This window comes from Ictidomys tridecemlineatus, chromosome 12 (genome assembly GCF_052094955.1).
Source record: "Ictidomys tridecemlineatus isolate mIctTri1 chromosome 12, mIctTri1.hap1, whole genome shotgun sequence".
NCBI lineage: Eukaryota > Metazoa > Chordata > Mammalia > Rodentia > Sciuridae > Ictidomys > Ictidomys tridecemlineatus.
Window position 1 is genome coordinate 30,738,633 of NC_135488.1, and position 70,306 is coordinate 30,808,938.

The 70,306-nt window shown below is 47.8% G+C and overlaps 4 protein-coding genes and 1 long non-coding RNA gene across 7 annotated transcripts in view; 2 read left to right on the forward strand and 3 right to left on the reverse strand.

The window, feature by feature from the left end:
* Positions 1 to 4,592: 4,592 nt before the first annotated feature.
* Positions 4,593 to 11,759, forward strand: Il36b (interleukin 36 beta). 2 transcript variants are annotated; one of them, XM_078028279.1, is made up of 6 exons: positions 4,593 to 5,967; positions 6,307 to 6,414; positions 7,255 to 7,391; positions 7,889 to 7,996; positions 9,745 to 9,884; positions 10,778 to 11,759. In XM_078028279.1, the coding sequence occupies exons 3-6, from the start codon at positions 7,277 to 7,279 to the stop codon at positions 10,985 to 10,987; spliced, it is 573 nt and encodes a 190-aa protein (XP_077884405.1). In that variant the 5' UTR covers positions 4,593 to 5,967; positions 6,307 to 6,414; positions 7,255 to 7,276; the 3' UTR covers positions 10,988 to 11,759. The 2 variants fall into 2 exon arrangements, with proteins under 2 accessions (XP_077884405.1, XP_005340316.1); XM_005340259.3 differs by lacking the exon at positions 4,593 to 5,967 and having other exon boundaries at positions 6,061 to 6,414.
* Positions 11,760 to 24,258: 12,499 nt separating this feature from the next.
* Il36a (interleukin 36 alpha) lies at positions 24,259 to 26,186 on the reverse strand. Its single transcript, XM_005340258.1, has 4 exons — positions 26,177 to 26,186; positions 25,974 to 26,087; positions 25,386 to 25,525; positions 24,259 to 24,471 (listed from the first exon to the last, which is right to left on the reverse strand). The coding sequence occupies exons 1-4, from the start codon at positions 26,184 to 26,186 to the stop codon at positions 24,259 to 24,261; spliced, it is 477 nt and encodes a 158-aa protein (XP_005340315.1).
* Positions 26,187 to 36,054: 9,868 nt separating this feature from the next.
* On the reverse strand, positions 36,055 to 40,267 carry Il36g (interleukin 36 gamma). The gene is made up of 4 exons (XM_005340257.3): positions 40,037 to 40,267; positions 39,505 to 39,609; positions 38,441 to 38,580; positions 36,055 to 36,317 (listed from the first exon to the last, which is right to left on the reverse strand). Exons 1-4 carry the CDS (start codon positions 40,068 to 40,070, stop codon positions 36,108 to 36,110), a joined length of 489 nt encoding a protein of 162 aa, XP_005340314.1. The 5' UTR covers positions 40,071 to 40,267; the 3' UTR covers positions 36,055 to 36,107.
* Positions 40,268 to 42,535: 2,268 nt separating this feature from the next.
* Positions 42,536 to 42,914, reverse strand: LOC144369575 (uncharacterized). Its single transcript, XR_013429360.1, has 2 exons — positions 42,879 to 42,914; positions 42,536 to 42,621 (listed from the first exon to the last, which is right to left on the reverse strand). It is a non-coding gene; the product is annotated as an uncharacterized LOC144369575 (long non-coding RNA).
* A 24,178-nt stretch (positions 42,915 to 67,092) lies between these two features.
* LOC120884951 (interleukin-37) overlaps positions 67,093 to 70,306 on the forward strand; it is an 8,341-nt gene continuing 5,127 nt past the window's right edge. For both annotated transcript variants that reach the window (XR_013429361.1, XM_040271210.2), the window contains exon 1: positions 67,093 to 67,171. Coding sequence is in view for 1 of the 2 variants with exons in the window: in XM_040271210.2 (XP_040127144.1) it covers positions 67,161 to 67,171 (11 nt within the window). In the remaining variant the exon portion in view is untranslated. The remainder of the gene's footprint in view (positions 67,172 to 70,306) is intronic.

Sequence of the window (70,306 nt, forward strand, 5' to 3'; positions counted from 1 at the left end):
ACATCACCACCATCTTCATTTCCACCATCATCACCACCATCTTCATTACCACCATCATCACCACCATCTTCATCACCACCATCATCACCACCATCTTCATTTCCACCATCATCACCACCATCTTCATTTCCACCATCATCACCACCATCTTCATCACCACCATTATCACCACCACCACTATCATCACCACCATCATCACCACCACCACTATCATCACCACCATCTTCATCACCACCATCATCACCACCATCTTCATTTCCACCACCTTCATCACCACCACTATCTTCATCACCACCATCATCACCACCACCATCATCACCACCACCATCATCACCACCACCTTCATCATCACCACCACTATCTTCATCACCACCATCATCACCACCACCATCATCACCACCATCTTCATCACCACCATCTTCATCACCACCATCTTCATCACCACCATCATCACCACCACCATCATCACCACCACCTTCATCACCACCACCACCATCTTCATCACCACCAGCATCACCACCATCTTCATGACCTGGGAAGTTTATTTCACGGCTCTGATTTGAGGATTTAACCCACTCGTTTCCGATTCCCTGTGAAGAGGACAGTAACAGCCCTGCCTCTGGGGTGTCGTGAGGCCTGCATGAGGCGAGGCTGTGCCGAGCCAGCTCAGTCACCCATGTGCTGTGTGCTCTGTGCCTTCAGCAGTCCCTGCCTCCCTCCCTCTCCTGGGTACAGTGAGCACCAAGTGCACACTGGCAGAAGCTCAAGACCCAGTGCTTCATCACATGTGCCTGTGCCTCATCCCCAGAGAGGGAAAACGCCAGACTCCATCGCTGCAGGGTTTGCTGTGGGGTCTTAGTGTCTAACGAGGACAGTCAACTTCTGCTACACATTCACTGTGTCAAAATAAATGTCGCTCTCGTCCCCTCTTGTTGTGACATCAGTCCCACGAGATCAGTGCAATTTATATTCCTATTTAAACTGACTGAGGCCAAGGAGGCTTGGAGAGGGTGAGCGACTCCTGCGAGACCACAGAACCAGCAGGAGGTGAGCTCTGGCAGTTCAGTCCAGGCCAGGAAACCCCAGTCCCCCTTGAAACACAAAGGGCATCTTGCTTACAGATGCAAGGAATGAGGGCGGAGCTAGAGCAGGGACCTCCCTGCAAGACTCTCTCCATGAAGGACCAAGGGGCCACTGGAAGAGAGCTGGCCCAGGGTGGGGACTCCTCACTCACTGGGGTGACCTCGATAGCACAGAGCACCCAGGAGGGCCTCGCTGGGCACCAGAGATGGTGGCCATGTGCAGAACACCTCTGGGAGCCAGCCGCAGAAGTGGGCCTCCAGTTACAGCCACATCACAGGGTGACCCTGGGGTCCACAGAGAGGGCAGGGCCACCTTGGCTACTAAGACATTTGAGGACCACAGAATGCCACGAGGTCAGAGAGGCTGGGCCAGGGCAGGGCACTGTGGCCGGTGCTGGGCAGGGGCCCCGCTTTGCTGCCCTTGTTTGTCTCCACCTTGTTGTGTTGTCCTGTGGCACCTTTCAGCACCTGGGTGGGGGCAGGGGTGGGGGTGGAGGCTGGGGGAGTAGAAATGGCCAGCTCTGCAAGGAGAGCAGGTGGCAACCAGGAGGCAGGTGGGGCCCCATGCACGTCACACCCACGGGCAGTTTCTCTTGACTGAGTCACCAGGGGCAGGTCCAGAGCCACCGGCAACCTCCTTACCTGAGATCCAGGTGAGGACCTCCAGAGCCGGCCCAGGTGCCTGCCTCATCTGAACCTCGAGGCTCCAGAGCCTGACCCCCTCCCCTGGGGTGTGTGGGTGGCCACTGATGGAGGGGACGAACATGACATTGGAAATAAGTCCAAGTGGGAGAGAGCCAAGGGTCAGGAGGGTGAGGGCTGGCTCTGCTGGCCGCTGGGTCACCATCAAGGCACCAGCAGGGACCACGTGGGAAGGCAGTCCCCGCCTGGACCAGAGGACGCACAGGCTTCCCATGTCTCCACTCCCTCCACAGGTATCTGGCCAGCTCGTCCAGCGAGCGGATGCAGTCGCAGACAAGCCTGGGCACCACAGCTGCTCCCAGAGGACCCAGGGAGCTCCGCTTCCCTAGGCTCCATCTGGGGGGCATGGCACCAAGGGAATCACCCTCTTTCAAGAGTGCCTCAAAAGCGGGATTGTTTTTGTAAACGAGGCTCGTCTCTTTATTATACAGGTCTCTGTACATCTGTCTTTTTTGATAGATTTTTAGTTATCATTTTTAATTACAGGGAAATACACGTAAGATGAAAGTTACCATTTTGACCACATTTACGTGAACTGCTCAGGGGCGTCATTCAGACCATTGAGCAATCCCCACCAGCCCTCGCAGGAACGCTTTCCACCTTGCAAAACTGAAACTCTGTGCTTAGTAAACAATGACTTCCACTGCCCCCGCCAGGCCCTGGCCACCACTCTCCTTCCCCTCTCCATGACTTTGACTCGCCTGGGTATCAGGTGGAACCTCACAGCACGCGTCCTGATTTGTGGCTGTCTTATTTCACTTAATGTTCTTGGGTTGTGGTTTATATCCGGACTCCAATTCCTTTCCAAGGGTGAATAATATTCCAATGTATATATATGCTCCATTTTCTCCATCCTTTCACCAGTCAATGAACACTCTGGGGTTGCTTCCACCCTCTCATGACGAAGAATAATGCAGCTATAGCCTGTGGGTATGCAAGCAACTTTTCAGGTCTCTGTGTTTAATTCTTTCTAGTGTACGCCCACAGGTGGACGTGCTGGGTCATGTGGGACTTCTCTTGCTGTTGCCACTGGGGTGTTGTCATTGAGCCCCAGGTGCTCACAGCATTGTCCAGCTCTTCTGTCCTGTACCTTCTGGAGACCTGAGTCTGCCTACTTCTCTATCAGTTAGGGAGGAAAGAGTATTGAACACACCAGCAAAAATTGGAGATGTGTCTACTCCTCCTGATGGTGCCACCTATTTGGAGCACCAGGTATTTGGAAGCTCTGTTTTGGGGAGTACACGCATAGAAGATCCTTTATGTATTTTTGGCCCCTTTATCATTAGGAATGTTCCTCTTCGTTCCTGCTAGTCTTCCTGGTCTCTAAATCTGCTTTGGCTGTCATCCATGCAACTCCAGCTATCTTCTTTCTAGGGTTTACATGGGACATCTTTTTCCACCTCCTTACCTTTAAACTATCATCGTCTTTATAACTACATAATTAGATATTGTATAATCAGATCTTGTGTTTTTTAATCCAATTTGGAAAGCACAGTCTTTTAACTGGTGCTTTTGCATCATTTACATGTAAGTGCTGATATGGTTAGATTATTATCTATCATTCTACTGCTTTCTATTTATTCTATGTGTTCTGTATTTCTTTTATCCTCTTCTTCCTTCTCCTGAGTTAAAATATTTTGATTCCACTTTACCACTTTATATTGTCTTATTATTTATACCGTTAAATAATTTTTTGCTTACCCTAGGGCTTGTGTGTCCTTAATGAATAAGACTAACTTCCAATAACACAACACCTCCTTATGGTAAAATAAGGTGCACAACAGTATGTTTCCAATTCCTCCTTCCCACCCTTTGTGATATGGTTGTGACTATCCCTAAAGCTAAAGATAAAAACTTTTCAAAGAATTAGAGAGAACAAAACCTGTTCCCACCGCTGGTCTGGAAAGACTCATAATTCACAAGGCCTTCACAAAGACTCATAATTCAGAAGGACCTGCTTAAGCAATGGAAAGTAGCTAGGTCCAGATCAAATGCTTCTCTGGTTCTACCTCTCTCTCGGATCTCAGTATCATGCTCCAAAAGATCAAAACCTTTCCAAGTACCTCAGTTGCACCAAAGTATAAAGATGGAGTTCATTCATAGTGATATATAAACACTCAGCACCCTTGGGGAAATGGCTAAATTGGGGCTGGGGCAGGAAGTACATCAGAGTGGCCTGTGACACTTGTCATGACAGAAAGTAAAGAAATACCTTAAAAAAGTAAAAAGAAAGAAATCTGCACTGACGAGGTAGGTCGAAGGCGGGCAGGAACTAGATGAAAAACTTCAAGGCCCAAATCAGAGCAATCTGGGAGAACTGGGGGGTCCTGTGGGGCAAAGCAGAGGAGGCAGAGGGGCTGAGTGTGGGAGGCGGGCGTGGGATCCTGTGGGTGTCAAGAGCCACGCCAGAGCTACTACACTGGGCACAAAGTGGAGCCACCAGGGGTTCTGAGCAGGGAGGGTGTGACTGTGTTCATGTCTCTGATCCGGGACACTTAATTCCAGGGAGGTAAGAAAGAAAGACGCAGGGTTACCATTTGGGGTTATTGCAACGCTCCAAGGAAGAGAGGTAAAGGGGGAGTTCAGAGAGTAGATGCTTGACTACTCATTGAGAGTTGTGTGACAGCAAATTTTGGTACACAGGGTGATACTGGTGTTGAGAATCAGGTCCCAGACTCGCTCCCCAGTGTTGAAGATTGAACACCCAAGAAACACCGAGGCAAGAGCAAGAGGTTTTATTTAAAGGTAGAACAGAGAGAAAGACACAGACTTCTCCGCAGAGGGGGGGGGGGGTCCGAAGCTGGTGCCAGAGGGAGTGGGGGTGTCCTGACCTTTTCATAGATTATTGTAGATTCCCTTTGTTCTCATGCGCCCTCCTCCCATCCTGCCTGGGTGACCCAAAGGTGGAGTAATCCAAGGGCTGAACGAGCCACCCAGGGGTACAGGCAGGAAGGGAACCACCCAGGGACTACTCAGAACAGCTCCTGGCAGGGAGGAACAATTCCCTGGAGGCAGGTAGCCTTGGCAACAGGTGGAGGAGGGAAGTGCTCTGAAGATATTAGCATTTTAATTTCCTCTAGATTCAGCCCGCATCGCATCTTCCTGACCCAATCCCTCTTTATATACACTAACTGTCCTTTTGTCTCCTGGCCTCCTAAGGAATAGGATTTTTTTCATGTCTGGGCTGAGCAGCAATGTTATGTTTCAGGGGTGATGAGTTCCTTGCATTGCCCCCGCGGAGGCTGCAGCTGATTGTTGATTCAGAGTTAAGGAACCACCAACCTTCAAGACCACTCCTGCCGTGTCAGAGCTGGGGCCTTCCAGGAAACTGAGGCAATGCAAAGACCACCCGCCCTTCAACCACGATTCATGGGACCAAGTCAGAGAGATTTCAGACATGTCACTCCGAGGGACAGGCATGAGCTTGTGGAAGGGATTAGAAGAGGGAAGGAGGATATCTCAAGGGGGAAAGTGGGTCCTCTCAAAGAGGAGAGGGACAACCTGCCTCTGCTGCTCTTCAGTTTTATTAGTGATCCCAGAGAATTTTCCAGAAAGTTCTGTCCAGGTCCACCTCCTGACATCTGACTGATGACAGGTGACATCAGACTTTTCAAGTCCCCACTGCAGTAATTCTAGATCCCCTCTGCCCATGCTGACCAGTTCTAATTGGATTTTTAATCATTTTTACAGAGATCATGGTTAGGAGGAACGGTCCTTATCGCCCAGGATCTGGTCCATGAAAAGGGTCTTCAAAAATCTTTCCCTTCTTGGGCTCCTCTTATCAAAGTTATTTCCTGCCTGCATTTCCTTACTGATGACGGGTAGTTTGCTGAGGAATGTGGCAAACCCTCCCCACTTAAGCCAGGAAGGGCTACAGGTAAATTGCTTTTTGGCAAAGAAAGCATGTGGGGGTCATGACAGTGGGGTGGCTTTATAGAATTTCTCTCTTTCCCTTGTATTCCCACCATCCTCATCTGTCTGTCCCCTAACACAGCCACGTGAGCCTCCTCCCCTGGACACATAGCAGGTCCTCAGTATCCAAAGCTAAACACAGGACCACCTTTTTCTCAGCTAGCACAGTAAGCAGAGGACCAAGACCCCGAGGAAGCGCGTCACGTAGTGCCTAAGGACCCAGAGACTGGCTTCCACCTTGCTAGGTGTCTCTGGCCGTGTGACTTGGGAAGTGTCTTCATCTCTCCGGGCCTCTGTTTTCTTATACAAGAAATAAAGATTAATGGCCCCTAAGGGTTATTAAGAGGATTAAAAGATGAACCAGTAAAGCTCTTAACACTCAGTAACAGCATAAGCTTTTGATATTTCTACAAGTGTGGCCTATTTGGTGTGTAAATCCCCTGAGCGGAGGCTGGATGTGGCCTCACGCCACTAGTGCGTCAAGGGGGCCACACCCCTGCCTCCAAGGCTGTCTAGAGAGTTGCTCTCCTCCCTCAGTCCAGCATCCAGCCCCCGCCTGTCTCCTCGCTCCTGTTTCCTGGTGTCTCTTCTGCTCATATTTCTCAAGGAGCCCAGACCTGACACACCCGTGTTGCTTCCCTGCCACTCATCCAAAGCCTCTCAGGACCTCTGTGCCAGCCCAGCTCCCTGACCAAAGTGGGACACCCGGGACCAGAAGGTAAGACTCCCTCCTTGCTCGGTAGAAAGCCTGGAGGTCCTGACCCGGCTTCCTCTGCCCTTAAACACAGCTGGAGCCGTGACTTTGAATCCAGGATCAAGAATACCTCCGGGCAAAAGCAACTTCTGCTGCTCAGAAGCCAGGTGTGGGGAACCTTCTCTCACTGCTTTGGCTATCTGGAGATGCCCGTGGGCTCCCTGGCCCAGGCCCAGGATGCTGGAGGACCTGGTGCCGTGTTTAAGAGCGGGGTTGCTGATTTGCTTGTTCACTGTGTAGGGGTGACTATGGAGTCAGGCCCTGAGGATCTCGAGGCAGGGAACGTTGAGAAAAACTGGTTCTCATTTTGAAGAGTCTGTGATCCTCAGGGAACTGTCCTGGGACCCTAACCAGAAGCAGATGTCCCTTGAGAGTCAAAATGCCTAATGTGGCCGTGGATGGCCACAGGCAGGATCCTTAGAGATTCCTCTTTGAAAAAGAGCAGAGGAAGGTGGGGGCCAAGAGGCTTGCTGCTGCCAGCCACTCAGGAGGGTTCATCTTAAACACGGCAGACGAGGCTGCTCAGCAGCTGAGGGAGGCCTGGGCTGAAGACAAGACATGCTCTCTTCCCTCCTCTCGACCGAGGGCCTCGCTGCACAGAAGGTGTCCAGGGTGATGTTCTGGACCCTCCTAACCCTCCCATGTGTGATGACAGAGTCCCCAGGCATTGCAGCCTGGGCAATCAGGGTTGGCCCAGCCACCAAGGGAATGGAGCTTCCATTCAGGGTCTGCTGGCCTCAAAATATGCTCCTTTCAAATATGTAAGTGAGAAGCTCTCTCTAAAGAATTTTGACCACGTTCCAGGTGCTGAAGAAGAAGCGGCGACATGTCTTCCTCCTCTCCTCCTCGCCTTGAGCAGCCGCAGACAGGCAGCTTTCCACCACCTCACACGCCCGTCCCCAACACCAGCAGCTCCGAAGACCCCATGTTCACCCCGGAGCGTAAGTGGAGAGCCAGAAACCACCCAGCCCCACCAGAGATAGGGTGCAAGGACCCTGAGTCATTGGCTCAGCTGTAAATGTTATCTGCTTGGCTAAAATCTCAGAAATCTACAGTAGAAAATCTCTTTTCTTACTGTCTCTGTTCCGAATTGCTTGTTTATTTTAACCAACAGGGTGAAAGGGGAAAGAAACCAATGTAATGATGACCAGTTAAGTAGTTTTTGTTTCTATAACTACCCAGAGACTTTATCCATCAAGAAAAAATAACCCGAGAAAAAAAGGGGGGCAAATCTTTAAAATCTCTTGGCCCCATGAATGTGCTGAGATCCTTTCTGATGCTTTGACCCACAAACTGGTCCCACCTCGTTTCCCTTTTCTCTCTCCCTCTTCTCAGAACACTCAGCCTGTCTCGAGAACCCACAAGCCAGTATTATCAGGGTGCAACTGGGGTCCCAACGTTAGCAATAACAGTGCCTGTGTTCTGTGTCTTCCCGCAGTTCAGGATATGCCCGTATTCTACACCATTCGTGACTCCCAACAGATGGTGTGGGTCCTGAGTGGAGATGTTTTAATAGCAGCTCCTTCAAGCAACAACGTGCAGCCTGGTAAGTGACATCAGAATCCGCAGTTGCTCTGGCCTGGGCCAGGAACACCAGTTCCATGAAGTGGGCTCCGGTCCTCACCAACTTCTGGGCACCAGCCCAACGTCCAGAGGAACGGCAGGAAAGAGCAAGATGGTCACCTTCTGTAAAAGGAAACCCATACCTAGAAGCAGGGGTGTAGGGATTGGCAGCTTTCTTACCTGAAGAATCCACCTTCAGGTTACTGGGGAACTGTCCTTTCAGGTATGGCTGACCTTGGAGTTTCTCTCCTCTAAATTCCAGCCATCACTCCCTCTGTCAAACTTCCCCATCTTTCCAATACACACTTCTCTAATTTGGCATCATCTCCTCTAATAATGGGGGCATGTTCCCTCCTTCCACCCAAACCAGCTCCTCTCGGCTTCTTTCCCTTTCTGCAGGACTTCTGCGTTGGATGGAGTCCCTCTCTCAGCGGGTACCCCACCTGTGTCCCCTGCGTCATCTCTACTGCTGACAGACACACTCCAGTCTTAACGCCTGCTCTTGATCCTCGCTGTCTCTTCCTGTTGCTGTTCCGTTGCCCTGTGTCCTCAGAGGCTGATTTCCCTGGAGAGTTGCCCACACAGCTTGCCTGCACCTCACTTCCTTTTCACAGCAAAACAATCTGACTTCTACACCGCTCTCTTCTCTCCCCTAAGGTCCCTCTTTCCAAGTGCATCTTCAAATGCCAAATCCCAAGAGCACCCTTCTCAGCTGTCCTCTGTAGAGCAGTGCCGGTTACTCTCCACACTCCACCTTCTTCTTCCGTGAGAACCCTCCTGGTCCTCAGGTCCACTGGCTCCTCTTCTGGGTTCATCTTTATGACTCAACTTTCTCCCCGAAACCTCCAAATCATGGGGTTCTTCAGGGCCCCCTCTGCAACCCTGCAGGCCCTGTGAAGGGGTGGGGAGCAGGTCCTGTGGTTGGGTACATGGCTTCTCCTCTCACCACCTGACATTTGTGCTCCTGGCACACATCTCTCTGAACCATCTTCTCTGGCATCCCTAACTTCACATGCCCTGGGGTGGAACTGTGGAGACCTGGCTTCTCTAAAGGGAAGATGGCCCCCACTAGGGGCACTGCCCCCTGCTCTACTGGCTTGGGCCAGGAACACAGAAGCATCTGGATGCCTGCCCCCACCCTCACACCTTCTCCATTCACCAGCGAGACCACTGAGTCTGTATTTCTAAGTCAGTATCATCTCCAGCCAGGACTGGCACCCCCGCCCCCGCCCTCCTTCCCACTTCATTCATGGAACCTCCAATCCATTCTCCGCAGAGCCTCAGGAGGGACCTTCTTATGTGTGGAACTGAGCAGAAAAGACTTTCCTTTCCCTGTGAGCCCTTCTTTCAAGCCCCGATTTCTCTCTCTTCACTTAGTGGCCTTCCCTGAACTTTAAGGAGCATTCTTAGAAATCCCACCCAACATTTCCACTTCCGGTTCATGGGCCACAGCCTAAGTGTGTGGCCACATTTATCTGCCAGAGGGGTAGGAAGTTTTATTTTTTATTTGGGGAAGCTCTGTGCCCTGGTGAACAATTAGGGTTCTGATATTCAGGAATAAAAAGGAAATGAGTTTCAGAAAAGCGACAAAGGGACTTGCCAAGGCTAATGGGAGGAGCCATCTGGGGAAGTCCCTGACAGTCCCCCGTTAGCCTCCTGAGTGTGAGGCCAGAGGCCCAGACTCCCCTCTGCTGGAGGCCTGACCCTTCTCCATTCTTCCTGTGTTTCCAGTCACTCTCACCTTGATCGCCTGCAGGGACACAGCATTACACGATGAAGAGAAAGGCAATCTGGTTTTCCTGGGAATCAAGGGCAAAGACCTCAGCTTCTGCTGTGCGGAAGCTGAGGGCCAGCCCACACTGCAGCTGAAGGTGAGTCGTGCAGTCGATGAGGGAAGCATAGCCAGTGGGCTTTTATCTTAACGGGTGACCGTGAAACAATCTTCCTGCAATCCTGGGTTGTCCCACGCAAGGAAGGAAATCTGACCTGGCTGGTCCCCACGTCCCTCAGTGGTGCCATTGGAGGGGATTACCACACTCGGGTCCATGCACAGCATGGCTCCTGGGAAAGCCAGAGGATGCACACAGGGATGTTCCTGAAAAGACAGGGGACGTGGCTTCTCTATTCTCCGTCCTGATTTGCTACCCCCTAGAAGTCCCCAAGGGAATGGGAGGCTCCCACTTCAACAGACTATCACATTGACAAGTGGAGGGAGAGGGTTCATCTGGATTTCTGACAGTGTTTGTTTATATCCATGTACCCACAGGAAGATCAGTAGGTACAAAGCCTCTGCTCATGATGGGAAGTGGAATGTCTGAATCCACAGGGAGGTTGGGACTCCAAGGAGCATGCTCAGGCCTGCAGATGAAGGCAGCTTCAGGGAAGAGAGCATGCCTGCCCCTGTTACAGGGAAGACAGCACCTGTGTCTGGAGCCAGGCTCCTGGAACCTGCTAGGTCCATGCCCTGACAACCTGGTTTTCTACCTGTCACCCCAGTACTGGGAACTGACCTTGGGGAGCTCTATCACTGAGCCACACCCCTAGCCCTTTTTTAAATTTTTTATTTTGAGACAGGGTCTCACTAAGTTGCTGAGGCTGAGCTCAACTGCAATCCTCCTTCCTTAGCCTCCCAAGTTACAGCCTCCCAAGGCCACCACGCCCTGTGTCCCTAGCCTCCGACCCTCCCTGCTGTGCACAGAGGGCTGAGTTAGCTTAGCTCCCCACTGCAGTTCTCCTCACTAATGAGCCTCTTTCTCACCCCCAGGAGGTCAGTATCATGGAACTGTACAGGGAGAACAAAGCTCGGACGCCATTTCTCTTCTTCCACAGCCTGGAGGGCTCCACCTCTGCCTTTCAGTCGGCCTCCCACCCCGGCTGGTTCATAGCCACGTCCTCCACAGCCAAGCAGCCCGTGACGCTCACCCAGGAGAGGGGCCTCGCTAACACAAACTTTTATTTAGGTCGTGAGAATTAAATCCAGCCTGGTCGGAGGGTGACGGATTTCAGGATAGATGATCAAGCTGTCAGAGAATCTTCTGCTTGAAAATACAGTGCCATGTTTCCATGCAATTTCCCTTTTCTCTCCCTTTCCCTCCCATCTCATGTCTCTGTTGAGAGAGAAATGAATTACAGTAGATGGGGTACAGAGAGAAGATGTGAGGGAAGGGGAGGGGGGATAGTAGGGGATAGGAAAGGTAGCAGAATACAACAATTACTTATAGGGCATCATGTAAAATTGTGGATGTATAACCGACGTGATTCTGCAATCTGCATTTGGGGTAAAATTGGGAGTTCATAACTCACTTCAATCTAATGTATGTAATATGATACGTCAAGAGCTTTGTAATGTTGTGAACAACCAGTAAAAAAAAAGAAAGAAAAAAAATAAAATTAAAAAAAGAAAGAAAATACAGTGCCACCTGACCAGGTCACCGTCCCCTACGAAGTCATCTGCAGTTCAGCCCATCCATGGCCCACCTCATTCTGTCCCCCCTCAAACCTCTGCCCCTCTGGGCATCCACTTCTTCCCCATGTCCCTCGCCTGAGCACTGTCCCCACAGGAAACCTCAGAGTTGCTTTTTATTCTTTCTTGGTCTCAACCCACTGTCCACTCAGCTGCCACATCCAGCTAAGTCAACCCCACATGCTTCTCACGTGACACCCTCCACCCTCTTCCTTCTGCCAATCATGACCCGTTGATAAATGCCATAAGTAAATCCCATCAATAAAAGAACGCCATGTATTGATTTGGGGCATGTTTATTTAATACATCACATAATATAAACATTCTGTTTCTGCTATAAGTGTTGTCATAATATTAACATTACATCATATAAACATTTAATATAAACATACTATTCATATAACATGTTTACATTATAAACATTATGTTATAATATAAACATCATAATGCTTATAATCTCAAAAGATAAATTGAAAAGATGAGATGAATACATACCTTGATAAGCATGATGGATTCATAATCTAATTGGTTAATCATTCAATACACAGTGTCTAGTCTGGCAATGATTAATTATTAACCATGATGAAATTAAATCAATCCACATTTCAGAGAATCATTCATATCAGTTAGAATTTCTTCCAGGCAACTTCGCAGAGCTAATCGCACTGTCTTTTTTTTTTTTTTCTTTCTAAAGCAGTTAGAAATAGAAGAACATATTAATATTTCCTTATTATCTCCTGGAATTACAGTGGTCTTTTTCAATTCACAGCTTCTCTTGAGGGATAGTTTCAAGCCCGTTGTTCATTTTGTGAGGCTCCTGCAGGTACAGCCTGCACATTCTCTACCGGAGCACATTTAGGGTGCCGTGTTCTGGAACACGCAGCACACGGACATCCGTCAGCATCACAAACCCTCCTCCCTCAGAAGGCCAGGCCCTCTCTGCACAGGACGTGCAGAGGTACCGGGTCTTGTGACATATGCCCACTGCTGAGTTCAGTGCCCCAGCCAGGCAAGCTGGGTCCCCTACCCTGTCTTCTGGCATCACTTCCTGTTGCTTCCCTGCCCGCGGCTGTTCCGGAGACTTCTGAGCCCCCCTCATGTCCTGTTAGCCTCCCTTTTGCTGTGAAAAGATTGGCTCTTCCAGCATTTCATGGCAGCCCCACTGAGCAGCTCTCCCTGAGCCAGGGCTCCTGGGACACCTGGGGAGGACAGTGGCAGGAATCTGCTGGCACTCACACAGGCATAAACCTATAAGTGGAAGGGACCACAGGGACCTCTTGACCCATGGGGGTGGGAGCAGCTGTCCTCCCCCACCAGGACAGTTCTGAGTGGCACGGCAGGGCTGGACTCGAGACCCACTCCTGCAGAGGCTTCCCCCATTTCCTGCTCAACTCCCAGGCCCCTCTCTGGTTCCCTGGACTCACCTTTGGTCACCCTGCGTTCAAACCCTTGTCTCAGGCTCTGCTTTCTGGTGAGCCTGATTCTATCAAAGCCAGACCTCTCTGCTCGCCACCCCCATGTTGCACACCTCACCTCTGTGCCCCTGTGTGTGCCTGGGACACATCTGCAGCCCCTCTGCCACCGTGTACCCCACCTCCCCCAGCTTCTCAATAGCCCAAATCTGCTTGCAGGGCTTAGAGGCCTCTCACCTTCCCCACGTCACTTTCTTTGGTTTTAAGTCACATTTTTGCCTGTTCACGGGACAATTTCTTTCGTTAGACTTTGTGCTATTCTTGCCTCAGAATAACAGTTTCCACTGCTACTGAAACAAATGAATCCTCCTTGCATGCCGCGAGGTCTGTGATAGCATTGCCCCCTGATAGGGAAGCATGTCAGGCAGGATCCTGAACTGCAAAAGCAGAAGCAGCCGTCGGCTTCGAGGAACATCTGAGGGACTGAGATTCCCTCAAAGAACATGCAGTGGGGAAGCACAGAGAGGTTCTTGGGGCTTGCCTCTTCTGTTCCTTTCCCCCATGCCAGTGTGACCCAGGGACTGTGAGGTGGCTGGGACATCTACTTGAGTGTGCTGCAGAAATGAAGCACAGCCCAGAGCGTCCCCCAGGGTTGCCAGCCAGTGTCCGCCGCCTGCCTCTCAGAGGGCTCGGCACAGCTGAGGGTATGCACTTTTCCCAAGCCCCCCCTCCACACATGCATGTCGGGCACCACTGCATGGGCACACAGGAGAAGAAGCCCGTGGGATTCACAGCTGCAACTTTTTTCTCTGACTGAGTCAGGACTCAGCACAGGAGGACCCTAAAGATGGCTTGAAAGACTCATGACAGTGAAGTTGGGCACATAGTAGGCACAACTGCAGAGCATGTGAGCCTGTAAATAGTGAAATCTATAGGAAGAATGGCAGGTGCTGTTGGAAAACAGTGTCGCAGGGATGTGCTTGTAAATGTTTGCTTCCCAGCAACTCCAGGGGCCCTGGACATGGGCAAGAGACAGGCACCCACACTGCCCCATGGCCTCCAAGAGAGGGGCAAAGACACAGTGGTGGCAGGAGGGAGAAGAGGAAGAGGACGTGGAACCACAGAGGAGTCGGCATATCCCCTCCCAGGGTAAAGGTGTGTGATGCTCTTTGCTTGAACCTAAGCTAAGAATCAAAGGAGGGAGCCCAGGAAGAGGGATTTCTGTTCCGTCCGTATCAGAAAGCACTTCCCAAACATTGTGATTCCATGATTTGGGCATCCTGCAGAAATGCCTCCTTTGCAAGGAGCTAGGTGAATCTCTTGTCCATCTGCAGCATGGAGAGAATCATGCCAACATCAACACACAGGAGAAGCAAAGACAGACAGCGGAGAAGGAACACTCTAGAATCATATCTTCTGTTCAGTCTCTGAAGCATGAACTCCTATCTCTCTTTCCTCCAGTGTATGACTGGACAGAAAGAGTCCGCCTGAATCTCCCCCAGTCAGCAACCTGGATGCAGGTCCGAGTCCACTTCAAGCGCTCCTACCGTCCTTCCTTTCTCCTGCTCTTTCCTTCCCTCAAATCCAGTTCCCTTTATTCTTTGGAAGAGAAACTTTTCAAAAATCTACAAACTTAAAATTGAAAATCTTTGCCTCCTACTTAGTCAAGAAGTTTGTTTTTGTTTTGTCTATGACCTAATGTGAACTGCACTGCCAATGAGAAGGAAAGACAAACATGCCAAAGACAGACGGACAGATGGACCGACCGGGTGCTGAGTCCCTTACAAGCAGAAGGTTCCTAATTATGAGAATAACACTGAGCAGTCAGCCTAGGCCATATTGGTTAGATGTGACTCTGGAAATAAGTGGACATTAAAAAATGAATAAATTTACCCAAGCGTCACACTATGGCCCATAAAGACGTTCAACTACTATCCATTAATAAAAAAAATTATGGCAGTGGAAAGTTGGTGGAACAGTTTAGAAGCCCAGTCAGTTACTTCTTCCAAGGCAGGATCTCCCAGGCCGAGCAGAAAGGGGTGGCTCTGGTTAGGCCTCTTATCAGCAGCCACCAAGTGGCCACCCTGGGCACCCATTCTCTCACCCCTCTGCTGGTTATCTTGCCAGAGGAAGTCCAAGTCCAAGGACATGGCCAGGACCCCAGCCTTTGAGGCCCTCGGAGCCCCTGCTCACACTCCTGTCTTGACCTGCCATGCATTCCTCCCGCTTTAGAAAATGTTAATCATCAGCTGTCACTAATGAATTGGTGCATTTACTTTGTAAATAAATAAATAAATAAATAATAGAAACTTAAAACATATCAGATAAATCCAAATTCCTTTCCTCCAATCCTGGTTCCCCTCTCCCCACCTTAATGGTAATCATTGTTATGTGCTGGGATCCCTCTGATCTATTTCTCCACACATGGAATGTGGAAATACACAGGGTGGTTCTGTTGGTGCCTCTGTGCATGTATGTGTGTGTGCTTGCTCGAGTACATCTCCCTGATTGGTGTAACACCACCGTGTTTTTCTCTGTGCAATTTTGGGTTCAGCACCACAGCTGCCTAGAGGGCTCTCTCAGGATAGACCCCGTGATCTCGTGTTTCTGCAGCAGCTGCCAGTCATTCCTTCCTAGATAGTTAGTTTCCATTTTCTGGGAGTTTCCCTTATAAATAATGTGGCAACAGAGATCCCAGCGTCTGCCTCCCACACACACCCACGACTTTCCTTGCAAGAGAGAGCAAGTTGCCTGACTGTGGAGCATGCACGTTCTTTATTTTCAAGCCCTCCCTGTGTCCAGGACAACTCACTGTCGTTCCGACTTGCTCGTCCCTGATTACTAATAAGCCACCCACCCCTCAGCACACTGCAGTCTGACGCTGACTTCTGACTTCTCCACCCAAGCCTTCCTGGGAGCATCACAGTGACACCTCTGTTGCCTAATCCAGGACACGGTGCTTTAGGCCCAGCCTGCCCTGTCCTCAATCTCCACGCTCACCTGCCGGCCGTTCTGCAGCAAGCTGCTCCTGGGTTTTCCCCATCTCCCTGGATTTCCCTTCTGGCTCCCATTTCCTGGTTCCTCCCCAGTGACCTCTGAAGGCTGAAGTTACTCAGGACTCATCCTTGGGTCTTTCTACCATCTCTCTGGCTGACACTAGGGATGCTCATGAATTTAAATTCTAGCTGTAACCCAACAAATCAATCTCTGGCCCAGAACTCTCTCTTCACCCCAGATTTGACTGGGGGGCTGCCAGTCTGGACGGTCTCAGAACTTCCAGGATGAATGTGTCACACTGGGAACCCTTAATTCTGCCTCTTCCACCCCCCAGGCTTCTCCATCTCAGACATCTGGGAGTCACCTTCTGTTCCTCCCTACCCTAAAACCCCTCAGTCACACCATCACACCGCCATACCTGCCACCAAAGTGCACCTGGCCTACAGATCTGCCTCTCGTCACCTGTCAGCAGTGCCCACTGAATCAGTCCTCCACGTGGAGCAGGGGTCGCTCCACAAGGGAAATCTCAACCCTGGCATCCCAGTGTTGCATGCCCTCCCTGTGGCCATTTGCACTTGGAAAGCAAAGCATATTCTTCACCACGGATCACAGCCTGGAGGACCTGGCCCCTGCACCAACCCTGCTCCAGGTGACTTTCTCTCTGTGACATCTCAGCTATGCAGTCTTCCCTGGAGGTGCCAAGTTCTCACGGCCCCAGGACTGTCACCTACACTGATTCCATTCACAGTCCTCGACTTTGATTGGTTTATTCCCATCTATGGCTGCCTCCTTCAGGTCACCTCCTGATTTGTCCCCATAGTGTCAGGCACAGTGGTCTGAAGGTGACGTATGAGGAGGTGACTTGTGAGGCAGCAGAGTATGAGAATGAACTTCCTCTGTATTTCCTATCTCCTGCCTGCACAGTTCATTATCAGTGTATTCATTTCCCTTGGTCCTTCCCCACATGACCCATTGCATTATTCCATTGTTATTTTCTCTCTCTTTTATTTTGGGGGCTGCTGGGGAAGGAACCTGGAAACTCCCTGGGGATGTGCCCTTGCTTGAAGCCCATAGGCCCTTTTTTCTTCTTGTCTCCAGCCAAGGGATGAGCAGTTTTGCTCTACCATGCCCTTCCGCCATGACGTGCCACTTGGTCACAGGCCCAAAATCATTGGCCCCAAATGACCTTGGGTGGAAACCTGCAAAATTTCGAGCCAAAACCACACTTTCCTCCTTATAAGTTGATTATCCTTCCCTTCCCTTCCCTCCTACGCTAGCTCTGTTTTCCCAGGTGGGTTGGCCCTCTATTCCCATGTCCTCCCTGGTGGGGTGGCCCTCTATTCCCATGTTCTCCTGGGTGGGGTGGCCCTCCACGCCTGTGTCTTCCCAGATGGGGTGGCCCTCCCTGCTATGGACAGTCCCCCTTTGGAAGTGTCAATGAACCTGACTTTGTTGGGTCACAGAGTAGCCCCTTGTGGTTTCAGTCTAATGGGCCTAAAGCAGCGTGACGGTCAGGCATGACCCTTCACAGCTGGACCCCAATGGTAGACCCAAGTGTGCGTCATGACATCTTAAATCAATGGGCACACAGGCAGCTGCCCAGCAATGTGCCAGGTGCCCTCCACAGTGCTGCCCTGCCCCCAGGTTCAGCTGTTAGTCCAGCTTAACCCCAACAGTAGGCCTGTCTGGCGTGGGGAGCATCCATCCATACCAGTGGTGTTGGCAGTGAACCAAGGATCGGGGTCTGCCATGTTGATCATTAGGTTTTGAGGGGTGGTGTGACAGGTAGTGTCCCTCTTCCCCTCTTGAGTATGCACCAACAGAGAATTAAGACAAGGCTAAGTTTATTCATTCATTGATTTATTACAGTTGGTGCTGGTATTGACAGTGTGGACTTCCTACAAACCAACAAACAGAACAAGGCTGTGAGAGTGGCAGGCACACCCAGGCCCGGTGGCTCCGCAGTGCCCTGGCCTCCGCATGTGAGGATGGCCCTCCAACAATGAAAATCACAAGGGAGCAGGGTGGAATGGATGCTTTCTTCATTTCAGGTGTCTCCCAGTGGCCAATCCCTATTTTTCATAAGTAGCATGAGCACATCGTTTACCATATTACATGGCACTTTCAAGAGTGGAAGGTGGCCTCCGTAATTATGCTGGGACAGCAGGTGTGCACCAGGATGTATGGACATGCCTCCACTTGGGTAGAGAGAGAAGAAGAAAGTCAGATGTACAACAGAAGGAAACACCAACAGCAGAGAAGAACTGTTCTCCCCTTATGTATTCTACATTTTAATGGGATCAAGGAAGAGTATTGGTTGAAGAGGGGTCTATGTCAGGCCAGGAGCAGGAAGTGGGTCTGGGTCTGTGTCCCCAAAGGTGCACAGGTGAGATGGACATGGAATGTCACATCCAGCAATGTTTTATCTGAACCTCTGCACCCAGGCTGGAAATTGAGGCTGCTTCTTGGTGACGGGGATTCGTATCACTTTAGCATGAGATGCTTCATCCTTCCTATTATAATCCAGACAGTCGAATTTCTGATTTTGTCTGTAGTTTTAAAGAACAAAACCTCTTAGTGAGAAATTGGTAGTCACTCCAAGACGGACGTGTTGTGACTCCTTACAGCTGGCACGTCCCTGGGAGAAGCACAGCTTCCTGCTACTTGGTGGCTGGTCCCCTCTGTACAGGGTTAGTCTGGCCCCCTGAATGGGCTTCCCCTTTTCACTTTCTCTCTAAATGCAGTGTCCCCAGTCCTTCCCCGGCCTCAGCACTGCTGTGAGGTGCAGGGAGCAGGTCCCACCAACTCGGCTCAAGGAGAGCAGCTGTCCCTTGGTTCCAGCCCAGACGCTCCATCTGTAGTCAGGTCAGGGGCACAGCAGGGAGCTTGGAATGGCAGCCAGCAGCTTCCCAGCATGAGCAGGACTTGGGGGATGCCAGTGTGGACCGGGCCTCCTTGTTCCTGTGGACACCAGGTTGCAGGATGTGACAATCCAACTCACCATCTCACCTGTATACTTTGGGGGACACCTGGCTTCTCTTCCAGCTCCCTGTGCTCTGACCAGCTTAGAAGGGGCGGGGTAGGGGGCGGTTCAGTCTTTGGCCAGAGGAGCACGTGGAGGTACCTCTCTCTAGAGAGCTGCTTCCTGGTGAGGCTGTGGGTGGGGCAAGGACAGGTGCAGCACTGGCCAGACAGCTCAGAGCTGCTGAAATCTCCAGCACTGCAGGAACAAAGCAAGTGACAGGAGCACGTGGCGGGACTCTCCCAAGCCAGGCGCCTGGAAATTGTCCCATCTAGATTGTGAGCTCCCTGGGGTCAGGGAACACCCCTCGTGGGGCTGAGCAAAGGAGTTCCAGTAAGCACAACCCCTCCCTACAAGTCCCAGGGCAGGCCACCGGGGCGGACACCCAGGTCTCTGAACACGCACTTGGCTGCCTCTTTCAGGAGTGCAGAAAGGGACGCCTCTCCTCCAGGGCCAAAGCTCCAGCTCCCAGCTCCTTTCCCTGTCCTTCCCCAGTGCTGGAAACAGAGGGGCAACACGGAGGCAGTTCTGAGCATCACCTTGATGTATGGACTGTGGACTCCATTCGGCAGCTGCACATTCAGAATTCCATGTCACTACCTTCCAGCTGTATGGCATCTGTTAAGCCTTTCACAGCCCTGAGCCTCAGAGTCCCCTTCTGTAAAATGGAGACAACTTTCAGGTGTGGTTAAGGAGCACAGCATGTCAGCTCATTATCCCCACAGCAGAAAAAGCCCAAGGACCTGCTACCCCGGGCCCCCGCCTCTGTCACACTCCATCATGTCTCTTTCCCGCTCTCTCCTGGACACTGAGGCAGCAGCCACGAGGCCCTGGCTCACCTTTTCCCCCAAGTAGGTTCTTCCCTTATGGAAACCATGTTTTGGGTGGCAAATGGACAGCAAATGACAGAACAATCATGTCATTATATTAAATGAGAAACTGATGACACTTTCCCAATCCATTCAAAATCCAAGTGAATTCCCAAATAGCACCAGGTGCCCTAAATCTCTATGCAATACCACAGTACTTCTGTATTAAAAGGCTACTTAGCTAGTTACTTAACAGTAATGAACTGTTAGGGGGTATTCTGTGTGCCAAATACAGTTCTATAGAGTATGTCAGACTTGAGAATCAGCAAACATACAAAGTTGTCAGTGTTTGTTCCACGTGATGCCTCTTCAGTGCCAACGAGGACACCAGGGACAGCACTTAGTGGTGGGCTGTCCACCTTGTTCCCACACAGTGCTCCACAGTAACCTGGGGGCTGCTGGCCTCCTGTCCACAGTTTTGACCATGCTGCTTTTGTGGACCTTCAAGAGGTGTCAATGGAAGATTCGTCAACAATAACCAGGATTGTGTTCCTTAAAAAAAAAAAAGGCTTTTTGGCCAGGCGCAGTGGTGCACACCTATAATCCCAGCAGCTTGGGAGGCTGAGACAGCATCAGCAAAAGCATGGTGCTAAGCAACTCAGTGAGAACCTGTCTCTAAATAAAATACAAAATAGGGCTGGGGACGTGGGTCAGTGGTGAAGTACCCCTGAGTTCAATCCTCAATACCAAAAAAGAAAATAAAAAAAAAGGCTTTTTGATGATTTATTGAATGAAATATCAAAAGGGGAACATTTGTCCAAACACATACTTGCACACGTGACAACCAAGGCATGACTGTCACCTAGCCCACTGTATGCAAAATGCCATCTACTTTAGTGAAATGCTTCGCGATTACAGAGATGCTAAGATGCAAAAAGGCAGATGTGACCTTTAAATGATGAAATGATGGTGTGCACGGCCAACAGCAGACTCAGGAAAACAACCAGAGAAGATACGGCACGTGGGAAACACAGCGTACCCAGCAATTTAGAGCCCAAAGTAATTTAAGCAAACAGTGAAAAGTAGTAAGATAATCTGGCTAAAAACATAGTCATAAGCTAAGTGGAGGTGCCTATGTCTATAATCGCAGTTGTTCAGGACCCTGAGGCAGGAGGATGGCTGGAGCCCAGAAGTTCAAGGTCAGCCTGGCCAACATAGTAACATTCAGTTTCCAAAACACAAACCAAAACAAATGCTATCATAGTAGCATAATTTAAGACCCCTTTCTCAGCAATTGATAGACTGAATAGACAAGATAACAGAAATTCAAATATAAAAAGAAAATAACAAAATTCATTTATAAATATATTATATATATTCAATATTTAATAGTAGGCATGATATATCTGTTAATATTAAAGTACTTATCATATAATATACAAATATGTAATTCTGTATAACATAATTTTATACCATATTTATATTACACATAAATAAAAGTCTACATATGTGTGTAAATGTATGTACTTCATACCTAAAAAGCATGGTACTCATTTTTTAGGCTTTCATAGAGCATCTATAAACTTATACATGAAGTCACAAAGGAAATAATAATATCATATTATTATTATCAGTATCATACAGGCCATTCTACCTGACCATAGGCAATAAGAGACTTATAGCATTAAAGCATGACCCCTACCCACTTGGACATTTAGAAATAATGCATGTGAACTTCACATAATGGCTGGAAACAGACCACAGTGGAGATGAACCACAGTAAAAGCACATGTCGTAATAGTAAGAGGAGCACGGACAGCCCTTCAGGTCCCAGTCTTGGTTAGGGAACATGCACGCCCAGAGGAGGGGCTTCCCACCATGCAGCGCTGCCCCTCCTAACCTCTGGGAGCTCTAGGCTGTTTCCTGCAGCGATTGCACCCCAGCTTCCCTGCCCAATCTGCGCAAGCTGCACCCCACCATATCCCACCAAGGCTCTGCATTTCCCTGGTTATCAGTAAATGTTGGGAAGCTTTTCAAAGGCCGCTGGACACTTCTGTGTCTTCCTGGGAGAAGTGTCTGTTCAAGGCCTTTGCCCATTTCTAAATCGAGTTAACACTGGCCTTTAGTTATTGAGTTGTGTGGCTTCCTGTGGGTTTGGGGTCTGAGCCTCTTACCAGACCCAGGGTTTTCAAGTATTCCTCCTGCTCCGTACATTTCCTTGGCTCTCTGACCTTCCTTTGCTGTACAGAAGCTTTTCCCTTCAACCTGAGTCTCACTTGGCCATATTTGCGTTGGTTTCCTGCCTTGGGGTCAAGTCTAAGAAACCTCGTCGTGCAGATTTCCCCTATGTTTTCGCCTAGGAGTTTCCTGTTTCCAGTCTCCTGCCAACTTCTAAAGATGTGTATTCTTCACTCTCAAGTTCACTATGGCCTAATGCACAAAGCCACATCATGGAACAACCTAAGTGCCTGATGGGGGTGGGTAAAGAAAACGTGGCATACACATGCCATGGGATTTTATGAAACCTTAACAAAGAGGAAATCCTAGTCTTGGGGACAGCCTGGATGAACCTGGAGGACATTGTGCTAAGTGAAATGGGCCAGTCAGACAGCCAAATAAGGACCGCACGATCCCCTTCAAGACGAGGAGCCTAAGTCAGGAAAACTGGTGGAAACAGAGAGGAGACGGTGGTGCCCAGGGGAAGGAAAACAAGGAGCTGCTTTTCCACAGTATCAGGCTTTAGTGCAGCAGATGATGAAGTTCTGGAGACTGTCCGGACTACAGTGAGCTTCAGGTAACGATGCTCTGACACCTAATCATAGGCAGGTGACCACGTGTCCAGGGCTCTTGCCAATGTAAAAATTACAGCATGTATCCCAGGGGGCACTAGGAGGAAAGGTCGTGAGTCCTAAGCATTTATAAGAAAACAAAAAAAGGAGAGTAAGTAATAGAAATTCCTAAAGCAATCAAATTCCTTTTAGAAAAATTCCAGGTGACGTCCAAGGTGGCCCGGGCTCCTGCACAGCTCTGTCTTTAGGAGACCATCTGCCTCAGGTGGTCCACGAGCATCTCAGTATGTGCCCATCAACCCAGCTAATTATTAATTATTAACCCAGATAATCAATACCCCCTAAGTGTCCCGGTCACCCCACAGCTCCAGGGAAATCGACACAGGGAGAACTAGCCCCTCTTCTTGAAGGAATCCCAAGAAAATAAAAACTCAGAGAGCTCTGTGCCAAGAAAACTGTCATCTCCAACAGCAACACGGCTGTTCAAATGCCAAAAAGAGATGATGCCTGCCAGGCCCGGGGGTCATCAATATCCCCACATCCATGTCCAATGCTTGAGGAAAAGTGAAAACATGATAGAAAGTAAAAAAAAAAAAAAGATAAAAAAATGACAATGGGACTATTCAGATGATTTGAAGAATTGTCCTATTACAAAGGATAAAATTTCAAGGAATATTCTATAAGAAGAAACTGTGTTTAAAAAGACACGGGAAAGGACAGGTCTTCATCCTAATAAACACCTCACAAGGAGGGACAGCCCTATTTGTTTGTGGCTTGTAAGTTCACAGGAAAAGCCCACAGGAGGCTCCCAGACACCCTTGCCAAGGTAGAGAGGGCAGTTTCCGGTGGCTGTGTACCCCACCATGCACAGAGATGTAGAGTATGATTCTACGGGTGGAGCCTGCTGTCCCAGCCACCCAGCGTGGGCCCGGGAGAAGCCGGCTTATGAACTTATCACCCTCTCCAACCATCTCGCTGGTCCCTGACTGCCACCAGAGACTTCGTGTGAGCCTACCATAGCGGCTAAAGCGCCCTATGAGGCAAGGAATCAATGTCACAACCAGCTACTCCATTAACGTCACCCACTCGCAACACAGCACCTGAGTGAAAAGACTTTATTCCACAAGTTTAACTCCTGGTGAAGTGGAGCGACGAGACTTCAGGTGAGGACTTTACAGACACCAAACCAGAATACAGACTCCACGGAGGGGAAGCCAAGCCCAGGAGGGCTCGGCTTCCTTCTGCTCTCTCCTCTTTGTGGAAACTTCCATAGTTGCTTCTTCCTGTCGGGATCCAAAAGGTCTTGAAACAATGCCACAGAGCGACGTATCAGAGAATCCAGAGATCTGGAATTTAAGGCAAAAGAGTTCCATCCTCATTTCTTGGTTGCAGCATCACTCGCAAGTACATTAAGAAGAACTTTATTTATTCTCTTGGTGTATCAGCTGTATGGCTGTGGCAAAGGCCTCCATTTCCCCTGGTCATTTCCCAAGCAACCTAGGTCATTGCATGGATGTATTGGGGGGCGCAGCCAGAAATCCTTGGGTGGAAAACCCAACCTTTGATTCTCTCTTCCTACCCCAGGCTGAGGTGGTACTGTCTCTCTTCCCTTCAACCTGATTTCCATCCTTGAAAACTGGGCCCAGTAGTGGCAACTCTACCTCTCCTTCTTGAAGGGGTCGGTGTGACAATGTTCGTGTCAGAAGCACTTTAGAGCTAGACTGGGGAAATCAACCCAAGCCCCAGGCTGACCTCAATTCTGTCTAATCAACTCAAAGTCTGTGATGTAGGTTTTTCCCAGTTCCTGGGTCATAAAGAGTGGACAGTCTCCTTTGGAGCAGACGGCAATGAACCAGCCAGGGAAGGCCACAGACTCGAAGGTCGAGGTCCTGCCGGTCTCACTGTGATAGAAGAGAAAGGGCTTCACAGGCTCACGGAAGGCATGCAGATCTATTATGCTTCTTTCCTGAAGAGTAAGAAGAGGGCCCCGGGAGAAATGTCACCTCTGGAACTGTCTCATGTTCCTTGCAGACAGGCATTTCTATAATTGCGTTGCCCATCTAGGTTTGTATCCCCAGTCTCTAACGCAGGCCTGGAGAGCTTGGTTTCACACCAGGGAGTGAGGATCATGCAGACCCCGGGGACTGGCCTGGCCACCACTGTTTCTGAGCTCTTCCCAGAAGCCAGGGGACAAAATCATCCCTAACTTTACAACCGCTGTCTCATATCTTATCATTGAATTGAGTGTCTGGTAATTTTTTAAAATATTGGGAAAAATCACAATTATTGAAATATTTGTTTTAGAGACCTATCTTTGTTTACTTAAAATGGCAAACAATTTCAAAAAAAAATTTTTTTAATCAAGTCATGCCCTCTGTGATAGGTTGGCTAAAAATGTCCTTGGTGATTTTACCCAGTGAGAGAGAGAGAGAGAGAGAGAATGTGTGTGTGTGTGTGTGTGTGTGTGTGTGTGTTGGAGTCAGGAACCACTTTAAGAGCCTTTCTCCTTGTCAAAATCCTTTTCCAAAAATTCTTTTTAGTCACATGCAACACCAGGATACACCCTGACGTCATCACAAAAGCATGGAATGCAACCAGCTCCCGTCCAGGCTCAGCCCTCTCCCTACTAAATCACTTTTGTAGAATGAGTGATTTTAGCAAATGGATTCAAAACACCACTACCATTTATTTCTTATCCTTTCACAATACACGAAATACCTTTGGCAACCCCAAAAGAACCAAAAATAAACATGCATAAGAATAGCGAACTGTCTTCTGAAAGATTCTAAAACCACAGGTTCCTTCAAATGAGCACCTTGAAAGACAGGTGGGCATCTTCTCCCTGTCGGGCAACGGTAGACCCTCGCTTGCTGGCCTTACCTCAAGCTGCAACACTGGTTGCTCCCCGTCCTTTTTACAAAACAGGCAGCAATTGGGCTCCAACAGTCCTAGGTACATGGGTTTCCCTCTGTCCTTCTCAAGGGTCTCCAGGTGTCTGCATGGCATCAAGGTGACGGTGACTGGGAACAATGCAAAAAGTGTGAATCCGTCGCCCCTTCGACAGATGGCCTCTCTGTGCAGAGATTGAAGGCAGCAGAGGCTGCAATCGCCTGACCAGCTCTTACAGAGTGGCCACCCTGTCCCTCGCCACCCCCTTGTCCCTGAGGAATTCCTTCCCTTATAAAAGTCAGCCTCTGGTGGATTCAAAATCGAACCTTCTGGTAGATCCCACTCTTTGGTCTAACTCTTTGCAATTTCACAGAGAAGGTCTTCCACTCTCTCCCTTCAGCCTGCCTGGACTCGTTCCTGTAGTCCCAGACAACCCCTGGACCACCCACCCTCTGTCCATCATTGCCCACAGGGGACCTTCTCTCTGGAGACCCAGAAACCATACCAACTGTGAAATGCAAGGCTGTCCACAGCAGCACTGGCCAAAGGGGCTGCCTGCACCAGGCCTTGGCTACTCACTTGGAACCATCCGTTCCTTCCTTGGGACTATCATGAGGGTCTGGTCCTGAAGAACCCACGCGCGGTGGTTGAGATCCTGAACATACCTCCTGGACGGTACTTCCGAGGCTAATGCTGAAGAGAAAGTCAAAATGCAAATGTGTGCAGCAGAGGGTTCAGGGTGCCCCCTTTCCAAGCCCTTGCCTTTCGGTGAAGATCTGTACCTTTGGCCATTATGGTGGTGTTGCTTCAGAACTGCTGAGCTCCAGAACTGTTTCTGTGCTGACTGAGTCAGTCCCAAGCTACAGAGTGACCCAGAGTTGGAGGGCTGCCCAACAGAGACCCCAGTCAAAATCTGTGCTCTCAGAAGCACCAGGCTTCCTTAGCTTCTTGGATTCAGCAGAAGCAGTCACACCTACGACTCCTGCTCCACCTGGGCCTAGACTCCTAACAGGACAGAAGCAAGAGGAAAGCAGAGGTCAGCAGATTTCCCAGGGGCTGGCTATCACTGTACCCTGCTTATACAGGACCCTGTGTCCCTGCCTTTGTGAGTTGTGGCTTCTATTGCACTTGGGTGCTTCACCAGGGTCAGGTCTTTTATCCACCCAGGGAAGGAAGAAGGTTCTGCCTCATTAGAGCCGGAACTAAATGGCAGGTTAGGCAATCACTAGTTCCTGGTGTCCTGGGATTTGCTTAGTATTTATATTAATAAATATCAATTGTAGCATAGTCATGACTTATCCAAGCCTTCTACAAAAGGAGGAGACTTTAAGACCAACAACCAGGAAATAGTGTCACAGAAACTGGCTTTGAGGAAAAGAACATGATGGGACTGTCCCAGGGCAGATGACTATCCTCTTGTGATGTCAAATGATATGCAGCCACGTTATTCCTGACAGCAGGATCCACCAGCAGGTGCAAGGTTGCAAGGTTGCATAGGTCTCCCAAGACCTCTACAGCTGCTAGCCAGCCCTAGACCATGGTCACTTCATCTTCTGACAATCTCAGACCAGGCAAATGCCAACCTCAGTGGGCCCTCTTCCAGCTTCTCAAAGCTACCATGCGTGCCGCTTCTCCACCAAAGGAGCCTCACCCACAGCAAGGCCAGCTCCTGGGGCTTGTCCCCCTCAGTGGACTCCTGGTCACTATGTTGTTACAGGGGAAGGGAGCCAGGCTGCCAGGTGCCCCAGTGCTCTGAGCCTGCAGTGCCTGACATCAGGTCTTCCCCAACGAGAAGCTGAGACAATGCTGTTGATGTCTCCCAACCTTTCTGGTGGGTCCCAGCACCAGTCTACTGGTGCATGGACAACTTCTGACAATAGGTGAAGGGACTGGTGGATAAATATCCCAGCCTCTCCGTCCTCTGGTGGGACAATATGAGAGCTCCTCAGACAGTCCATGGGGATCCCAGGACCAGTTACCCATGATGGTAACTATTAGCATTCCCTTTATTGACATTCCCGAGATCATCTCCCAAATGAGATCCCCACACCCAGAGTCTGCCTTGGGAGCAACCCAAACTAACATAGTATTCAGGGTGCAAAAGTGAGAGGCTGGTATTAGAAAGACATGTTCAGAATTAGGATTTGCAGCCTTCACAATTGTGCGCATCCTCGAGACTCAAAGTGTGATCTGTGGGTGAGGCATTGGCATCATCTGGAAGCATGAGAGAAATGCAAAATCTCAGGCCCCAATCCAGACCTAAGAAATCATGATCTGAGACAAAGGAGCATCAAAACTGCTGTATGTTCTGCACACACTCATGCTCAGTAATGTAGTCACACCAGCACAAGAAAGAGGTCAAGGCTCAGGGTGTGCTTGAACTGGGACAGTGACAGCTCACAAGATCTGGACCCACCTTTGCTTTTCTCCAGGGTTCTGGGAACTGTGGAGTGGGCTGTCCCAGCACAGAACAAAGGGGAAAGATTCAAAGAAGCTATCACTGGAAAGCTGTGGCCGTAGACACACCCTCACAGGGATTTTCACCTCAGGACTCACAAGTTCATTGAGTCATGAGCTCAAATTTTATTTGGTTTAATGTAATCCAAACTTATTCCATCAAAATCCAAAAGAAAGCCTCTTTAGAGGAAGGCAGAAACACTCAGATTTTAAAGGGCACCAGTCACAAGTAGTTGAAGATTACCAGGCATACAAGTAAACAAGATCATAAGAAAGAGAACCAAAGAGGGAGAAAGGAAAAGAAACAAACAAAAGGAAGCAACAGATGTATACCCACACAATCTTCAGAGTTTGTAATGATTATGCACTGAGCTTAAAACTACTGCCCTAACCACATCTAAGAAACAAATGGCAAACATACCGGTTTTTTTCTGAATAGAAAACTATGCAAAGTGACAGACTGAAAAAGTCAAGGAGCACTTCTATAAATACAAAAAATCAATAACGTAAATAACTGTATTCAGCAGCACACAGAAGAGAGTTAGTAAATTGGAAAGTAAATGAGAAGAAACACATATTGCATCCCAGACAGAGGAATGCAGGAAAATGTAAAAGAACGTGGAGAGGATTTGGAGAACTAAGTGAGAAGGTTTGGAACATTGATTCAAGTCATAGGAGAAAAGACAAATGGGACAGAGTCACTATTTGAAAAGAGAATGGCTGACACATCCTAAAACCCAAGCTACAAGATGCCAAGCTACAAGTTCAAGAAACACTAAAAAAAAAAAAAATCCCAAGTACAATAATAAAAAGAAATGTGCATATAAACCCATCAGAATGAAATTTCTATAGGACCAAAGACAAAACTTAAACAGTAGAAGTGGCAAAAAAATTAAAAGATCTTTCGTTCAAGGGAGCAGAAGACCGGCAGCTGACTTCTCTACTACAATAGTGGAAATCAGGAGACGATAGATAATACCTTATAATGCTGCATTTCATACTCTACTCTGCAAAATTTCTTTCCAGATTAAAGGTAAGTCAAGTTGTTCTCAGAAACTCAAAATTCATCATGAGCAGAGGATGACTTAAGGAAATAACTATGAATATGTTTCCAGCAAAGAATTCTCTATAGCAGAAAAGTGTACATTTTTTGACAAATGGTTCTTGATCGATTTCTGGGCCCTGGTGGTGACAGAACACTTGCATAATGAGGCACCAAGAAACTATTGGAATTGTCCATTATGATGAGTCCTTTCAAACTATCAAATTACAAAGTAAGAATTAAGCCTCCTCCTTGCAGGGAGGGCATGTATGTGAAGCATGAGCAGTTAGCCCAGATGCCCACCTCACCCACCACGTTGCACCAGTGTCCTTCCCTCAGCTTCAACCTATGGTCACATAGTGCCACATTTCCAGCTGAAAGAGGTGAGAAAGCCCAAACCTGGTCTATAGGCAGGTCACTTCAATGTGGGGATGTCAGCCAGAAGTTAATAGCATCTGCATCACAGCCACACAGGCCAGTTGGGATGGCCTTGAAAGACTTTATGGGCAAATCTACAAGTAGTGCCACTGGTCATTCACTTGGTATGGAAATAAAGTGGCCCAAGGGGGAAATGCATACAGGTTCCCAGACAGTGCCAGCTTGTCAGGAGCCTGAAACACAAGATGACATGGAGCAGAGCACGTGGATGGACATAAGGGAGTGGGCATATCATACGCTGACTCTCACAGGAAAGCTCAAGCTGACAAGATGGTTGATGTCGGCCAAACATCAGGCCCACCTGGTGAAGCACTGGAAGGCCACTGAAGGCACAGCTGAAGTGGTCTTCAGCTGCCCCAGAACTGGTAGCACGAGCAACGGTGGTGGGGGTGGGGCTGCTCGTGAGTCTAATGGATTACACTCCCACTCACCAAGGATGACTCACCTGCTGGCAACAGAGGCCAATGCTGGCCCCCAATATGGCAGCCGTCCTCCAGGAGGCCAGCTAACCCTGTGGAAGCAGCTGGCTCTACCAAGCCACTTCCTTCTAAGAAGGAGAGCAACTTATCCTCACAGAAATGGATTCATATTCTGGGTGTGGGCTGACCTTTCCTGCCTCCTGAGACTCGCCACTATCTCAATTCATGGACCATGAATCCCATATAACTTCCAACCAGGGGGCTCCCAAACAACACAGCATGTGTCCAAGGAACTCCCCGTCCAGGGAAGGAAGAGCCGTGTGACTGCTGACTCCAGTCTGTGGAGTGCCACTCAACGTGTAATAACCGGCTTTCCAGAAAACAAACCCAAACAAAAGCCCCGATGTGTGGTGTTTGGCAATTTCCACAGTGTGAATACTTCCAGCATGGGCGATTTCAAGCTACCCACAGACTCGACCAAAATCCTAAAAATGTCGCCATTGGCTGCCTCAGGCCTGCATGAGCCGCCTCTACTACTTGCCTGGGCCCACTGGTCAGTCCAGAAGCATCCAACTTGACAGCCCATTGGATGGGCTCCTGAGGTGCGCCCGAGGTCCAGGTAGGTGCCAGTGCCCTGGGAAGCTGGAATGCAGTCCTGCAGGATGCGGAATGCAGGAGGCAGCAGAGCTGCTTTCACATCAAGGGCACAGTGGATGTGGTGCCACCGTTGTGAAAACCATGTCACCTCTTGGTGTCCCACTCCCTTTACGTAACCTGAATGGACACATGTAGCAACCCTCAGCAGATGGATATGATACCAAATAGCTATGATCCTCAAGAATGAGGGTTTTTGACTGCATTACCAGGAAATCCACTAAAGCCCCACTCAGCTGGAGAAATGGGTGCAGCCCCTCGGGAGGCAGGAGGATCACAAGTTCGAGACCAGCTTCAGGAACTTAGTAAGACCCTGTTTCAAAACCAAACGTTAATCAAGGGCTGGAGATGTAGCTCACGGCAGAGCGCCCTGGGTTCAATCCCTGGTTCTGGAGAGGAGGCGGGGGGCTTCCCAGTACTAGAGAGGAGGTGGGGGCTGCTACGAGGAGAAGAGCAGGAAGACCGCCTCCACTGCATAGTCTTGGCTGCCACAGGCTCCCACCGAGGCTCCTCTCCCGCTTGCTGCTCCCAGCCAGGGCTGAGGGAGGGCAGCTGGGGGTCCAGTGCCAGGAATTCCTGCCGACGGGAATGCCTCTGCAGCCAGATGAGGCTGGGGGCTCCGTCGCCCACTGGGGACGTCCTGAGGGCTGTCACAGCTGCCGCAGTCCAGGGCTCTTCCTCCCACCCTCCTTCCTTCTCACTCCTCTGTCACTGGTGCCAGTGCACCCTCCCTTCCTGCCCTGTCCCTCCCTGGTCCTTCTTGGGCACTCCTCTTGGCATCTTCTCTGAAAAGATCCCAAACTGACAAGACACATCACCTGAAAGAATCCCAGGAGCGTGAAGAAGAGGTGAATGAATGTATATATACTGTGATTTCATTTAAAGTGCTCACACATGCAGACTGAACAGGACCCGTTTTCGGGACACATACTCATGTGATAAGACTATCACAGAAGGTAGGACCACAACTAACTGCAAGGGAATGGCTCATCCAACTCAGTTTGGCAGTTCCTCGGCAGGGAGTTAGAAGAATATGTAGGAGGGGAGACAGGCAGACAGGGCTCCCCAAGGTCCTGGGTCTGCTTCTTCGTCTGGGGGATGATTCGGGTTAGCTCCCTTTATCCAGACCCCAGGGATACTGTTGTAAATATTTCTTCATACTTCCTCAATGTTTTAAACCACAGAAACAACACAGGTCCTAAAGAAACTTAAACTTACTGAATTTTCTTAAAAATATAATAAAAATTACATAATAGCTATTGCATATGGAGTGTTTATTATAACCTCATTCCTTCATTCAAGTCTTGCAACTTTTTGAAAAGCTGCATGCAATTGTGAATTGTGCTGCTATAAACATTTATGTGGCTGTGTCCCTGTAGTATGCTGTTTTTAAGTCTTTTGGGTATAGACCAAGGAGAGGGATAGCTGGGTCAAATGGTGGTTCCATTCCCAATTTTCCAAGAAATCTTCATACTGCTTTCCAGAATAGCTGCACCAATTTGCAGTTCCACCAGCAATGTATGAGTGTACCTTTTCCCCCACATCCTCGCCAACACTTATTATTGTTTGTCTTTATAATAGTTGACATTCTGACTGGAGTGAGATGATATCTTAGAGTAGTTTTGATTTGCATTTCTCTAATTGCTAGTGATGATGAACATTTTTTCATATATTTGTTGATTGATTGTATATCATCTTCTGAGAACTGTCTGTTCAGGTCCTTGGCCCATTTATTGATTTTGTTATTTGTATTTTTGGTGTTTAGCTTTTTGAGTTCTTTATATATCCTAGTGATTAGTGCTCTATCTGATTGATGTGTGAGGGGTAAAGATTTGCTCCCAAGATGTAGGCTCTCTATTCACCTCACAGTTTGTTTCTTTTGCTAAGAAACTTTTTAGTCTGAGTCCATTCCATTTATTGATTCTTGATTTTAATTCTTTTCCCCCAAGAGTCTTATTAAGGAAGTTGGGGCCTAATCCCACATGATAAAGATTAGGGCCTACTTTTTTTTTCTATTAGATGCGGAGTCTCTTATTTAATTCCTAGGTCCTTGATCCATTTTGAATTGAGTTTTGTGCATAGTGAGAGATAGGGATTTAATTTCATTTTGTTGCATATGGATTTCCAGTTTTCCCAGCACCATTTGTTGAAGATCTATCTTTTCTCCAATGCATGTTTTTGGCACCTTTGTCTAGTATGAGATAATTGTAATTTTGTGGGTTAGTCTCTGTATCCTCTATTCTGTACCATTGGCCTACCAGCCTGCTTTGGTGCTAATATCATGCTGTTCTTATTACTATTGCTTTGTAGCATAGTTTGAGGTCTGGTATAGTGATGCCACCTGCTTCACCCTTCCTGCTAAAGATTGCTTTAGCTATTCTGGGTCTCTTATTTTTCCAGGTGAATTTCATGACTGCTTTTTCTATTTCTATGAGGAATGTCATTGGAATTTTGATTGAAATTGCATTAAATATGATAGTGCTTTTGTTAGTACGGTCATTTTGATAATGCTAATTCTGCCTATCCAAGAGCAAGGTAGAATTTTCCATCTTCTAAGGTCTTCTCTGATTTCTTTCTTTAGGGCTCTGTAATTTTCATTATATAGATCTTTCACCACTTTCGTTAAGTTGATTCCCAAGGTTGTTTTGTTTTGTTTTGTTCTGAGGCTATTGTAGATAGAGTAATTTTCCTCATTTCCCTTTCTGAGGATTTGTCACTGATATGCAGAATTGCATTTGATTTATGGGCGTTGATTTTTTAAAATATTTTTAGTTGTTGATGGACCTTTATTCTATTTATTTTTATGTGGTACTGAGAATCAAACCCAGTGCCTCGGCCATGCTAGGCAAGTGCACTACCACTGAACCACAACCCCAGCCTCCAGGTGTTGATTTTATATTCTGCTACTTTGCTGAATTCATTTAATAGTTCCAAAAGTTTTCTGGTGGAACTTTTAGGGTCTTCTAGGTATAGAATAACCTTATAGAGTTTATATTATTATTGCAATGGTTGGGCCACATGGTAGGCTGGGACTCTACTTCCTCTTCTGCATGATCTAATGTTTCTCTGGAATGAAGAACCATCTAGTCTTTGTTGTTCTTAATTTGCACTTGCTTTTCTACAGAATTCATCAACCCCCACATCCCCCACCCCCGTCAAATTCTTCCTAACACACGGGGCCTGCCACCAGCCTAGCCACTTGCCCTGGACCCTCCCACAGCATCGCACTGCCTGGCTGCCTGGGGGTGTCCCGGTGTCCCCAGGGTGCAGGCCCCCAGCGTCTCCATGGAGGGAGTCCCCCGGCTGCAGGAGTCCTCATTATTTCTCTTTTGCTTTTCTTAGCTTAAACTTCAGAAATGGGCAGAGCTCATTCTCCAGCCGCTTCTCAAGTAAAGTGTGTGAAAACAAATCGTGAAAACAGGTTTACTCCACTCGTACTTAATCGACAGAATTGTTTGCTAGAAATTATTTGTTTCCCTTCACCAACTGGGAAGCATTGCTCCTATGACTTGGGACTTTCTGTGCTGCTCTAGAGGAAAGCTAAGCCACGTGGCTTCTAACTGGCTTGGATGTGACCAGGGTCATCTCAGTGGCAGCTTTCAGAATCTTCTGCCTCCTCCCTTCACAACACAACCACATCCGATTTTTATCATCAAAGATGAATGCTGCCCATTCTTGAACTTTTTAGAAGTAAATATATAGTAGATATCCTTTGCGTCTGGCATCTTCAATATTTTTTACATTCATCTGGTTGAATCTCTATGAGTAATCAATTTCCTTTTGTTGTGAAGCAACATTGAATACACACTACTGATTTATCCATTCACTGTTCACGTAAGCTTGGGTTCTTTCTAGCTTTGGAATGTTATGAAGTTTTACTTGGTGGCTTTTTTATTTGAGTCATTTTGTTCAATTCACTTTTCAATCACTCAAGAGGGGAAAAAAAATCCTTAGAGAAGTAAATACCAACAAAATGAGCAAGACGTATATGTAAGTATCTCTTTATTTCTGTTGAAGCACACAGATTATCCCAAGCATGATTAATCGAAGTCTTTTTGTCCATGAAATTCCACTGGGATAACCCAGGAAAGTATTTCCCAAGTTTGGTCCATCAGTCGGTATTCCCTAGTGTCCTGGGGAAAATGTTAATTCTGAGGCCCACCTTGAAGTTGATAAATGCCAGTTTCTAGAAGAGGGTTTTTAATGAGGTGTGTGGGTCCCTGGGGTTTTAGTGCACCACCCAGGGGAGTCAGATGCTATGTTGCGTTTAGAAATACAGTGTGCAATTAGTACATTCCACTGATTACATCATTCCATCAGGGTGTCTGGGAGGCCAGAGATTCCATTTGATGGATCATGTGCTGAAAATTTGCAAATTAAGGGCAACCTCAATGGTGGGAGTGAGGAGGCTCAGACTTGGCTCTGCTGCCCTGCTGGGGTCACTGTTGCTGATTTCTCACGGTTCACAACCCCCCACCAATTCCAGCACACAGCACTCTAAAGACCCAGCCTCGAGCCTGCCATTCCTCCAGTTCCATGAAATGCAGTGCCCCTCAGCAAACCCATGCACTCTGTGTACCTCCCTTCCCTCGCCCAACAAACGAAAAGGCTGAAGGAGAGGAAGAGATTCATAAAAATTATCCAAATCCTGAAAAAGAAGGCCTGACCTCCCAGGCGCCTCCAAGGGCGTCTCAACACCTGTGAGTGCGGCTACACCGGTCTTGCCACTTGGGATTTATTTCTTTGTAGAAAACAGATAAAGAGCTTGCAATTTTTGTAGAGATGCAAATGCCATCCGTCGGGTAGGAAAGAGAGTGTCAAAAACTGCTAATTCTTGAAATGGAAGAAAAACGGCAGAAAAAGTGGCCAAATCGAAGCTGCCGGGTGCGTGCAGGACGGGGCGGAGGATGGGGTGGAGGACGGGTCCTTTAACCACAGATGTGTGTTGTTTGGGTAAGAATCTTAAAACCTTTAAAAGAGCCTAAGCAGCAAACATTCATGTTTATTGACATGAATTATTGACTGTAGTCACTGTGTTCAGTGGGGAACAGTGTCTTCTGTCCCATGCCCTGTCGTTCCTGAGGCACCAGGCAGTGTCTTTGGATCCAGCTTCATGAAATGACCATTAAAAAATAAAAAAAATAAAAAGCCGCCCTCGTGCTTCAGCACGATGTGACAGTTCTAATCACCGGAGCACTGTTCATTCCTCCCAGGGTCCAAAAGCCCTTCTCCCTGTGTGTTCATCCTTCTGTAAGGTTCCCCATGGCTAAAGGTCCAAAGAATCCCGTTTTTCAGTGAAAGTTAGCCTGGCTCTCCTGCTGCTCAATGCAAGAACGTCTGCTGTAGCAAGTGGGTGAAAATCAGGCGTGGAGCAGGCCAGTCACCTGAAAATGAGGGTGTCACTCCTCGAAGGGCCTCCTGTGGTCTCACACACCGTGACACCACGCACCACTTCTCAGGTGACACGCTGGGTAGCTTCTGCTAGAGAGGAGCCTTCAGCCCCAGCTGCGTGCTCTGAGTCACAGCCTGCTCTTCAGTGGCCACGAGGTCAGCGCTTCTTCCTCCATAAAATGAGCTGATGACAGCAGCTTGCTCACCTCTGGCGCTGGCATGGAGCAGCCCTGAGGTGACACAAAGTCCTGCTGGGAGCTCAAAAAATGAAAGACAAAGGCCTCTGAGCAAGCGGCCACCTCCACGCTGAGTTCAAGCCTTTAAATTCAAATAGAAGTTAGTGTTGTTGGTTGTCCCCAGGTCGGAAGTGAGGAAGATGGGCTGGCCAACCTGGGAGGAGGCGATGAGCCAGCCTGGGAAGGCCACGGACTCGAAGGTGGAGGTATTGCCATCCCGGGAGTGGTAAAAAAGGAAGGGTCTCACGGGCTCCACCTGGTTGTACAGATCCAAGATATTCTGCTCCTGAAAGGTGGGGCAGAACAGCCAAGAGGAGAAAAGGAAGTTGCTTGAAATGTTCCAAGTAACCAATAAACATTTCAAAGTTCAAGAAAGCCTTCCCCACCTGTAAGCAGGACTGGAAAGGTAAGTTTCCAAGAGCAGCAGAGACTCCAGGTGGAATCTCACCTTCCCAACCCCACCCTCAAGTCCAGAGCAAGGAAACAAGGGTCAGGTCCGCGAACCAGTGGCCGCCCTTGGATGATGAGTTGGAGCTCTTCTTGCACAAGAGACTGAGGGACAAAGATGCAAATTTGCAAAGTTGGCTAAAGACCTCATTTACCAAAGCCCAATGGTGAGAGCAGCACCTAAAAAAGCAACTGTCCCAGCAAAGGACAGCCAGGCTGCGGGAGTGTGCCTCATGTCAATAGCTGAGCACAGGAGAAAGGTCACACACGAAAGATATGGAGTCGAATAAATCAGAGAACTTGCACCCGAAGGAGACACAGCCATCAGAAAACGCCTTCTCTGTTGTATTTAGAAATCATGTCGTATGTGTGTACGTTTCTATGTGCATTTATTGAATATTTAGGTAAAATAAGCTTTTTAATTAAATTATGCATGTGTAAGATCTCAAGAGAGACCCAGGAATGGTTCAGAATTCCAGCATCTTCCACCCTGAGTAGGGAGTTCTCAATGGGATTCCTTTACTCTGGTAATGACTGTCCATCATTCAGCCAACTCTCTGGGTGGCCGAATACCTAGGAGTCAACCTTGATATCTCCTTTGACCTCCCTCTCAACATATATACCACAGCCTGTGGATTCTACTTCCAAACACCCTGAAACTGAGCTGCTTCTGGTGCCCCCCACCCCTGCCCACACTGCCGACCAGGACATCGCCACCTCTGGCCAGAATGATTACGGTGACCTCCTAACTGTTCTCCTGGAATCTACTCCATTCCCTCTCAGCCATTCTCCACAAAGCAGCTGAGCAAGCTTTAAACTGAAATAAGGACAATAACTAAACTCATGCTGTCTTCCGACTTAAACTTCTTGCATGATGTTCTGTTGTACTTACCATGAAATCCACAGGAAGCCTGTCTAAACTACCGGCCCTCGCCTGCCTCACTACCCTACCTCTGACCTCTCCGCCAATGCCGATCTGCTCCAGCTACACCTGCCTTCTGCCTTTCGCTCAGGGACGCCGAGGTGTGCCCGCCCAGGGTCCTGATGTCCCCTGCCTGGACCCTCTGCCCCCACACCTGCCCGGCGAGCTACTCCCTGGGACTCAGGGGTCAGCTCCGAGGCCTGCTCTTAGGGAGAGCTCACTGAACATCCTGGCCAGAGTAACTCGAATCCCACCCTCTCCCACCTCAGCTCCTTCCTGGGTCTCTTTCCTCATTAACATGTCACCAGCTAAACTTAGCCGAGGGACCCCTCGAGAATCGCCAGGCCTGGGCATCACTGGTCCTCCATATGTGGCAACGCCCGGCATCCTGCTCTACAGGGATCTGCTACTTTACAAATGGAAGACGCCTTCTCATTTTAGACCATACCCCTTCCTCCCCCCATCCGCTCCCTGCTCACTGAGATGACGGGAGTCATCACCCGCAGCCCGGGTTCAGGGCGTCCACCTCCCGGCCTGCTTAGGACCGGGCATCGGGCCCCTCCAGGGTGCCAGCTCTGGTGCCCCTCCAGCAGCTGCCTGCTCCCTGTGCTCCGCCAGCCTCGCTCAGTCTGTGCCCCGGTTCTCATCAGCACCCCTACTTTCGTTACTCTCATCTTTAAAAGTACAGCACGTGTCACCAGTAGACAGGGACATCAGAGGAGAGCATCCTCATTGTGTCACACTGTGGAATGTGCTTCCCAAGGATGGGTAGACGGGAGGTCCAAGAGGAGAAAGATGGCACAACCCGACAGGGGACACTTGGGAAATACGGAGAACATTGGAGATTGAAGGGGGAGCCTCGAGGAGAAGGGGTGGAGACAGGAAGTGCTGTCGCACACGTAAAACTCAGGAGCTCGGAATCAATACGCTCAGGAGAATGGGAACTTCTGTTTTGATTCTAAAATTAGAACCTTTTACCCAATAAAATTCTCATGAAGAAACATTGGCTGTTGAAACTGTCATTTCTGTCCGCCCCTCACCTTCAGCCACAGCACGGGCCATCGGTCCACCTCCTCACAAAACAGACACAGGTCTGGATCCTGGGTGCCCAAGTAGATGGGAACCCCTCGGCCCTGCTCGAGCGACTCAGGGTACTTGCATGGGAGGATAGTGACCGTGGCTGTAAAGACAAGCAGAGGACAGGCATCGGTTTCCTTTTGAAGTTTGGGAAAATGAACGGTTCTTACAGTTCTTCCTGACGGAGCAGCGTGGGGTGCTTCCCGTGGGGCTGGAAGACCCACCAGGGGCTAGGAACCAATACGCTTAGGAAATGCTGGTCGGCCACACCAGAGCCACCATTTGTCCAACCACTGCGTCCGTCCTTTGCCCGTCATTCACCACCCACTCATCCCATGTGGCAGTCCCTAACCTAGAAGCTGGAGCAAACAGAGACTCAGATGGCCAACCTGCCCTTGAGACTGGGGCACCTGCACTTGAACATCTGGAGATGGCCATCTCCTACCCCAGGCCACTCCTCTGATTCTCGGAGAGCTTTGTCCACTAGCAAGCTCTGTCTCAGGCGGTGCTGAAATTCGCCTTCCTGTGGATGTCCCCACTTAGTCCCTTTAAGACACTTGAGGCCACACAGTACAAGGTACTCCTCTTGCACAGGACAGATCAGCTACCTCAGATCCCTGAAGGTGGCTCTCCCAAGCCCTAGGGGCTCCGCACCCTGCTTTCTTTAGTCTAAAACAAACCTCTCTGGCTTTTCTTGCCAGACCGGTATGAAGTCCTACCTCTTCCAGATGAGCCCACTGAAAGCCACACTTTTGGACACACACTAATTGTACATATTTACGGGGTGCCATATGACGACTCCATACATGTGCACAGTATGCAGAAGTGACGTGATCGGGTGATGAGCACATCCCTCCTGGTACATTGATCATTCCTTTGTGGTGACAGCAGTCGAGCCCTGTCCTCTGGCTCTTTCAGAACCCATGTCATTAAATACAGTCACCCTCCTGGGCTACGGGCCGTCTGTCCTCACACTTTGACAAAAGGCCATGGGGTGAGGGGCAGGTCAGCACAGTGGACCACTCACCCGGAGTCACATTGCTGCTCCGTGGAACCATCACCAGAGTCTCTCCCTGCAGGATCCACACCTGCTGATCCCGATCAGACACCTCCCAAGTCTGAGGCCTAAGTGCTGCCGTTGGGAAGGGGGAAAATCAATGGAGGAACGTGAAAACCAAGGCTGCTTTCTTGACTCTAAAAGAAAGACCACCCAGTCCGGACTTCCGTAAGGAGGACCAGGGGTTACACCCCAAAACAGGCCACACTCACGTGACTCACCTCCCAGCCTTGCCAGCAGAGCTGTGGGCTCTGGTGAGGAGAGCAGCCCCAGTACCTGGTGTCAAGACCTGGTCACTCTTGGTGGCTGTTGCTTGGTTGGCTGGGGCCAACCCAGCACTGATGAGCAGTGGTTCCCTGCCTCCAGAATCCCCTGGCCCCAGTGGCAGGAAGGGCCATGTGGTAAGGGCCACACACAGGGAGGGACAGAAATGTTGGGGTGTCTGGAGGATACAGAGGTGATTGCTGGTGGTCTGGGCCTTGAGCACCCCACCCCAACTCACCTGTCCCATAAACTTGTCTCTCGGGGTCCATCATGGTGGTGTTGTGTCAGCCAGGCCCTGCGGGGACAGTGACAGTGACCTCAGGAGACAACCACAGGACCTCCCCAGGACACTGGTACCTCAGACGCTCCTTCTCCACTGGGGGCCGACGGCCTGACCTGAGATGGTGCTCTAGTCAGATGGGCCACCTTCCGGGACCAGAGTTCACAGCCGCCTCAGGGAGGGGAGCTGGCAGCATCTCCCTCCACCCAGCGCCCCGGCCAACAACCTTCCCTCCCTCCCGACCTTCCCTCCCTCCAGACATGACCCTTGACCTTGAACTCCCACAGGCCCTGATGCTGGTGTCTCCTCCTGGAGATCCTTCCCGCTCACTGGCTTCCATTTCTAGGGACAAGGGGAGCCCCATGCCAGGGCAATTCTGCTCACAAACTCCCCAAGGACAGGCAGTGAGCCCTGCCCAGGACGAGGCCCAGAGCCAGCCTGGCACATCCCATCCCTTCACTAACCCCCAACACAGAGGCTCTGGAGTTAGAGACCTTCCAGCTGTGGGTGGCACCTGCGTGGAAGAGCCCTTACCAAAAGTCCAGGGCACCGGGTCATGGCCCGCGGAGCTTCTCAGAGCAGTGACAGCCTCCTGCCAAGCCGGGGTCATCTGTTTGGATGAGCAGAGAGGGAGGCTCCGGTTCCTTTGGTGGGTGTGACAAATGCAAAGCATGAAAGAAATCCAGTTCCTCCTGCCAGAAGGTCAGAGAGGTCCACGGAAGTCACACTCAGGACAGCAAGAGTGTGACTCGTCTGGGCTCCCCGAGAAACAGACGCTGTCCCCACGTGGCTGCCACCGGGAAGCAGAGACGATGACAGACCCCAGGTTTCCAAAAAAGGGGAGCCTAAGGGACTTCCCTGGAGCTTAGCCCTCCTGCTGTGTTGATGTCAAGGGAGAAATGAGGCTGGGCAGATAGAAGAATGGTCCCCAGGTGGCCTCCTGAGCAGCACCGCACAGCCACTGCAGGCCCCTGCTGAGAAACTTGCAAGTTATTTTTAAATAGAGACACCCGTGGCCTGCAGTCCATAGGAAATCGGGACACACGTGACCCGGAGTCCCTGGCCTCTCCAAGGAAGGAAAAGTGCCTGATCAATACCTGGCCTGGACAGGAGGCTGCCTGAAGGCCTGGTGGACACCGAGTGCCTTATCCAGGATGGGGCAGGGGGCTGGCTTCCCCAAACCTATGGATCCACGTAAGCCCTAGACAGTAGCCGTCACTGGCCACCCTCCCGGGTCCCCTCCCAGCTACGGGAGCTTTACTTGGGTTTGTTTTAAGACATTGTGAGACTTGGTTTTCACCTTCTGCTGCCTGTGAATCTCAGTCTTTGACTACACAAGACAAAGGGTCCACCCAATTCTGTGCTCCAAGTTACCTTGTCACCCTGTGGGCAGGACTGGATCTCCAGGCCCCAGCAGGAACACGTCTTCATGTCCTGGCCCTGGGAGCCCGGCCCTCTACAGCCAGGCTAGTCCCTTAGGTCCCAGAAGAGCCTCCTTGCCCAGCCTGTCCCACTAGTCATCCCGCCTCTCCTCCCTGCCCATGGAGGAACACCACCTTTTCCTGATGAGGCCCGATCCTACCAGTTTGGTGGATCAATTACCATGGGAAAGCGTGACAATGAATTCAGACACATGCCTGTGTAAAGTCAGGCTTCAGCAGTGTCACTCTCTGGAGTCCCCTCCGCCCAGCTGAACATTCCCGCCATTAAGCCTCAGCCAACATATCCCCTTTCTTGGGGCACTTGCCAAAGGACAGCAGCTTAAAGATCCCATCATCTGGCTTCCAAATCCCCCTGGGTCTCTGTTTCATTGAGATCCAATCTGGAAGAGAGAACCTGCACTGGGAATTGCAGACGAATGTAACTGAGTTCAAGGAATCGCGTTGTCATACGTTGAAGGGCTAAAGTTAAAAAGGGCATGCTGTGGGATCCTGGATGTAAGGCCACGGGCCGGAGCAAAGGAGCCTAAGTGAGTGCTCTTATAGGATCAATACCTGGATCTCAGGGAGGAGGATCCTCTACCTCCGGTTCTCAGACCCCATGCCATCTGGTAGATGGCAGAGGGCAGGGATCAACCAGGAGATGCTTGCAGGACCCAAAGGACACATTTTCATTGATTCAAAAGCCCCGTGGGCATAATTTGAACTTTTCGTGCCCAGGTGAAGATTGCAAAAGCCCATATAGTCTGGTAATATATATATATATATCCTCCTGAGCCTCAGCCTCTTATTTCATATGACCTTCTCCTTTCAATAGCTTCCTAGCCTTCAGGGAATATAGCTTTTCCCAGATTTCCCAGCCCTAGGCATCCATTCTGAGGTTCCCAGTTTAAACTTTAGTGTGAATGAGTATAAGAGAAATTAAAGGGAATAGGAATGAATGTTTCCGTTTTCTATTGCCAGAACAAAATGTTTGAGGGTGAGTACTTTATAAAGAAAAAAATTAATTTAGCTCACATTTTTGGAAGCTGAAAGTCCAAGATGGCCTCATTGACTCAGCCTTGGGTGAAGGCCTCAGGTGAATGGTGTCAACAGTGGGAGAAGCTGTGAAAGCAATCGTGTGCAAGACAGAAAGCCAAAATGGAGGGGGCCAGCCTTGCTTTTTTTCTAACAACACTCACTGAAACAAACAGAGGGCCCCAGAACTATCAAATCCCTTCTAGGTCATTGCTCCCAGTGACCTAATTGGCTCCCTTTTGGCCCTCCCCCAAATGTCCTAACACCTCCCAAGATCACACACTGGGAACCAAACCCCCAGCACATCAACCTCTGAGCGGGGGAGGCGCACATGCAAACCTTACCCAAAGCACAGCACTGAGTGATGGTGATAAAAGGAGGTTCATCATCCAAGAGCAGAGGGTCCATCTGCTGATGAGAAGGACCAGAACTTTTATCTCAGAATGGAGGGTGGACATCATGGTTACCTGGTAGCCTGGCTGGACTTGAGCAGACTAGCAATATTGACATCAGCTATAAAATGCAATCCAGTCACCAGACTCTATTAATGTTGTGTTTCTGTGGAGAACAATGAAAGTGATGCACATCATTAACCTTGGCTTAAACCGAGTTCCAGAATGTACTCAGAAGGCCAAATTTCTTAAGACACGGAAAAGATTTTAAAAGAACATTTAGTCCAGATTCCAATTCTCAAGCCCTGTGATGCAATCAACCATGAGTGTTGGGTGATTAGCTCTGCTAACTTGCTCACTCCCCATGCTCATGAGCTTACTAAGTTGGGAAGACATCAAAGGAGGCAGGTAGGGTTAAGAGTTTCATCATTCACCACCGTGGGAATCTCTAGAATTTGCTAACAGATAGCCAGTTCACAGTGCCTTATTCATGTAACCAGGCTAATATGATCAGAACTAATAAAACAGAGTGAAATGTGGAGCGGCGAAAGTTATGTGGCCTTCAAGAAGGTCAACGGCACAGAATCAAGTTAGTCTAGAACTCGACTCAGGATCTGTGACTCCTAGGTCCAGATCCAGACCTTGGTGCTGGGAGGCTCCAGTTCCCTGGGGGCTCCAAAGAGGCCCAGACCCTACAAGAGCTTCATAGGACCAGGGCTGGCGAAGACACCAGAAAGGAGCCAGAACTCGCCCCTCTTGAACTCGTGGGTCAACATGGCATGCACCATGAGCCACGGAGACCAACGCAGGTCCATTTGTACTCTCATGGACTTGAGGCAAAGCCAAGGAAGTTCCTGAGGCAGCCTCTGCAGTGTAGCCCTTGCCCAGTGTTGATGCCACATGGTGATACATTCAAAGGCTCTGCTCCTCCAACAGCCCAAACCTTGGCCTGAGACCTGCTTCCTGGGTGCTGGTCCTTCCCGTCTTCCTGAAGCTGGTCTCTCTGCAAGCCCAGACTCTGGGACCTGAGCCAACGTGCTATTTAACACCTTCTGTCTCCCTCATGTGAAAATAAAAGACAATGTAACAACCCCACAGCTACTCAACAAAACAGCAGCAGTCAACAGAATCATTGGAAGAATTAAGACAAAGAGCCACACCATCGAAAACCACCAGAGATGTATTGCTGTAAAAATCAAAACAGCTATTGACCAAATTTGTCCACTTACCTACTGCAACAACAACAAAGATAAAGCAATAAAAAGCCTTAATTGGACAACACCTAAGAAACAAATGCTAAATTAAATGTCTACGGTTTGAAATTTCCAGACAAAGAGAATTTTTAGCCTTTGTCTAGTGGTTCATATTGCTCAAAATGCCAAAGTCATGCAAGAAAAGATGGAAAATTGGGTGGCATAAAAATTTCAGAATTTTGGACAAAACACACCATGAAAGAAAATTAAAAATACAAGTGACCCAGGTGGAAATGTTTGCAACACACCTAACAAGCAAATAATATCTAAAGCTTTGGGATGTTCCTACCAATGGATAGGAAAATGAAAAATAGTTCTATAGAAAAATGAGCATCAGATATAAAAAGCACATACTGGATAGAAAGTATACATACATGCCTGGAAAATCTAAGTAATTCTAATTAATCACACTAGTAATTAGCAATATGCAAATCAAAGCGATAAATGAGATTGGGTTTGCACCCATCAGGAAGACACAGATTCAGGGACAGCAGGCCATGGTGTGAGGAAACAGATTCCCGTCAGGAGCAATGGGCATCGGAAACTCTAGTGTCTTTTTTAGCACACATTTCAAAGCAGGTCTTACTCTCCAAATGCCTACTGGCAATTCCCAATCAAGGCTTCTTAGCAATGATCTCTTCAAATTTTTGGCAGCCACCATCAATGCAAAACCGTTCACATGAGTGACTGGTTGAAAATAGTATTTATCATTTTTTTCCTGATGAACAGAGGCTTTCTTACAACGGATCTGGATGGCTTCATGTGTTTAAATTGAACTTCAAGGGTGCTATTATTCTTTACCTATATGCCTTTTTCTAATTTTTTTTGAAGATTTTCACGTTATACTTGGCTGCCATCGCAGCCACCACCAGCACACAGGTCCCCACGGAGCTTCAGTATCCCCTTAGTCTGGAAGCATTGACTCACTGCTGACGATGTTCCATGCCCAGAGTTTTATTTAGTACTTCTTTGCAGAATAATGTGCTTTGAAACATTTCTTCTTGGTAATTCTAAGTTACCCAAGCGGCAACTCCTTCCTAAGATGCGTCTTTTTCTCTCTCTTAATAGCTGCAACCTGCTCGTTTCTGCTTCTGTTCAGGTCCTTGCCCCTTTTGTTGATTGGGTTATTTTGTTGTTGTTGTTGTTGTTGTTTAACTTTTTGAGTTCTTTGTATACTCCAGAGATTAGAGCTCTATCTGTTGTGTGAGGGGTAAAACTTTGTTCCCAGGGTGTACGCTCCCTATTCACCTCACATATTATTTCTCTTGCTGAGAAAAAAACATTTTAGTTTGAATTCTGTCATCAGCAGCTGGGGCAGGAACCAGAGCTGCCTGGAGAAGGGGATGACATGGAGGCTACTCGCCTGGGAAGGTCTTGAAACCTGAAAGATGCTGGGAACAAGGGCAGTGCTCAGCCTTTGGAGAGGACCCCGCTGAGCTTGCACGGGGCTGAATAAACCTTGCTCTCCTGCATCCCCAAGTGCCACAGCCTCTTTCCAGTGCCCTAATTTCCCATATTTTTTAATTTGCCCCATTTGTTGATTCTTGAAAAAAAGAAATAAGATTGATAGACCACTAGCCATGCTAACAAAGGGAAGAAGAGAGAGAAGCCAAATTACTAGCTTACGGGATGAAAAAGGCAACATCACAACAGACATTTCAGAAATACAGAAGATAATTAGAAATTATTTTGAAACCCTATATTCTAATAAAATAGAGGATAGTGAAGGCATCAATAAATTCCTTAAGTCATATGATCTGCCCAGATTGAGTCAGGAGGATATACACAACTTAAACAGACAATATCAATGGAGGAAATAGAAGAAGCCATCAAAAGATTACCAATCAAGAAAAGCCCAGGACCAGATGGGTATACAGCAGAGTTTTACAAGAACTTTAAAGAAGAACTAATTCCAATACTCTTCAATCTATTTCAGAAAATAGAAAAAGAGGGAGCACTTCCAAATTCATTCTATGAGGCCAACATCACCCTGATTCCAAAACCAGATAAAGACACTTCAAAGAAAGAAAACTTCAGACCAATATCCCTAATGAATATAGATGCAAAAATCCTCAATAAAACTCTGGCAAATCAGATACAAAAACATATCAAAAAGATAGTGCATCATGACCAAGTGGGATTCATCCCTGGGATGCAAGGCTGGTCAATATACAGAAATCAATAAATGTAATTCACCACATCAATAGACTTAAAGATAAGAACCATATGATCATCTCGATAGATGCAGAAAAAGCATTCGACAAAATACAGCATTCCTTTATGTTCAAAAAATAGAAAAACTAGGGATAACAGGAACTTACCTCAACATTGTAAAAGCTATATACGCTAAGCCTCAGGCCAGCATCATTCTAATTGGAGAAAAATTGAAGGCATTCCCTCTAAAATCTGGAACAAGACAGGGATGCCCTCTCTCACCACTTCTATTCAACATAGTTCTCAAAACACTGGCCAGAGCAATTAGACAGATGAAAGAAATTAAAGGCATAAATATAGGAAAAGAAGAACTGAAATTAGCACTATTTGCTGATGACATGATCCTATACCTAGCAGACCAAAAAAGTTCAACCAAGAAACTTCTAGAACTAGTAAATGAATTCAGCAAAGTAGCAGGCTATAAAATCAACACCCATAAATCAAAGGCTTTCCTGTATATCAGTGACAAATTCTCTGAAATGGAAATGAGGACAACCACCCCATTCACAATATCCTCAAAAAAAAATAAAATAAAATACCTGGGAATCAACCTAACAAAAGAGGTGAAAGATCTATACAGTGAAAACTACAGAACCCTAAAGAAAGAACTAGAAGAAGACCTTAGAAGATGGAAGGATATACCTTGCTCATGGATAGGCAGAATTAATATTATTAAAATGGCCAATTACCAAAAGCACTTTACAGATTCAATGCAATTCCCATCAAAATTCCAATGCCGTTCCTTGCAGAAATAGAAAAAGCAATCATGAAATTCATCTGGAAAAATAAGAGACCCAGAATAGCTAAAGTAATTCTAAGCAGGAAGAGTGAAACTGGTGGTATCGCAATATCAGATTTTAAACTATACTACAGAGCAACAGTAACAAAAACAGCATGGTACTGGCACCAAAACAGGCTGGTAGACCAATGGTACAGAATAGAGGACACAGAGACAAATCCACAAAATTACAATTACCTTATATTAGACAAAGGTGCTAAAAGCATGCAATGGAGAATGGATAGCATCTTCAACAAATGGTGCTGGGAGAACTGGAAATCCATATGCAACAAAATAAAATTGAATCCCTTTCTCTCACCATGCACAAAAGTCAACTCAAAATGGATCAAGGAGCTAGGAATCAAACCAGAGTCTCTGCGTCTAATAGAAGATAAAGTTGGCCCTAATCTTCATCACATGGGGACAGGCCCCAAATTCCTTAATAAGACACCTAATTTCCCATGTTTTACTGTACTTTCCATAACACTGTGAACTGAGTACAGCACTAGCCTCTGTTGATTCCTAAATTCACAGTGAACAATTTTTTCCCTGGCTGGTCTTTGGGATCCCACAGTTTCAGTAACAGCTCTGGTGGAGGCTATGTGTGCACAAAATGTCCTGAGGCCACATCCCTTCACTTCAGAGTCCCAGGGGTACTGCCAACTTCCACAGGGCTCAGTCACAAGCGGTTCTATCTCGTACCTGTGAGCATTAATGGTGGCCCTTTGCTGCCGGCATCTGGGATCAGTTACATAAAACATATGTGTTTCTCATTTTGCAGTTGCAGGCATTTAAAAACAATCATAACCCTAATTTAAAAATTAAAATCAATTTTGTTTAAAAATTAAAATGGAGTATTATACAGTTTGAAGTGTCTTTCTTGTGACATTTATAAATTACATAGAGAAATATAAGACCTTTTTTTTTTTTAACAATTTAGTAATTGTAACTCAGCAGATACCACCTAGACCAAATGATCAGTTACCATCATCAGAACCAGGACTCCCTGATTCCATGCCCTCAGAAGATGATGCTGCTTCTGTGGTGTTCTTGCCAAAAATACTCGTCCTCCATGTAATTAGGGGAAACACCAAAGTCATTTGAGACATTGTATAAACCAGCCAAGACTCTTCAAAATGTCAAGGTCATACAAGATAAAGACAAACTGAACACTGCTACAGATTGGCGGAGTCTGAGAAGCTACAACATGACTCTGGAGGAGGATACAAAGTTTGAGGCTGGGCTGCGCAGCTTTGGGAGACCCTGTTCTAAAATAAAACAGAAAGGGCTGGCCTATAGCTCAATGGTAAAGTGTCCCTGGGTTCAATCCCCAGGACCAAAAAAAGTGCCAAAAAAAGATACAAGTAAACAGACAGAAGAAGTCTTAGGATTCTTGAAGAGAAAAAGGACATCAGGAGGAAAAATTGGTGACATTTAAGTAAAATCTGTAGTTTAATAATTAGTATTTTACCAAAGTTAATTTCTTGGATTTGGTCATATACTAGGGTTAAATTTTTTTAACACTCGAGGAGGGCATGAATGGTATATGTGGATGCTACTGTTTTCTCAAGTTTTAAAATAACTATTTCAAAACAAGTTTAAAAGCAAAGATGAGTGTATTCAGGTGGAATACTGAATGGAGCAGTTGCTGTGGCACTATTGACCCTTCTGATATTTTTTTCATGCAAATAAGAAATGCTGGCTAAAGAAGAGAAGAATTTAGAGGGTATACAACTATCTACCAACTGGGACACTCTAATATATGTCACCTACTTTGAGATTTAATTTTTTATTTTCTTTTTGTTTTTCCTTCAAACAAAACAAACCATAATTATCTTGTAAGTCGATTCCCAACTTTAATCAAAAGTTATCTATTACACTGGCCTGAAAATAAATATCCACAAAGCAGCAAATCTACTCACACATAAAGCATATAAAGTCCTTTATGGCTTCTGAGACCTAATTCTTTCTTTCCAGTGCTGGGAATCAAACCCAGTGCTTTATGCCTGCACTCGACCATGCAAAAGAGAACTCATTCTTAAGCACTTGTGTTATTTTTATTCCTAAGGATATTTCAAAACAAATCACATAAAAGATGTAGTGAACTAAAAATGTGGTGACAAATTTATTTTGTCAACAATGGAATTTTCTCAAATACATATTCACAAGATATAAATACAATATTTTGGAAACCCAAATGATATTCTGAAGTCCTAAGACTAATGTTCCCCACTTAATGAATTGGTTTAGTTAGATTATGTCTGTGTACTTACACTTCTTTTTCAAAGTTAACTGAGTATGAGAAGACCTTTAGAATATAGATAATCAGAAATAATTTTAACTTTAGAAAAAGTTTATTGGGTTGTTTAAAAAAAACAGCGGCTCAGGAAGCTGAGGCAGGAGGGTCTCAAGTTCAAAGCCAGCCTTAGAAACTTAGCAAGGCTCTAAGTAACTTAGCAAGACCCTGTCTCGAAATAAAATATAAAAAAGACTGGGGATGTTGCTCAGTGGTTAAGCATCCCTGGGTTCAATCCCCAATACAAAAAAAAAAAAAAAGATAATAACCCAACTGGAATTTGGGGGTAACACACTGAATTTATAAATTAATTTGGGGGAATTTGACAATTGGATAATATTGTCATTTCATTAAAGACATTCCTCCATTTATTCAGATTCTCTTCTAAATCCTTTCTTAGATTGTAAAATTTCTTCACATAGGTCCTGTGTATTTTCAGTTGTCCCCCACCCCAGACATTTGCAATATTTATTGCTATCATGAATAGCATTTCTGATCATAGACAGGGGAGTCTTGATTCTCAGTGGCTTACTCCCTGATAAACCCATTGTAAATTGAAAATATCACAAGTCACAAGTGCACCCAAAACACCCAACCTGCAGAACCCCAAGCTTGGCAACACCATGAACTGCAGAGAGCCAGGCTCTGCCCTGGGGACCCTGTGGCTGCCAGGGCACTACCACCGGCCCTGGCTGCCCAGCATGAGAAGAGGACACCTGGGGAAAGGTGGAAACTCAAAAGGTTTTCTGCCAAACCCACACTGCTTTTGCCTTAGGTTGAACCACCCAAAGTCAGGACTGTTTGTGTTCCTGCTGGTTCTCGAACTCAGAGAAATGCTGTTGGCAGCTCGGTGTTCTCTTCAAGCAACAAATTCACCCAACTCTCATTGGTTCTAGCAGTTGTTATTGATGTACCCTTGTCATATAATTTGCAAATAATGACACTTTGATCCCTTTCTTTCCAGTGCTTACATCTCTCACTTCTTCTTATCCCAAAGCCGTGCCCAGGAACCTCACATCAAACAGTAATGGGCCCTTCTTTCTCATTCCTGATCTTAAGAGGAAAGGATATAGAGTTCCTCAGGTTATGTTTGATATAGATTGTGCTTTCCAGCTCTTCACAAGCTAAAGAAATATTTCCTCTTATTACTAATGTTTAAAGAATTTTTTTAAAGTCAGGAATAAATGTTGAATGTTATCAGATGTTCATTCTACATCTATTGAGGTAACCGTAGCCCTTTTGTCTGTTTGTTAACGTAGTAAATGTGATGTATTTTCTAATGTTGAACCTCCCTAATATGTCTGGATAAACCTACAAGGTCATGAAATGTTTTAATGCATCATTTGATTTGGAGATCTGATGTTTTATTTAGAAATTTCCCTTGGCATCTGTAAGGGATGCAGTACTGAAATGTCCACCATCATCGCCATCACCCTCTCTGCTTCTGAAGTCAAAATCATCTTCTCCTTATACAGATGAGTGGCTTTTCCTTTTTTCTTCCCCACCCCCCCTCACCCCCCCCCCGGGAAAAAAACAACAATTGCATGTGATTGGAATCAACTCTTCCATGAAGGCTTTGTAGGGTTTTCCCTAAAATCACACCTTCCAGGGTTAGGAGGGAGGAGATCCTAGAGTGTGTTTGGGCTCTCACATTTTTGAGGGTGCTTTTTCACTCTCTCCCGTTTTGAGATCTCTGTAGCGTCTGTGGTCTTGCCCGTGTCCTAATGTCAAGGTGAACACTTAGATAAGCAGTTCTTGCTAATGACACCTGACACTTGCCTTTTCCTCACTGAATGACTCGGGCATGGCTCCAGGGAGAGTTGGCCCAGGGATAACCCTGGGTGAGTAAATGGCAAAGTGTTTTCAAAATCATTTCTCTGCTCCGAAAACCCCACTATTGCTCCCTCCCTGGGCCCTGGTGCTGCTTCCCCTCGACGGGGAGGAGTGTGGCTCATATCTTGAGGCCCTGGGTTCTGCCTGCAATGGTGGAATAAAAAGGGGGGAATTATCTTTGGTCGGCTGCTTTCCTGAAAGTACACCTGCAAAGAGCTTGTCCTGTTTATTTTGGTCCTAGATACCTGGGAATGCCTGCCTCTCGGGGTAGATTCAAAATAGGAGCCCTAACCTTGCTGACAATTTCTGAGTAAATAGGAGTGGAACACGATTCCGTTCCTGGACCACGAGCTCATATAGTGTACGCAGATGAAGTCTTCATTTCTGTCCTAAACACGTGCAGGGGGGCCTGGCAGGGAGAGCAGGCAGTGATGGAGTGAACCAGGACTGGAGCACAGACACGCAAGACCTAGAAAAGCAAGTGAGGTGGCAGAAAACACACAGAACTCGAGGCCACACCATAAGGAGGCAAGAAGCAAGCTGGAAGGTGTCAAGGCCCTTCCACGGGAAATCAAGACAATTTTCTCTTGGACAACTTTTAGGACCAAGAGTTTACATGCAAACCTAAATTGCAGATTGAAGAAGACAAACAAAAGGAGAAGGCTTCAGTTCAGAAGGTACAGGGCATAGCTAAAGCCTTGTCTCAGGAAACGTCAGAGCCTTAAACACTCCATGGCAAAGAAGGAAAAAACAAATACCAGGTAGACGCAGGGGGCGTAAATACAGTAATTCTACCAAAATGCGGTGATCTGATTTCAATGCCATTTAATTATTCTGCAGCATAAGAAAGGAAGGAGATGCCCAAATTCTTATTGTGAAATGAGTAGAAAATACTAAAAACTGACCAAGATGGCACATAAACACACAGAAAGTTTCATTTCTAAAATATGCATTGTGTCCCAAGTGAGATTTATTTCATAAATACACACATGGTCCAGTATTAGGATATCTAAAAACATGATTTATTATAACAGCATGGGGTTTCCCCTAGCCAGGCCAGACTTTCCACTCTTCCCAGTCCCTGATTCCCCTCCCGTAATCCAAGAAACGTGCTGATCACAGGCCACCGGGACAGGTGGTCTCTGGGGAGGCGGAAAGACAAGATCCTGGGAGCCATGCAGGTTTGAAGAATTGGAAAAAGCCAAAAGCTGGGGTAGGGATCCGACCACACTACCCCTGGCTGACACCACTCACCTCCAAACACCTAATAGGGGACAGTCTTGGGATGGTAAAGTCTCATGTGAATTTCAGGTCAAATTAAAATATTCAGTGCTCATGAATATGATGAACTGGCGTCAGCTCACAAACCCACAGCAAGGACCTCACTCATCGCCACTCAAGGGTGTCCCTGATGTTGGATGCGCAGTCTCGGGCCCCACCCCAAACCACTGCATCGGAATCCATGCACATTTTAACAAGGCCCCTAAGTGATTCACACGTAGAAATGTGAGCACGTCAGGGCACAGTCACTGAAGAGACAGTTACTCAGGTGTGCAGAGGGCCAGGCCACTCTGCAAGTCCCACAGAGACCCCTCCTGAGGGATGGAGACAGCTCAGGGACAGAAGAGAGGCTCATGTCACACTGAGACACCTCCTTGTTCCACGTCACTACAGCATTTCCCTACCTTCCACCTCCAGGAACAAGAGCAGATGGGCTGGAAACCAGTGACCCACTCTTCCATCCTGCCCTGGTGCTAATATCACAAAGCCCTCTGGAAGCCACTTTCTCTTTTCTGTGACTTGGTTGATTTACCTGTGACCAAGGCACCTGGAGTCGCTCATCTCTAATTACTGAGCTCCACTGAGGGTGACTGAACAGCAGGGTCGAGCTCTCGGTGACCCTCAACTCGGCACAGTGCCTCTCTGGAGACAGAGGGTGGCAATCAAGTGCCCGGCACAAGCTGCAGGTAACCCTGCTGTGCCAACTGGCACGCTCTGCTTTTGTAGAGACTGGAGGGACATAGTGGTGGGATTAATGGACCACAGACGAGATCATGGGCCCTGGGAGGAGGTGAGGGAGGGAAGGTTCAGAGCCAAACCCCCCCACATGCCATTCTCCCCCTAGACACCAGCCCGAGTCCCCACTGCCCACAGAGCCCAGCACCTGGTGACTGTCTCCAAATCTCAGGAATCCAGGTCAGGCTGAAAAATATTTCTCCTACTGAGAACACAGCCATCAGCACGTATCACCCCTCCTCTCAGCAGCCATGCTTAGCAATGTGCTCTCTAAATGCTGGGGCCCAGTTCAGTCACCAGTTTTGAACTCTTACTCTGCGCCACCTAGGACACATACTGTCCTAGGTGCCACAGGTACATTCAAAAAGAATCAGCCCTTTCAGAGATGACATGGGTATCGGTCCAAAGTAGGCAAAAAATTAAAATTAAAATGAGAAAGACACTGATGTATTTTATTTGACGATATCAAGTGCTTTGGGGAAAAAAAGTGGTAGATTCTGTGCTGCGTACAAATGGGTTTCACATAAACTGCTCCTGGGAATCACTGTGACACCTGTGTATCTAATCCCTAAGGGGTACCTCAGGGCTGGGGTTTTCAGAGCGCTCCCCCCCCCCACCCCGTGTTCTGAAAGGGGGAGACCAGGGCTCTGCCAGGTGTGAGGCATCATTAGCAAGGAGAGTGAGAACTTCCTGGGGCCCTGCGAGGGAACAGACCCTGGAATCCTGCAGCAGGCAGCTGAATCACTCCTCTGCGTGGATGCGGACGAGGTGGGTGGGCAAACCGCTCCCCAGGGGGTTTTGATGTGCGGTCTGGGCTGGGAGCCACCTGAGGAATCTCTTCTGGTGACCTGCCTGATACACACACCTCTTGGGACTCTGCGTTTCACACCTGATTTTCTGGCCTCCCCTTGGATGGCCACCTGCTCTCTTGTGCCCTGTCCAGGAGCACAGAGGAGGCCCTAAGCCAGGCCTCTGCTTGTCTGGTGGCAGCATGTGGAAAACATGGCGATAGGCCCGAGGAGCTGCCTGCCACCTACCTGCAGACTGAACAGTCCCTGAAAAACCCCCATGACAATGAGAGCCTAGGAAAGGAGGGCCAGGAAGCTAAGCATTGACCCAATGAAGGCTTCGGGGGAATCTTGCCTGAATAATAAGCTTTTTTAAAAACACCAGAGCAACCATGTCAAAGTGCTGAATCACTAATAAGAAGAGCTGAGGTGTTGAGCACTTCCTGTGGGTTATGTAGTCATAATTATCTGAAGCTGTAAAGATAGGGCCATGTGGTCCCATGTACCCTTCCCCCAGTCCACCCAAAGTGTAATATCTTGCTTAATTACAGTGAATCTCAAAAACATAAAATTGACATTGCTGCAATCCACAGACCTTATTCAGAGCTCATCAATTTTACACACGTTTTTGTAGGGGTCACACGTGTGTGTAGTTCCATTCACTTAGCATAGGTGAAGTTACCCGTAACAACCACGACCTGTCAATATATATCAGTCTGTCAAAGCCAAGACCCCTCATGGTGGCCTCAGCAGTCACCCATCCCCAGCCTGGCCCTATCCCCTGTCCCTGGCCACCACACTGCCTTCTCCATCTCATTAATTTTGTGACTTTGAGACTATTGCACACATGGAATAAATATACAAATGGAGGTTTTAAGATCTGCTTTCTTCGCTCAGCACAGTTCCCTGGAGATTTTTTATTGCTGCATAGCCTCCTATTTCTCCATTGTCCATTGAAGACCCTTGAGTTGTTTAAAATTTGTGTCTGTTTTGAAGAAAGTTGCTTAAACATTCACGTACACATTTCTGCATAAAGGTGAGTTTCTGTTTCTCTGTGACAAATGCCCGGAGGTACAATTGCTGTGTCAAATAGGAAGCCTACTCCAACTTGTTTTCCAGAATAGCTGACATTTTACATTCCCAGCAGCAACAGGAGAGAGCCATTTTCCTCGAATCCTGGCCCATATGAAATTGTAATCACTCTGTTGAGAGAGGTAGGCACTTAAATCTCTTTGTGGTTTTAATTTGCATCTCCCTAATATCTCCACCTGCCAGGGGGAAATGGGCTATTTATTGGAGGAGAAGAGAGTCCCATGTTGTAGAGAAGGCTTGGGCTCACCACTTTGCAGGCTGTGGAAGTAAACAAAGACCACTCAAGCGAGAACCAGCAAAGGCTGTTTGCATGTGGAGCTTTCTATAGTAAGGAGTCAGCCAGCGATACTTGCTTTTGGTGGAGACTCAGAGGCAGGCAGAGAAGCAGGGCAACCTGATATGAGGAAAGCAAGGAAGGTATTGGGGCCCTGATTGGAGGCCACTGGCCTGGGGGAGCTGGGGGAGCTGACCAGAGGCAAGGCACCCCATGTGGCTGGCTGAGGGTGCATTTGGCGCTTTTTCTGATTGCTCTTAAATTGAAAGTGGGCTCCTGGGCTGGCTACTTTACGCAATGGGTTGCTTTCCTGAGCTGATTGCAGCAGACTGTGCTACCCGAGTATGAGTTAAGGAGTTCAGTTTTTCTTTCTGACAAAGGTGAAGGAAAACCCTGGCAGTTATGGGCAAAGGTCTAACTCTGTGCTCCCCAGCACTGCAGTCATCAGCCACGGTGGACATTGAGCACTGGAAATGGGGTTGGTCCAAATCGTGATGTGCTCTCAGTGTGAAACACACACGAGATTTCAAAGACCTAGTACACTGCCTGGCTTCAAGCTATATTACCAATTCACAGTAATCAAAACAGTATGGTACTGGTATTGCAAGGGTCCGGCGAACCGTCGGAGGAAGAGACCACAAGAGACCAGCTTCATGCAACGTGCATAAGGAGATTTTTATTGAAGAGGATCCTAATTCAGCGCACTGAGGCTCTAGGCTCACTCAGGAAGGGAAAACAGCCCAGAGCCCCGAACAGAGGTCAAGCAGTGCTTAAGTACACTTTTTGGGGAGGGCGGGGGCTTTGCATACATCAGAACAAATCATCATGAGGCATGAGAAAATTGAACAACAACTCTGAGATATGATTAGTACTTTCATTGGCGGGAACAGATTGGGCGGGGGTGATTGGTCACTCCTAAGTGGGGTACACGTTTAAACTGATTGGTTTAGGTCCTAAATAACTACGTGACAAACTACACAGAGTCCCAGGTTATTAGACAACCAGGGAGTCAGTGGGAATATTTACTGGGCAGTTCCAGTATTGTCCTAACAGCTACAGGAATTTCAGGTTTTGGGGGGTAGCAGAGGAATTTTAACAATACCTGGTCTTTTACTTTTTAACTCAGGCCTTGCAGCTTAGAAACTTTACAATGCCCAGTCTTTTACACTTTAACTCAAGCTTTGCAGTTTAGAAACAGCTTAGAAATTTTACCCTTACAGTATAAAAACAGACACGGGGACCAATGGAACAGAGGAGGAAAGCAGGACATCAGCCCATACCTGTCCAACCAATTAGTCTTGATTAGGTGCCAGGAACACACAGAGGAGGAAGGACTGACTCTTCCAGGAGTGTTATTGGGAAAACCAGATATTCACATGCCAGAGAATGAACTTGGATCCGTGTCTACAGTGGATGGTAAAATCAACTCCAGGTGGATTAAGGACTTATAGGTAAGATCTTAAACCACAAAACTCCTACAAGAAAACACAGGGGAGGACTCCTTCATATAGTATTAGCAATGACTTTTCGATCTGACACAAAAAGCACAGGCAACAAGACCAAGATAAACAAGTGGGAATGTATTGAAGTCAAAAGCATAGGAGAAAATATTGGTAAAATATCCAGCAAACAAATAATATCCAGGTACGTAAGGAACACGCACAGTCCAATGGCAGAAAAACAAATAACCTGATTTTTTAAATAGGCAAAAGATCTGCATAAATATTTCTCAAAAAAATCCCACAAATGACTCATGGATATATTAAAAATGTATTTACCATCACTAATCATCAGAGAAATGCAAATGAAAACCACAATGAGATATCATCTCATACCCAAGACAAAAGAAGAGTTGGCAGCGTTGGAGAAAAAGGGATCCTAGAACGTGTTGATGTGAACATAAATTATTACCGCCCCTGGAAAACAGTACGGGGGTTCCTGGGAAAAGTAAGACTAGAATTGCCATCTGACCAGGCACGGTCCCTGATCATCCAGGGATGGTGTCAGAGGGTCAGAGAGAGCCACACAGGTTCACTGCAGCGTTGCTCACCAGAGCCAAGGAAGGAAAGTACCCATCAGTGGGTGAGCAGCCGGAGGATAAAGAAATGTAATACGAATGCTCGTTAATTCATACCAGTCAGCCTTTGACGAAGACGGAAACGTCGTCATCATTTGTGACAACATGGGTGAGCCTCGAGAACAACAGGCTAAATGACATAAGCTGACACAGGACGACAAACAGCACGCTCTCACCTGCACGTGGAATCTAGAAGAGTCAAAGTCGCAGAGACAGAAAGTGCGTGGGGAGTGGCCAGAGACGGGGAGCCTGGGAGTGGAGGGCTGCAGATCCAAGGGCACACAGCTGCCCTGGCAAGAAGAATGCACTCCAGAGGCCACTGGGCAGCGCCGTTGGTGCTGGGCTTGTTCGATAGCTGGATCGCCATGGGCTTCACATGATGCGCAGGCGGATCCAATCATCGCGTTCTGTGTTTTGAAGAGAGACAATCTTTACTTTTCAATTAAATATGTTAAAGCTAAAAGATAACAAAAAAGGTCAAATGTCTCATGATGACCCCTTGATTACACGTTGAAGTGACAGTATTTTAGATATTAGAATAAATATATTTTTAAATTAGCTTCACCTATTTCTTTTTACTTGTGTGTTTTTTGTTTTTTTGTTTTTTTCAGTCACTGGGATCAAAAGACTCAACATGAACACCCCAGAGGAGGAAAAGTTCATTTTGGCTCACGGTTTCAGAGACTCAGTCCATGGTCAGCAGACTCCAAAGCTCTGGGCCTTGGGGAGGCAGAGCATCATGGCGGAAGGGCGTGGCAGAAGGGTGTGGCGGAGGGAAGCTGCTCAGCTCAGGACAGCCAGGAGGGCAAAGGAAAGCTGCTGCTGCGGTTCACCAGGGACAAACATAAACCCCATGACCTCATTCCTCCAGCCACACCCTGCCTGCCTGCTTACCACCCACTGGATCCCGACCAGTGAGTCAACTCACTGATTAGGCTCGACCTCTCATCATGGAGTTCTCACCTCTGAACATTTTGCATCGTCTCACACATGAGCTTTCGGACGACAGCTCATATCTAAGCTGTAACATTGAATAAATGTGATTACAAGGAAACTGGGCATTACGAATGTGGCTCACGCGTGTGTCTGGTATGATGTCTCCATTGGGGCGCCCACCTAAGGGACACAACAGTGGTCCCAGAAAGTCCCCAGTACAAGGCCCCGTGAAAGGACTAGCTGGCTTAGCCCCCATTGTGGGGCAAGTGCTGCACAGAACAAGGCAGGGAAAATGGAATACTTTGATGCTATTGTGCCAGAGGCCATCCACAACCCATGTGTGAATTGTGCGTGAACTCAAACCATGTTGAAGCCATTAGGCAGGAAAGCCTGGTATCGGGAACCTCCAGCAGCAGCTCTGCTGGTTCGAGAACGCTTGGACCATGTGGCGTCCTGCCCAGCTCCATCACCCGTTCAGCACAGCACCTGAGATGGGGTGACCTCCTGGAGCCATCTCTTGGAGATGGGTGTGGCTTGCCAACCTCAGATCAACCTGTTTACTGCAAGGCCCGGCCACACCAGAAGTGAGCAGGAAACCAAGACTCCTCCACTGAAACCTTATCCCTGCCTTTGTTGTGCTCCCCCTTAAATAACGAATGGGGGCCATTTTTCAGTAGTTCAGCTCCAGTTCCTATCAGGACTGGAAGACCTATCAGGTGCTCTGCTTTTATCTAATTTCTGACACTGTCCCTATTTCTTACTAATTATTTCAGACTTTTAATTTTCCCAGGCAGCTCACACCTCCTGAGCAGGAACCTACCCTGGCTGGGTGCTGGCCACCCCACAATATTATTGGCCTTTTTCTGCAAACTTGTTTGCAACCCTAAAAAAAATCAACACAATCAATTTATATATTTTTTAAAAGTGTTGAGTGCAACCAACCTGCTCATGGAATGGCTTGGCTTCAGGCTCTGACCCACTGCACATCACCTGTGTTCCACCATCTGATCATGGTTTGCTTGCCCCAAATACTTCCTGAGTCCGACTGTCCTGCCCAGTTCCACCAGATAGATCTTTCCAGAAAACACATCTGCTTTGGACACTACCCTGTCTAAAACTGTCAGTAGCCCACACCCACCATCATTGTCTGCAGAATAAACCCTTTGGCACACATGAGGTCCTGGCAGGGGACAGAGCATGCACTCAAAGGTGCACGGTAGAGGACATTGTAAGAAAAGGAGTGTTTGAAAACAGAAACTAGCAGAAGGAACAGGAGGCGGTGAAGCACAGGGGACTGCTCTGAACCCACCAACACCCAGAGAAGGAGCAAGGGGTCTGAGTGGTGACTGGTGTGCTGAGCAACCTGGAGTTGCAAGGGGTGGGTCACCACAGGGGCTAAGGCTCTGTTCAGGGAATGCAGCCCAGTCAACTTGAAGAGCTGGTGTTCTCTAACCACCTCACCATCCCTCTGAGCTCCACTGCCTGACCCCACCCAGGAGACAGGACAAGGGATCATTGAAGCAGCCAATAGCATCAGACTCACAGGTACACAGAAGGTGGAGACATATGGCACATGCACCTGAGGCTGGGTGATACTGGTTATCACCAGTGTTCTGAACCTGACCTAGTGGTAACTGCCCACCCACCTCTCTCTACTCCCTTCTCCAGACTGCCTGCCTCATGTTGATCAGGAAATCCTCTGCAAATGCAGACCTCACCAAGTACTTCCTGAGCGCTTCACAGTGCTTCAGGGTCTCCACACCTCTGCAGAGCAAGCCCCAGATCTACAGCGAGACCCAGCTACTCATCCCCCAGCTCACCATGCTTGGTGAATGTACACATTGGTTTCATCACAAACTCTTAAGAGCCACATTTGGCCTCTACTCTGCTGGGTCCTGCTACAGAGAGGGACAGCCTGCATGAAGATCAGGGTCCACTCTGGTTACCTATAGAACACCTTCAGGTCTTCTAGCTGTGCCCTATTGGAGCTACTTTCAGAGCTGTGCTTCCCAGAACCAGCAGAGGGCGCCATGACATCAAGTGACACCACACACACACACACACACACACACACACACACACACACACACACACACACACGCCACCACCTGGACATGCAGCTTCTGGAGCTCTGGTGCAGGCTGCACCTATTTTTCCCCCGTGGAAAAATAGGTGGGAAATACATTTCACAAAGAGGCTCAGTTTGTTCCCACCTGAATATTACCAACTTTTAATATTAATTTGCCAGAGTCTGATGACTGATGGGATTTAATAATGAACTATGAGTTCTAAAAATAAAGACCAAATAAATTAAATTTAGTTAATTAACATGATCTCTTGGTCTTTGTACCTTCAGAAGATTAAGTTTTAAAAATAGTTTTGCTTTTACGTAACTGAAACATTTTGTAAAACATTTATATTTTTAGTTTTTGAATACATAAAATTTAGTATTTTAGTACAAGTTTTTCTTATTGGAATGCTTCATTTGAAATTTTCAATGTGAGTTATTTTGAAATATTCTCTAAAATGCAGATAGCATAAGATTTTTTAGAAAATTTGTTTTTTGTAAAGTCAAAAATGCCTACAGTGATCTTAAAATGAAACAGATTTAGTTTTCATGAGGTAATTATTTTTAAGAATGCATAAATAATTTTACTCACTTACTTCATAGACAGCAAATTAAGTAACATTTTATTAAAACTAAAGTCATCAGATTGTACAGTTGCCAAAACGAACGGAACTTTGTCATCCACTCTACCACATAACACCCACCTCCTATTTGTATTCATGTTCCAGATAATCTTGTTCCTTCACTTAGATGTCTTGTTTGCATGATAAAAGTCATCACAATGAGCAAAGGCAAGAGACAGAAGAACTGGAACTTCTGAAAGGGTCTGTAGATGCAAAATAAGAAGCAGAGTGTGCTATGAGCCCAGCTGATCCCAACAGCCCCAGAGAAGCTCAGACACAAAATGGTGCAAAGAGCAACTGAAAACCCCTCACATGGTGCAGAACCATTCGCTGCTTTTACCAATCTACGTGGAAACGCTCTCAATGTGAGACCCGTGGACCAAGAAGGGCTGCATTTTCAAATGGTAACGGCTGACAGAGAGTTGACGTTTTCATTGCAGAGTAATAAAAACATGCAACTGTGCACAGGCCCTAGTAATAGTTGGGAAGCCTGAAGGAAAGTGCTAGAAGACGAGCTGGTGGGTGGGATTCACTGTGGTGTGTTCGTGTATGCACACGGCAGTATTTTTTCTGAAAGCACTGAGATTCAGGTACTTTGGGTGATTATTAAGTCACAGATCTGCAGCATTAACTCTATTAGGGACCGGGAAGTGTAGAAGGGTGCAAGGAAAAGCTCAATGAATGCTCATGCGCATGCGTGTAGGGCAACCCCACGGGGAGACCCAGGAACTGGAACAATGAGCATGCGTTCTTAATCACAATAAAAGGAGAAATTAAAAAAAACAAACAAACAAACAAACAAAAACTTGCTCAGACCTCTGAACCCCACACTAAGTCATATTAAAACTTCAGGGTGTCTGCTAAGCCCCCTGCTCCGGACCAACCCGCTATCAGCCACATGGGGTGCAGAGGGCCCCAGCTGAGCGGCAGGGATTCTGCTCAGAGTCCGCAGGCAGCATTGACTCACCATGCGAAACTATTCTGCCCTTGTTCCTCTATGTCCTGTTGTTCTTTGAGGGTTTCCATTGATTTTTATCACCTCCCGTGGGTCTCCCCAAACACCTGGCACAGTCCTGGAATCGAATTCCAGAGAAAGCACAGGAGAAAGCAGCTGGTTCCAGGACACAGAGGCCCTCTCCCCTCCCCAGGGCCCCTGGAGACCAAGCCTGAGGACTAGGAGAAAAGAGTCCTGCTGACCGGTCCTGCCCCAGCCCCAGCGTGGACTCCCCCTGCCCCTCTGGTTGAATGGGGAGGAACGTGCCTCTGCCCCTCAGGGCTGGTCTCCTAGTCTGGAACTGAATTGAAGCTTAGACTCTGGAGAGAAATGTGCCACCCTGCTAAGTGGGTCACCACAGGCACTCAGCAAGGACATTCTGTGTCCTTTGTCCTCCTCCAGAGTCCGAGTCCAGGCCTGGGGCCATAGCGGCACACTGGGCACACCCAAGGCATGCCCCGTCCCAGAGTCAGGAACAGACTCTGTGCCAGAGGTCTCTTCTAGGCCCTCTGACAGAGCCCACAAGTGCTGGGTAACCCGGGCTGTGGCCAAGCTGGGCAGTGCCTGGCGCACACCTATGATGGGACCTAGAGTTGCCATCATTACAAAATGACGCAGAGGGCATTACAACAGGGATGACCCTTGTGTGAGGACACCAACACCTAGACCAGGAGCAGACAGAGGACCTCCCCCAAGGCGCACCCATGATGGGGTGTGCCAGACCTGTCACCACCTGTGTCCCCACAGGAAGCATCAGCTGGACCATCCACTCAAGGCCACCTATTCCACGAGGGGAGTGGGGTTGAGTTCCCTGTAAAGCAGCCGCTGACCATCCTAGGCACCCCTTCATGACACATACTAGTGGAGTCCACTGGTTGGACCATGGCGATGGCAGGGAGACTGAGGCCTTGGAGTTGCTCCGACGCAGCATTCAGGCCTGGGCAAGTGGAGGGAAAGCCGCCTGGCCACCGTCTGTCACAGAGACCAGAGGGCTTTAATCTCACGGCTCAGCAGGCTGTAAACGTGAACTAGTAAGACAAACCACCAGAAGTTTTGATTTTCTGTTACCAAGTAGTTTTTAAAGTTTCCGACATAGTAAAGCCATTCCCAGAGCTTACTCTTTATATGTTTATGTTTTTGTTAGAGCATGTGGTCACACCTAGTAGTCAGGCTGATTTTGACAAAATCACGCATGCCCGGAATTTGTCTTACTCCCTTCAGCCCCAGTTCTACCCCTTTCCTCCCCTCCTCTTTTTCCCACCCTTATTCCTCTACTGATCTTGTTTTTGCTCATTTATTTATTTATTTTGATTGGCGCTTTCTACATATGCATAATGGTGGGATTTGCTGAGGTGTATTTACACCTGCGCCAACCAAGATTATGTTAAATGGATTCCACTTTTCCTCCGCCTCCCTCTCAATCCCCTTCTTCCCTACATCTTTATGACATCTGATCCCTCCTCCTTCTTTCCCTGATTTTGCTATAGTTTCTACATATGAAAGAAAACATTTGACTCTTAGTTTTCTGAGTCTGACTTATTTCCCCTGGCATGGTAGTCTCCCGTTCTACCTACTCACCAACAAATGTCAATTTCACTCTGCTTTGTGGCTGAGTCTCCACTGTGTGTGTACCCCACTTCCTACACGTATTCATTCTTCCCTTGATGGGCACCTGGGCCAGTTCCATGATTTGGTTATTTTGTGTTGTGCAGCTATAAACATGGAGGCTGGGAGTCTCCTCTTTAACCTAGAGATTCCTCTTCCAAGGCTGTCCTCTAAGGAAATTTTCACTCCACGGCTTCTATAGCTACACCTCCGTGTCTAATGGCATGAAATCACTTTGATGACTTGTGGCATGTCCGCAGGTAACCCCCGTGGAAGCTGTCCTCATTCCCCAACTTTCACCTCTTATGCTCAGGGAGTCTACTTGGACCCAAATATGGGTTCACAAGGTGGAAAACACCAGAGATTTGTCAAAGGTGTGGAGAAGGGTGACAGCGTGACCACCGAACGCAGCTCAACCTCTGGTCTTTCTTTCCATGCCCCCTCAAGTCAGGAAGCCACTGGAAGACTTCTCCCTTCCCAGCTCTGGTCTCTCCCCACCCCACCCCTCCCTGGCTCTCCGTCCCCTTCCTCTCCTCCCGGCTTCCCTTCCCAACTCCTTTCTTCTGACCACAGCAGCACTGGTCCTCATTGAAACGGGTGTTTCCCAACCCCTGCCTGACTCCCCGTAGAGTCTGAATCTTTTTCCTTTTCAGAGTTTACCAAAGCAAAGACCTGGATAGTCAACAGGACAGACTCCCCTTGAGCACAGTTCCATGACCTTGTTTGGCATTTTCATCCTCAAGAGAAGACTAACAAGGAATCAGCCAGCCGAGACGGCAGCCCCTTTCTAACACTCCCACACCGTCGCAGCGGGGAGGATGAGTTTTCCACGTATCTTAACACGCTCGGTGGAACGTTATGCAACTGTGAAAAGCGATCCTGCAGAGGTCTCCCTTGTGACATTGACAGACATTCAAGGCACACTGCTAGACACAAAAACAGATCATAGATTAATTTTTCATGCGTGGTTCTATCTTTGTAAATAAAAGTAAACATATATGTGTGTGTATGTATGTATATGAAAAGTAAAGTACTGGAAGGATGAACATCACATGTTCCCAGTGATTAAGAAGTATCTTAATAGAAAAGTAAATTTACCTAGGCTGTGGTAAGATTTAAGTGCAAAAACACAGGGAGTGCTTACAGCTCACACCCTCAGTAACATGCGTCCGAGTACTCATCGTTGTGGGATGTTCCCCATTAGTTTAAGGATTTTTTCCCTGAATTTGCCATCTTATTTTGGCACTCATATAGTTATGGTTTTAAAAAAATTAAATAAAAACATTAACTAATATTTACAAAGAAAAATAAAGTGAGATAAATCTCCACAGAGCCAACAGGCTGTGAAGAGAAGCAGGTTCCTGTGAGTCGTGGTTAAAGGAAGTCTCCCCACGCTGCCTCACATTGCAGGAGGAAGAGACAGGGAGGCGGTGCAGAGAGGGCTGGTTGAGCCTCAGTGAACTCCTGGCAGAAGAGATGGATGCACCACGTCTGTCTGGCCCCCTGGATTGCCCAGGAAACCACCAAGAGAGCAGAAGTCCTCCAGAACCCCGTCTTCCCACCAGACTCCCTTGCCGCTGGCCTTCCCTTTCTCGCAGGGCTACTTTCTGTGGTCACTTAGCTGTGGACGTGAACATGGAAGTGCAGCCCCCTGGTCTAAGTCCACCTCCCTCTTCATGCCTTAGACGATTTCATGCAGTTGAAGATGGATACACTAAAAGACGATGGGAAGCCAAATAATCTCTACTGGACTAACCATTCCCAGACACTAGTTTCAAACGACATTTACTTGGTTCAAGGACCTGCAATCTGGACAGAGCTCAGTGGAGACTGCTTGTCTCTGTTCTGAGCGGGGCTTGAGCAACCCTGGAGGGTTTGCATCCATAATGGCTCCGTTGGATGGCTGGCAAGTTGGTGATCCCCACTGGCTGGGAGCTCTGGGTCCTGTCCACGCGGCCTCTCTTGGGGCTGCTCCGACGTCTTTACAGAAGAGCAGGTGGATTCCAAGAGCAGGTATCCAACCTGCAGAAGAGTGGGAGCTGTCTGTCTTTTCAGACCTGGGCTCAGAAACCGAGGGAAGCTGCATTTCTGTGTAGTCGCGGTAAGTCACGGAATGCACACGGATAGGATGAGTCACGGAACGAACCTGAGAGGACAGGCAGGTGGTATCCCGTGGTTGGAGAAGAGCCAAGGAATTCACATCTGTCTTTGATATTTGCAGTCCACCTTTGGGTCACAGATTAATTATATTCTTATAAATAATAAAATATATTTTATAAATAAATATATTTCATTATGTGAAATCAACTCTCCCCCTTCCAAGAGCCCCCAAAGTCTCCTCCAGTAACAGAATGTATGGCATGTATATACCACATATACAATAATCTATCAAGGCCTCTTGTTCTACCTCCTCTATACCTGTCAGTCTAAGCTACTACAATGATTAAACCCATTTTGCATTATCAATTTATAATCAATTCCATTTGACAAAAAACAGACTGATCCTTCTTTTCAAGTCAAGTGCCCTGTGAAGCTGCTGTGGGATCCAGCCTTAAGGTTTCCTAAGGGACCCTCCAGACATGCTCTTCAATCTTTCTGAGGTCTTACAATTTCAGGTGACGGTTTTGCTACACTTCCCACCACAATATACCAAGCATTGTTTTTATCTGGCTTTTGTTTCACTTTCCTCATGTTCTTCATCTCTGACTAACAGCTTCCTAGAGGGCCCCCATCTTCCACCTGCCCCTCAGACCCAAAGCCAGCACCTGTATTTTAAGCTGTATTTACTAGAGCGCCTCACCCTGGTACCTACTTCAGTTCCAGTTACCTGGACCAAAAAAGCCAGCCCAAAAGTTAGTAGCTGAGTTTGCTCATAATTCTGTGGTCTGGGCATGGCTGGGCCTAGGTGGTTCGCTGGGGTCCACTTGCTCACGGAGGGCTGGAGGGTCAGTGCCGACTGAGTGCTCACTCACTTGGGCTGACCATTTGTGGGAACTGTCCGAGGCTGCAGCTGGGGCTGTCACTAGGCTCCATGAGAGACTGAGAATGGCATGCAGTCTGTGTTCCAAGAACAATATTCCCAGGGAGAGGTAGCAGGAGCTGCCAATCCCCTGAGACCTGGATGAGGCTGGAGATCAGCATATCATTCCACTGCATCCTGTTGGTCAAGAGTCCAGGTGGGGAGACACAGACTCCATCTCTTCATGAAAGGCATGTCCAAAACCTTGTAGTCATTTCTAATGTACCCCACCAACACCCTATTGGGTGACTGCTGTCACAATTCCACATCTAACCACTCCCATTTTATGATCTCCAGTGAGGCAATAGTCTCTGGGATCACTGTGGTGGAAGACACTCCGGAGAGCTTCAGAATTCACTCTGCTCCAGATGCTGACCTGGTGAGTGGTGTGAGCTCCCAGTGAACTGGAGTACCCTTCTGGGCTCTGGTCCCTGTGACTTTGGCCCTTCCTATGCTTTGGTCAAGCCTAACTCATATTCCTTAGCCATTAGTGTGCACGGATGGGGAGATGGAATAGGACTTATTAACTTGGCCTGGCTGTTTTCTTACTGGGAGACTCTCTTCCTTATGGCTTTTCTAACTTTCTGCATATTATCCCTGGGACCTACTCTGAGCAACTTAGTCCAAAGTCCAAGAGCAGACTTTTTCCCCAGGAGGGCTTGTACTAGAAATCAGTGAGCTGTTAGTTACATAGGCAGAGGGAGAGGACAGAGCTTGAGAACAAATACCTCCATGCTCTGTGGCAAGGTACCAGGCATCACCTGCTCTTCTATTCCAGGGTCTGGGTTGACGGTTAAGGCAAATAGAGAATTAATCTTAGGAACTGCTTTTGGAACTGCTTTGAGCTTTCTTTCCTTGACGAGTATTGCTCCCAGATGGCTGAAAATAGCATTTCTTCAGATGGGTCCATGCCTATCACCTAAGTGGATACATCTGAAGGTCGCTATGAATTTCATCAGCCCTCTGTATGTTATTTTTCTGTGACTACGATGAACCATCTGAGGCTGGATTACTTATAAGGAAAAGTTCATGTAGCTCACAGTTTTGGAGACTGAAAGTCCAAGCAGCATGGCCAGGACTCCTTTGGCCACTTGGCACCTTATGGCAGGAATAGTTATGGGAGGGAGTCATCACATGGAAAGACAGAAAGGGACCAGTAACAACCTCTACCCTCTTAAAGGTCCCATTGTTCCCTACTTAGTCACTCTGAGGAACAAACATTCAACATATGAATGCCTGGGAGACAGACCACACCCAAACCAGAAGTCAACCGCTCAAATGTCCCCAACCTCCAGGCTTTCCTGTTTGCAACATTTAAGTAAAATCAACTTAAATTTGTACTTAACATTTGGTGGAAAACCAAGTTTCCCTGACCCTGTTTCCTGACCCTTCAAGGATACCCCTGTGGGCACTGATTTCTTGTATCTGCTGAACCCTCTGTTGAGGCTCTTATATTTCAGTTATCCTCTATGTTGGAACCACACTGTCCCAGAACTTTGGTTTTCCAAATAAACCAGTGTCATGAAGCATTTATATCAGCCCAATTGTCCTGGTTTTAGAAATGCCCAGAGGAGTTTTAAATATCCCAGTGCTGAATCTGCTCCATGAACCAATTAAATAAGACTGTGCGGGGCAGAACCAAGCTTCGGGATCTTTCAAAACTCCTTTGGATATTTCCGTGTCCGCCGTATTGAAGAACATGTCATCCAGCACAGGGCTCCTCAGACGCCAACGCATGGGAATCCAGTGGAGGTCTTGTTGAAGTGCAGGTTCTGATCTGGTCTAGGACGGGGCTCCAGATTCTACGTCTCTTGTGAGTTTGCAAGTCCTGCTGAGGTTACTGCTCCCCAGAGCACACTTTGACCAGCAAAGAGCTGGTGGTCACAGGGATGGAACTGGTCTAGCCAACAACCCACCGGGACCCTCAGATGCCTCCTGGCAAGCATCCCACCACGCTGCCTCCTTCAGACACTTCTCAGAGGTATCGTGTACTTTGATGGCCTTCAGCTTCTCCCTCTTCCCAGGCCCCCTGCCCTGTCCTTCCCAGGCTGCTGCTGCCTTACTGGGCTAATCCAGCTAGTCCTTGTCGCCGAGCAAGTCCTAATGCCACTGTGAAGTTTCCTCCCACTCCTAACGGCACCATTGACTAATCCCAGGGCAGTACTCTGCCCAAAGAATGCTGCTTCCTACCCCTAATCACAGGTTTCCAAACTTCTCCGTTCTAATTACCATCTCCAGGAATTTCTTCACTGCCTTCCAGCCAAAAGGAATGCCCAACAATTCTGTTTATTACATAGCTGGGCTGTAGCCACTTAATGGTAAGGGTTCAGAGGGGTCTGACAGACGTTTCTACGTTTGGCCTCCCACAAATGCAAGGAGGTACCCCAGGGTTCCACTCTTTAGGAGCCATGTTTCCAAATTAATGATTGGGTATAGATGTGACCTTCAAAATCCCCCATCAAGGTAAAAAGACCCTAAGCTGACGATTGTGTCTGGTCCAACTAGAAACTAAATTTGATGGAACAGATTTTGGGGTACCATGTTCTGCTACCAACCCCAACCAGGATCTAGCACATGCAGGCCAACTCAACTCTGCTGTAGCCAAAAGAGTCACCCTCTAAGCTTATCTCCCAGTGGGATCTCCAAAGAGCTGTGGTTCCCACAGAGTATAAGGAAGAAAATAAGTGCAGGGCAGTTTGTCCTTTACACACATGACTCATCTAATATCAGAAAATCTAGGAGCTGAGCTTAATAATTATCAGACAGCTGCGTCATCTGGTGGTGCAACCGAGAGCCAGATCCTATACACAGTGATTCCCAGTTGTGGTCTTCGAGAGCTTTCAAAACTTGCCACTGCCTGGCCTCTACCCAGATCACCTGAGTCTGTCTCTGGAGACAGGAACCCAGGGACTTTTGAAGTTGCTCAGATGATTCCAAGATACGGCCGAACCAAAATGCAAAATGGTCTGTGGATCCATAGCATCTGTGTTCCCTGGAATCTTGTGAGAACTACGAGCTTGGTCCCCACCTCAGATACACTGAATCAGACTGCATCTTAACAGGGCCCGGCTAACGTGTGCACCTGGAAGTCTGGAGAGCTTCTCCAGGCCACCCAGAATCATGAAATGCCAGTGCTATCTGGTGTCGCCAAACCACCTGTGTATCTCTGGAGGCCCAGAGGTTTGCAGAGCTTAGTGTTCACCCTGCACACTGCTGGCCAGGCTGAGATGGGCATTCACATCTCATGACCTCCACCCTGGTGATCTCTGCAGTAGGGATTGGGTGGTGCATGTTGGGAAAACCTCAAGAGGTCCAGATTTGAACTCTAGGACTCTGCTACTTATTTCTAACTCTGTTACCTGGGGTATATTTCTCAACTTCAGTTTCTTCACCAGTAAAAAGGGAATAAGAATATTTGCCCCATGCTCTTTGCAGCCTCAAGATGAGGATTTGTAAAGGGGCCTTGACCCTGCAGTGTGGGGTGCAGGTATCCAAAGGAAAAGCAGAAGCATCA

Excerpts from the sequence above, each read along its gene's own strand:
- Il36b (XM_078028279.1), top strand. The coding sequence starts at position 7,277 with ATGTCTTCCTCCTCTCCTCCTCGCCTTGAGCAGCCGCAGACAGGCAGC. Across the intron at positions 7,997-9,744 it reads AAGCAACAACGTGCAGCCTG|TCACTCTCACCTTGATCGCC; the intron begins GTAAGTGACATC and ends CTGTGTTTCCAG. Across the intron at positions 9,885-10,777 it reads AGCCCACACTGCAGCTGAAG|GAGGTCAGTATCATGGAACT; the intron begins GTGAGTCGTGCA and ends TCTCACCCCCAG.
- Il36a (XM_005340258.1), bottom strand. Across the intron at positions 25,526-25,973 it reads GAAGGAACGGATGGTTCCAA|TCACCGTCACCTTGATGCCA; the intron begins GTGAGTAGCCAA and ends CATTGTTCCCAG. Across the intron at positions 24,472-25,385 it reads AACCAGTGTTGCAGCTTGAG|GAAAGAAGCATAATAGATCT; the intron begins GTAAGGCCAGCA and ends CTTACTCTTCAG.
- Il36g (XM_005340257.3), bottom strand. The coding sequence starts at position 40,070 with ATGATGGACCCCGAGAGACAAGTTTATGGGACAG. Across the intron at positions 38,581-39,504 it reads GAGCAGCAATGTGACTCCGG|CCACGGTCACTATCCTCCCA; the intron begins GTGAGTGGTCCA and ends TTGTCTTTACAG. Across the intron at positions 36,318-38,440 it reads GGCCCGTGCTGTGGCTGAAG|GAGCAGAATATCTTGGATCT; the intron begins GTGAGGGGCGGA and ends CCCACCTTTCAG.